Here is a 72,089-nt window from a genome sequence, read left to right on the forward strand (position 1 = left end):
CCCTATTGCTTCTGAGGTGAAACATAAGCTTCTTAACCCAGCCTTTAAAACCATTTACAATTTGGTTCCAGGCTATGTTTCCAGACTCCTTATATTACTTAAACTTCACATACTCTGTATTTCAGCTCAACATACCTGCTTTTTTCTGATTGCAATCTTCTACAACTTATTTGCATGTCTTCACCCTTTACCTGTGGAATAAGTTTCGTCCTTATTTCTACCTTTTAACTTCTTCCTTCCAGGAGATAAGGAAAAGGCAAATCATCTCAATTTAGTAGCTGTGTGACTTTGATCAATTCACTTCACCTCTGTCTTCTTCAATTTCCTCAACTATAAAGTAGAGATAATAAAAGTGTTGAGATTAGGAAGGGGAACTCAAAAGTTTGGGGTCATAGACCAGTGTCATGAGGTGTCTCAAAAGAATTTGCAGGCTTGAACCCATTTCCTAGTCAAGAGACAAAGTCTTATTGTAATTGTAATGCCAATTGCAGTGGGCTAAGTTCCAAAAGAAATTAGCAAAGAAACAGGACCAAGGAGACACATTTATCCAGTTTTCTATCATTGACATGCTAATTCTATGGCCCATAAATAGGACCAGGGAGTAGTCACTGAAATTTGGTTTTCACTGATCAGATTATCAATCAGTAATGAATTGAGGAGTGGTCTATTCAGAATCAGATTGCTGTTCTTAGATTGGAAGTGTGGAAAGTCCTTGAGGCAGACTCCAAAGCCATAAGATTTAGGATTACTGACTTATTAGAAAAGAAGCCTCTCTAAAATCATTGAAACACAAAATCATTGCTGTCTCCCCTAGAAGCTAAATTACATCATTTTCCTTCAAGCAGTCATCCCCCAAATTCATTTGGGACAAAGGGATGGAGATCTCATCTTCTAGAGCTGCTTCATGCTGATAAAGGGTGTAGAGCTGTCCCACCTTAGTGGAGCTCAGTCCAGAGGGGAAGTGCATGACTTGAAGATGGCAGCAGTGATATCTAAGGAATATTGAGTGTTTGAGTCAGTCAGTCCATGATATTCTGTTTGAATGAGTAGTTGAAAGTTCATAGTTTGGAGCCTGGAAGAAACACATCTCACAAGTAGGTTAAAAATGCAGAGGCCAAATATGAGCAAAATGAATAATTAAAAGTGGAGTTAGTATAAGGGTTAGTAGAGACAAAAGCCAGGAACCCCATCCAGGGTGACATGAGGCTATCATGGATGCCTCTCATCCAAACAGCTTTTCCTAGCATAAATACCAAAGAATGTTTTCCCTAAAAGCCTTTCTTTTGTGTCTATGAAGGGGTGGGGAGCTGTGTCTGAAGCAGTGGCATTATACACAGTGAAAGGAGCACTCAGATGACTTGGGGTGCAAGCACTATAGTAGGTCCCTCAGAAACATCAAAGTAGAATAGAAAACCCATTTTACAAAGAAAACAATATCCTTTAGGTGCACAGATGGTACCTGTTATTTGGGCATGATTATATTCACATGACATATCAATCAGAATTAGTTCTTAGTAAGTTATAAAGAGGCTTCAATGAAGGTGGTATAGAATCATTATGAATGTCTTTGCCAGAATAATTTTGAATATCCTGCAATTATTATGTGGATAAGAGATCCTTTCCAGCAAGAAAACAGGAGATAATCAGGTTAAAATTATTCCCCTGCATGAGTACCTAGTACAAATGAGGTAGCTAGTAAAAATGGGAATGGTGGCATTTCAGAATGGGACCTTTTCAAATAATGCCTCAGGTCACATATCTGGGCTGCCTTGGGGATGCTGAGGACACATCCAACAATCCTGAATGCCCCCACTGCCCATGGAGTTCCCTAGCCTGGCTAAAGATTGAGGAGTTATCTCCCCACTGGTAGGGGTCACAGAGTGACAGGAGAAAACTAGAGAGAAAATACTAAGAGAAAGCCTTCATTGCTTTTTTGGGGGGGAGGGGGTTGTTTTTTGTTTTGTTTTGTTTTGTTTGTTTATTTGTTTGTATCCAGAGAAGCCTCCAGGGTGGGGCTGCAAATACATTCTTATATTGTGCTCATGGCTTCTACCAACCATTTGCTCTGATAATAGAAATTTGCTATAAGAGAAAAAATCAGGTACACAATTATCCTAGCATCAAAACAGGTCCTTCAGGCCTCAGCCTGAGAGCACATACATGATAGTATAAAGCATCTTTAGATCTGTTTGACAGCTGATCATTCAGTAATAATTAGCCAGACTCAAAAATAATCAGATGGGAAACAAACAGAATTGGAAATCCGAGTCAGAAAGATCCCACCTTAAGCAGAGGCTAAGTTTGTCCTCCCAATTCTTGCCCAGATAAGAAGTCTATCTAAAAACTTATGGCATTTCTCTCGAAGGGTGGGCTACTGACTTAATGATCAGGCAATCAAATTCAGAATTCAAAAAAATATCAATTCCATGGGCAGCTAGGTGGTGTAGTGGTTAGAGCATCAGCCCTGAAGTCAGGAGGACCTGAGTTCAAATGTGACCTCAGACACTTAACATTTCCTATCTGTGTGACCCTGGGCAAGTCACTTAACCCCAATTGTCTGGGGCGGGGGGAAATCTCAGTTCCAGTCCCAAGAGATTTTAGCAAATTATACTGTTCCCAGTTTAGAGCTAGATACATTATTTTTAAAGTCTACCAGGACTTAAACTCATAGGAGATTTTGTTTAACATATTTGATATGTTTAAACTTATTCTAGTGCAAAGGATCAATCATTAAACAAGCTTATAGATTCTTAGTAAACGTATTCCTTGTTTAGAACCTATAAATCTTAAACAGGCTTAGTTCTCAGGACTGATGGTTTCAAGAAAACTGGCAAGCTAACAGTAAGGGGAATTAATAGAGACCCCAGGGAAGGGGCTAAGTTTGCTGTTGCCCACCCCAACTATTCTGGGCTGTGTGGTTTGATAACTCCCATCACTCTGTGAAGGGGGAAAGATATTACACATTTCATACTTGGAAGTAAACTGATAAGGTTTAACAGAATGACAATAACTCCAAGTAACTTAGTATACAATTTTAGAATTTTTCTAAATAATAGCCAAATAGTTTTAGCTGTAGTTTCTATTTCCTTAAATAGGTTTCCCTTTTGTTTTTTTAAAGGAAACAAGACAATTCTTAAAATTTTAGATAAAACAGATTTTAAAATTGACTTAACTTTAGTTAATGAGATTCTCTAGATTCTGATTAAATGTCTAAGACAAACTGAATTCCAATATGGTTATTTTCCAATTCACGCAAATCATTTGTTTTTTTATGAGCTAGGAAAAGGATTAAGATGCCAGTTTCTACTGACAGGGCCTTCAGAAGTCTTACTCTAAATAACTAGAGTTTTTAAAGTAGTCCCAAACGCTTTTGTTAACACTATCAGTATAAATAGATCCCTTTAGTGGGTTTTAATTAGAGCACCTTTAAAATTGCTTTTACTATAATATCTCAAGACAAATTTCCAAATTACACAAACAGAAATCATTTATCTGTTAGTCACATCAAAAAACCCCATAAAGTTATCAAATATGAAGCAATTATATGCAATAAAGCAATAAATAGTCACATAGAATGTTTTATATTAAGCATATATGTATACTATACAATCATGTGGTCTTCACAACTATTATTTCTCTTTACAAATCAGAAAAATGGGCAGAAATAAAATAAATTGGTATAAACTACATAGCTAATACATAACTATAATTGAAACAGAGCATGGTGGTCTTACCAAATGCAGAGGCTGATTGGCTTTCTCACCTCACAGTACCATACTGGGTGGTGCCAGAGGTAACCTAATTCTTCCCAGGCAGTTTATGGACACAACCTGCTGAAAGCTGGGGTGACTGATGCCAGGATATCTCTTTGAGGGCAGTTTCAGGTGCCAGGGCTCAGAGAATACTGACCATGGAACCTGACTCCCCACTCCATCCCTATTCCCCCTAAGTGGATTGGGGGGGGTGTTTGGGCAAATTTGCGTGAGGTCCCCACAGTTTTACTTCCCCTATTTTTACAGGTGAGGCAGAATTTTAGTTCTAATCTGATCTGAGATGAGAGGATTTAGCAAATAGAGGGACTTAAGGTATATTGATCTTGTTAGCAATCTCCACAACAAAGATACATTCAGGACCATTCTGGGGAGTGGAGTGGAGAGGGTCCCTACAAGACCTCTGGGGTGCTTTCCCAAAGGAGCAAAAGGGGACTCTGGATAAGATAAGAGTAAAAAAAGGATTAGCAAAAAAAGGTGCTTATTACCTTTGTCTGTTTATTTTCTTTTCTTTCAGAATATGGTAAATTCCTGGAATTATCCCTAATATTTTTTTCTTGCAATTTTAAAATGACTAATTGCCAAATTTCTTAATCATGCTTTCAAAATTTTGAGAATCTGCTAAGATGTTATTTTAATTTTAATTATATATAAATAATTTAATTCTTTCATGCAATTAATAAAGTCCATCAGAAAATGTTAGACTTTTTAAGAAATTTTCCCAGCATTCTAATTACTTCATAAAGATTTTTTCTTGCTGGTTGCATTTTAAATCTTTCCAGGTAACAAAATCTTACTTACAGAATAAACATGATAAAGACATTTTGCACAGAGACACAGACATAGACAAAATGACATGAAAGAGAACTGTCCCATCTTTGCCAAAAGCCATGAAATTTTGCCAAAAGCTATCCTAAAACACTTCAGTCTTCTCTGGCATCCCAGAGAAGGTGAAAGGGTGGCAAAGGTTCCCTAGGAACTTAGCTGAAAATTGCAAGAATTTCCCCATACGGATGTCCCCAGTCGAAGAAAATGTGCTAAGGATGGAGCTCACAATGACCCCAAATAAGCCTTCTCCCAGTGGCTTGGGGTGTCCCAGTATCAGAATGTGGGAGAAAAAATGGGGGACTTAGCTTTACAAGGAGGGAGTCAAACCAGGGAGGACAGACTCTCCCCATACCAGGCCAACAAATATTGAGATTGGGAAGGGGATCCTAAAAATTTAGGGACGTAGACTGGTGTTAGGAGGTGTTTCAAATGGGTTGACTTGAACCCATTTCCTATTCAAGAAGCAAAGTTTTATTGTAATTGTAATGCCAATTGCAGTGGGTTAAGCTCTAAAAGAAATTAGCAAAGAAACAGGAGCAAAGAGACACATTTGTCCAGTTTTCTATCAATGACATTTTAATTCTATGACCCATAGGTAGGGCCAGAAAGTAGTCTCTGGAATTTGGTTATCAATCAGCAATGAATTGAGGAGTGGTCAGTTGAGAATCAGCCAGATTGTTGTTCTTAGGTTGGGAGTGTGGAAAATACCTAAAGCAGATTCCAAAGCAAGAAGATTTAGGATTATAGATTTATTGTTTGAACAGAAGTCCCTCTAAAATCAGGGAACTATGAAAATCATTGTTGTCTTTTCTAGAAGTTATATTACAACATAAGGACTTATTTCATACCTTGTTTGTGAGGAGAAACTGCTTATCGTTGCATATGGCACATAGTTGGTATTTAATAAATGCTTATTCCACCACTTATTCCAAACACATAACATTTTCTTATCTCTAAGACACTAGTATTGCTTGGTTTTGATTTATGTTTTCCCATTTTATCCTCCACCCAGTAAAATTTAAGGCAGGAATAATATTTTGCTTTTAAACTTTAAGTATCTAGGGTTTAGCATATACTTAGCCACATATAATAGACACAGTATTTCCTGAATTGAATTGCAGCTATTTTGACTTATTTTAAAATATAAGAAAAAACAAACTATAGATTCAAATCATTAAGAGATTCTATACTTTATAAAAGCATCTATCACCCTGTTTGTTTGTTTGTTTTTTTTAAATAATATAGCACGGTACTATATTAAAAACATTATTCAATTAACTAAGATTTAATTCACAAAAATTTTTCTAATAATATAATCTATAAGGTGAGTTATAATTAAGTGCTGTAATTTATTTCTTCTAAAATAGAAATGATTCCTAATGATGTAACAATTGATGCACATAAGCAAAATGGTCAGCCTATCCCATACTTATTGTTAGAATAAGGCAGAAAAACAGTACTATAGAGCAGCACTTCTCAAAGTGTTGTCTAAGGACCTCTTGGGGTTCCTGAGATCTCTTAGGGAATCTCATAAGGTCAAAACTATCTACATGATCATTTGCTGTTTTAATGTGTAATATGGTAAATATTGAGAGGTATAACTGACATAAAGCAAAACTCTTTCTATAATCCCCAGTAATTTTTAGTTAGTAAAGGGATTAATTTTTTTTTTTTAAATGGGAACTCCTACTATAGAGGACAGAGTACTAGGTTCTATTTTTCTAGCTACTTTTTTATGGGAAAAGTCCCATAAGCAAGTTGCCTATCCTCTCATTAGGTATTCTCTAAAATGAGGGAATTTGATTAGATGATCTTTACTTTAAGCTTCCTTCCAGATCTAAATCCTGTAATTTTTTACTTCAAATGAAGTGAATAGAATGTGGTAAAGAGATGTACAGAGACAGCAAGATAAATATTATTGTAATGTGCTTACGTACACTTGTTGGTTCTGGTGTTTTATTTAAACTGGACCCTGAAAAGATTGTGTGTGTGTGTATATATGTGTATATATATATATATATATATATATATATATATATCCTTAACAGAAGCTACTTAGTGAAAAATGAAATGCTGTTAAAAATCGTTAAGAAGCACATGGATTGTCAGAAGATAAGGCACCTGGGAAAGGGAAAATAGAAGAGGCAGCTGTGTCCTGGAAGCCACAGGCTGGGGAATAGTGAAGGTGGATGGTGGATGTGGGGCAGACATAACTACCTGACATTCTATAGATCTTCTTAAGATCAGCTTAGTAAGAACCTACTAAGCTTGAGTTTCCTTAGTTTACCTTTCAAAATTAAGGTCACTTCTATGCAAAAATGAGACTTCAGGAAAGGAATTTAGTGAATTTGTAATTGTTGGTGAATAGTTTCAGATATTTTGTGATCTCATTTGAGGTTTTCTTGACAAAGATACTGTAACAGTTTGCCATTTTCTTCTCCAGATCATTTTACAGATAAGGAACTGAGAAAAATAGGGTCAAATGATTTGCCCCGTGGTCACACAGCTAGCAAGTATCTGAGACTAGATTTGAACTCTAGGACTGGTATTATGCTATCCAGCAGCCCCATTTAGTGACAAACACAGCTTTTAGCTCCAAAATAAAAGAAGATAAGAGAAGAATTAAACTTCACTGGAATATCAATTGATGTTAGTTCCTTACCACAGTTGTCAAGGAGCATCTCATCTTGTACATATTCCTATAATACCAACATGTTAAATATTTAGCACCTTTCCCTTTTCCACCCCCAACTCCCTTACATCTTCAATAATTTCAATTTCAAGGTACTCTTTGGGTCCACTTTCATCAAACACATTGTTCTGAAGTCCTCATTAAAAGGTTTTATCTTCAAATTATCGACATAGGACAAAGACTGTGGTTTTATTCTGCTGTGCAAGGCCTTTGGGTTAAGCCTTTGTACCTCTGGCTTTTGCCTGCAAATAAGAGAGCTCTGACATCTGTCAGTTTAGAGCCCAGAGGCTTAAGTTTTTTTTTTTTTTTTTTTTTTGTTTTTGTTTTTGTTTTTGAAAGAAGTAGGTCTGCTCAAGCCTAGCATCAGTCTAGAGGAAAATCGTAGAAGCTATCAGTTCTTAGGACTTATGAGAATTTTTTTTTTCATCAGAAGATTTATTTCCAAAGATTAAGGGTTGTTTTTTTTTTTTTTTTTTTTTTTTTTTTTGTTGTTGTTGTTGTTGTTGTTGTTGTTGTTGTTTTAAGAATATAGAACTGCAATGTATACAAATAAACCAAAATGAAGCCTACAGACATTTAAGGTCTTTGAAAATATTGTATGAGGAGAGCTAAATCAAATTCCATTATCCCATCCAATTATTTGTCTTAGGGTTAGAAATTCCTTATAATGCCTAATTAACCCTTTATGGGTACTGCATGTCCCCTTGAGGGATCTGCCAAAGAAATCCAATAAAAATTGTGTGTGTATGTCTATTTGCGTGTGTGTGTAGCTCAGTCTTCATTTTTATCCTATTTCCCAGTTCTTGCAAAATTTTTTGAACTCTAGTTAAATTCAAGGCAGGAGTAAAAGGCAAAAACAAAAAAAAAAAAAACCTAAGTAGAACTGAACTTTTATGATCTCTACTTCAATTCTGTTTTCAAAATTGCATATATCTACATTTATCTATTCATCTATCTCTATATACATATACACACATACACATGTATGCATATATGTAATATATGTGTATATCATCAACTAGGAGTACAGGACAATAGAAAAAAAGTTTGTGACCAATTATGCATGTATGTGCATACATACATGCATGTACACATAAATAGTGATAAATAGTGCAAATATTAAAAGTAGAGATAGTTCCTGTCCTCAAGGACTTGATATTCTAATAGGAGTAAATAATACAAATGTGATAACTGGAGAAAGGGGTTTTATTCTAAGAAGAAATCTAGAAAAGAAGGAAGGGAGGAATAGGTACATGGAGGCATTGAGATAATGAACGGGATGAGATATCCTGTTGGATGGTATATGAAACTGAAACATGTCCTGGTGTCAAGGGCAAGCAGTAAATATAATGAATGAAATGGGCTACTTTGTGTTCCTTAGGTTCCAGTTAATTTCAACCATACTGGTACCATTTTGGTCTTCTTGATCAAAGAATGATCATCTTAATCTATATTTTGCCACTGATCTCATATGACTGTGGAGAGGAAAGTGAGGCAGTTGAGCTTGCAAAGTTTTCCCTCACTTAAATCAAATTCACTGCATGCCATGGCACCACCTCCCTGATGTCATGGTTCTCTTTAAGAACTAAAGACAAACAACATCTTCTAGAGTACTAGAAGTTCTAGTAGACTATTTCTAGTCATCTAGAAGTATTTGATTCTTTTCAGTCTCCATCTAGCTAGACCACCATCTTCAATATGAACAATGCATGTGCACTACAAAATTCTGTGAAAAAGGTTTCTGAGATCTTCAACTCTCAAAAGTCAGTCTTTTGAGATGCAAAATGGACTTATGTCTTTGAAGCAGATTTAATATGTTGCATATTCTGCATCCTATTCATTCACAGAAATTTTTCCTTAAAGAATCTCCAAGAATTCTTTAGGCATTACAGAGAGTTCTAGTGAATAGAACAAGGAGAACATGGTACACAACAGTGACAAGATTTTACAATGATCAAGTCTGATGGACATGATTCTTTTCAACAACAAGGTGATTTTCAACAACAGCTCAATTCCAATATTCTTGTAATGAAGAGAGTCATCTGCACCCAGAGAGAGGTCTATGGGGACTGAGTGGGTCACAAACATAGTATTTTAACTTTTTTTTTATTTTTTTTTGCTGTTTGTTTGCATTTTGTTTTCTTTCTCATTTTGTTTTTCCTTTTTGATCTGATATGTCTTGTATAACATGATAATTGTGGAAATATGTACAGAAGAATTGCACATGTTTAATATACATTGGATTACTTGCTGTCTAGGGAAAGGTGCAAGAGGAAGGGAGGGAAAAATTTTGAAACAAGTTTTTACAAGGATGTAAATGTTGAAAATTTTCTATGTATTTTTTAATTAAAGTTTTTTTATTTTCAAAAGAGAAAGTGTTCAAAGTAAAGCCTCTGTAAATCTACTTATGAGCTACAGGAGTCATCATTCTAGTGACAGTTTTTAGCTTCTTTATAAATTTCTGAATAAGAAAGATTTGTGTTCAGAATCTCTAGCTACTGATTTCCAATCAATTCTAATATGCTGGAAAAGTTTGTTGAATCTTGACATATTAGATTCAAGACATCTATTTTCTTGCTGATACCAGTGATTTCCTTGTACAATTTCAAGCTAACACTAATGTGGACTAAATACTGGTATTCAGTCTGAATTATTCTCCCCTCCCATCCTCTCCCATCCTCAAAATCCACCTCCTCATTCCCCAACCCCCAGTATAGAGCATTGTAATATTATGGGAACAGAAAATGGAGATTCTGAATAAGAACCTTAAGCTATTCTTTTTATACAAAGAGTCTTCAGCATAAGTATGTAAATTATAAAGTATTCTGTGGTCTTTAATCCTCTCAAAATCACAGTTCACAAGCTGCCACCAGTGTATCAGCTATCACACAAAATTAGGTCCATGTAAAGGAACAAAATGAAATAGCACAGTGGGAAGAACACTAATAGAACCTTTAAAGTCATAAACATGGCTTATATTCTTATATATTATTAATGGGAGCAATAGACATACATGGAACATTTGTGGCCAGAGTACATGAATATAGTTGAAAAAACTGAGGGTCAGAAAACACTTATAATTCTGGAGAAACTGAGGCAAGATAGAAATTAGAGAATTATAATAATTTATGTGAAAGGGAGAGATTGTGCTGGGGGCATGTTGCCCCCAGGGCCGAGTCCAATTAGGAACTGAGGCAGAACAATTTAAGGAAACTGAGTCAGGACAGTAAAAGGGAACTGTGGCACAACACATTAACTGATGCAAAAGTATGGTTTTAGAGGGACATTGTGTACCAATTTTTTTAGTAGGGTGAGGGTTTGTGAAACTCTTCCAAAGAAATTATCACTAGGCTTGCATGGGTCTTAGCCACCCCAGTACTCAGTGTGTTCAGTTTTACAGAGCCACATAGTTCTGTTTTTATAGAATTGTTCAAGTATGAACTTTTCCTTAAATTATATAGAGACTTCCAAGCTCTATAGAGATGAATTTTAAGTAACTTACCAAAACTTAGCCCTTATTAAAATATTAAGCCTATTTATTAAAAATTCATTATGTACAAAGATACCAGGTTAAGCATTAAAGGATACATAAAATAAATATGATTGTTTCTCTTCATTCTCAAGTTGTTTACAACTTAAAAGCATCAATTTTGTTAAAGTGAACAGTATGGCAAAAATTTCTATGACACATGCAAACACAATTAAAAATATAGTCTGGTCTCAGACACTTACTAGCTGTGTGACCCTGGGCAAAGCACTTAACTTTGTTTACCTCAGTTTCTTCGTTTTTAAAATTAGTTGGAAATGGTAAACCACTCTAATACTTTTGTCCTCCCAAAACAAAAACAACAACAAAAAATAAACAAACAAAAATGAAAATGAGTCATGTAAAACTGGACATGACTGACATGACTAAACAGCCTTTATTCCCTTCTCACTCTATATCCTGTGATCATTCATTTATGTATGAGAACATATGCCTATTCTTTCCATCCACTCTGGCTTGTGGAAATTGAAGGCCTTTAGCAATAAGGAAATCTCTTAGATTAGAACAATCTTTACAACAGAAATGAAAAACTAGACTTAGTTAAATAGTGATTGAAACGGTGAGATTAAGAAAGTACCAATTATATTCTTTCATTATTTTGCCTGTTCTATATTCTATATAAATATGTACACATTTGTACATATATAAAATACATCATGTAATTTATATTAATGAATATTTTATACTATTATCTTACTGTTTCTCTATGGTAAAGAAATGGTTATTTCATCATATGGACTAGTGGTGTGCAAGGGACAGCACAGGAATTAAAGTCAAATCTCCTTATTTTATAGATTTAAAAAAACACAACTGAGACCCAGAGAGGCTATATTACTTATTCAAGGTAACACATTAAGATGTTCCTGCATCTCAATCAACTATATCTGGCAATAGAGAAAATGATTTTTGAGCAGGTTTCACAGTCTTTCTGGTAGCGGCTATTGAAAATGCAAGAATATTAATGAATAGTTTATATTTTGGGGAGTTTTCCAATTAAAAAAATCTTTCTCAAAACAACCCTGCAAGTAAGTAGTGTGAGTATAATTATTCCCATTTTACAGACAAAATGGCAGAATTATAAGTATCAATAATAGGACTCAAACCAGGCTTTCTTAATTCAAATTTAATGATTTTTTTCAATACAGTATGATGTATTATACCTGGGTGGAACCAGCCAATTTTAAGACATCTTGACCTTCAAGCCTAGGCTTGCTTCAGAGATGGAAATGTCACAAGCAAATTTCTTTTGGTAACTAAATCATTTTGTCTCCATAATTTTGTTAAATTGCTTGAGGTCAGAGTACTTCCACCATACATAAGAACCTCTCATGTAGCTGCCTCTTCAAAGCAGCTTTATCTGGGGCAAAAGATGCTGAATCTACATATTGTCTTGTTAAGGGAATTAAGTGTTACATTAGTAGTGTGCCAAGTCTGGAGTGGAAGGACCTGAGTTTAAATCCTAGCCTCAGACACTGTGTGACCCTAAACAAGTCACTTAAACTTATTTGCCTGCTTTTCTTCATCGGTAAAATGAGCCAGAGAAGAAGGTAGCAAACTACTCCAGTAACTTCATGAAGAAAACCCCAAGGGGATCACAAAGAGTCAAGACACAACTAAAATAAATTAAATTAATAACATTGATAATCGCTCTTGTTCATTATCAGTTAGATACTCTATAAGGAGTAGTAGTACCAAAAAAAGGGAAAAGTATCAAGAAAGTATGGATAATCTTGAAAATATGCAGAGTGATGACAAAGTCAAGACCCTGGGTTGTACAAGTGGAGGAGCTTAATGTATCTATGATTTACATCATTAGGAAAAAAAAAATGAAGGAAATAGAAGAGCATATTTGAACTGCAAAAATGTACTTTTAAAATATATATAATGGCATTCAAAAAAAAAAAAAAAAAAAAAGGGAATGAATTAGATTGTAATGTCCGGGCTAGCTTTCTGGAGGGCCTTGGGACTAGCCTTGGTCTCAGCAGAATAATCACCATGAGAATAGTCAGGAATAAACTCCAAAATCTTTATTGTCTCTTACACAGTCTGCGTGCTGTCATAGTCTGATCCAGTCTCCTCCAGCAGTTTGCCAGTCTGACTTCAGTCCTGTCCACTTCCTGTCCACAGTTTTTATATACCTTTACAATTACATCATTACAGCATACTGAATATGTGTGAACTAAAAAACTATTATATCACCATGCTAAGTACTAAGTATATGTAAACTAGATAACCATTGTCTCATCAATTCCTCTGTTAACACCTTGTTTCAAGTATACTTCTTTCACATATATTTCTCCATTCATTCAGCCATTTATGTTTGAGAATATCCACTCTGTATTTTACATTAAAGATTTCATGGAATCACATAAAATGTCATAAGGGCAAAGCCAAGCCCCCAAAGTTATCTCTACCTTTCATTTTACAGATAAAATAAATGAAACTGAGAGAATGGAAGCCAAATGACCAAAATCACATTTCTAGTAAGTAGCATAACCAATTCTCAAAACTCAAGTGTTTAATTTTCTCTGATAATTGTGTCCAAATAACCCTTATTGTTTTATATTATCATTTTAATTAATGTTTATTGTGATAGCATATATTTATTATCAATTTGATTTCCATAATATATTAGTAAGTCAGATACAATACTAGTATGATAGAATTTGAATTAAGGTCTCTTTTAAATAAAAGTCCAGCATACTTTAAACTGTTTATCTTACCATTATTATTCAGTATATCTGTTCTTCCTAAAACACTTAATCATTTAAGGAATTTTAAAATTCTTGGTTATAAGATTATAAGATATACTGGTTAAAGATGAAGGAGAGAAAAAAGTCATTAAAATATTGTCCTTCCCTTCACTTAAGGAACATAAGAACTTAAAATTTACACAAAGAAGTTAAGATATATATTCAGATATGTGTGTACACACAATACAATTTAGAAAATAAGTATATAAGTAAAAAGCATTATGAAATTAGATAAGGAGATAATCTTACTTCCTAATCTTACTTCTTTTTCACCCTCTTCTCTTATATTACAGTTTCTGTTTTTCCTCTTATGTCTTACTAAAGTCAAAGACTATCTTAGGAAGCTTGAAGTCAGGACTAATGGGACCCATTAACAAAATCATGGAAACTCAACATTAGAAAAAATATGAGAGGCTTTCTAGTACTACCCTTTCCTAAGCAAGGATATTCTTGATCCCATCCTGGAAAAATGAATTTCATTCATTCTTAACTGTCACATCCAGAGTGAAACACTACTATCCAAGGCAATCTATTTTACTTTGGCAGGATGCTAATTTTGTTAGTCCTGCTGATGATAATTACCTTACTATATACTTTCTAATTGAAACATTAACATGTTGAAGGATTTAGCTTTTTTATTTTTTGTTGTTGTTCCTATTCCAAGTTTCTAGCTGGAGTTTGTCAAAGGAAAATATAATTGGCTGTTTTGGGCATGATTATATTAATTGAATCAAAAAAGAAAAAGAAAAAAAGTAATTTTGAGGGTCAGCCAATTTAGCTTTAAAATCCAGAACTTTTTTTTAAATTAAAAAATACTTTCAAATTATAATCTTGATAGAGGTAAATATATATGATTGAAGTGAGCACTTTTCAAATATAAAACCTCGAAGTAAAACACCTTGACAAATCCATTGCTCACTTTGAAACACATCTGTAAAGCAGATAACAAAATCCAGGTAGCCAACTAAAGTTTTTAGTAGAATGTTCTTGCCCCCTAGTGGTTAAAATGAAAACTATTTTCCCCTGCCAGAAATTCTGGGGAAGAAATAATAACTTTTTTCAACAACAAAATAAATAAAGCTATGGCACAAAGACAGGGATACAAATTTCCATCAAATAACAAGTTAAAAGAAACAATTCAAAATGGTGAAAAAGAGAGGTCCAGATAAAATGCGATTAGGAAATGGAAGAGAAAATCACTGAGGTTGGGAGGTGTTTGATGGAGCCAGAGCTAGGTCACAATTTAGGCTTCATGAAGATGATGTCTGTTTTGAGTCTTGAATATAGTGAAGGAAGAATTTTAGCTGATGGAGATAGAGGAGGAAAGAATTCTGCTAAAGGCCTAGTGAATTTTATAAGCAAAATTACAGAAATAGGAGAGGAGAGGACAAGAAATAGTCAAGTCTGACTAGAATACAAAGGAATCTAAGAGAAGGCCAGTTGACACTTATTGCCCAGAAAATTATTTGAATTGTATACATCTAACTTTGTTCACATGTAATAAATTGCAGAATATTTTCACAAAACTACAAGCACTTAAAATAAAAAAATTAAATGGTTTTGAATTAATACAAGGTATCACCAGTTAGAAAATGATTTTAAACCTAAGAAAATCTTTCACTAAAGTTTGTCAAAGGTTCATTTTCATAACAATAATAAATCAATTTTATACATATAGTGACATTTTAATTTAGTAAGAATATAACATTTGCTCAAAATGGCAATAACATTTTGATGTTTCCTTGTTTTTTTGCTTAGTTTCTGGATTTCTAAGCCTTCAATACAACTGAACTAGACATATCTTAAGTCTATGATTTTTGTTTTTCTTGTTGTTGTTTCAAATCAATAAATAAATACCTTTTTTTTATTTTTTGGATCTACTTCTCCCAAAATGGAAACACCCTCCAGTGACACAGATTTATACTTTATCTGCAGATTGCCTTGTATATTTCCCTTGGTTTAATAAGAGGTTGTGATTTGTTTATGATTACTGAGGTAACAAGGCAATAATAAAACCCAGGTATTCTAGCTAATGCTAGGAGCTATCTAGCCTTTCATGTAGAACTGCCTCTATTTCTATACTTGGTAAATATATAATGAGTATTTTGTAAAAAAAAATTGATACACAATTATAAATTTTATAGAATTATAGTTAATTATTATATAATATTTAATAATACTATAATATTTGCATAATATTTTAAAGTATTAAAAGATATTGTGTCATAATCTCATGTGATATTTAGAGTAACCATGTGGAAGTAAAGTACAAGAAGCATGTTATTCCTATTTATAAGGAGAAAAATAGCTCGGAGGAGATTATTTCCTTCTTATAACCCTATTCTTGGTAAGTACTGGACTCAGGTTTTGAAACCAAGTCTCTTCTGGCTCAATGCCCTTTCAAACATGAAATCAGATTGCTCCCTCCCATTTTCTGTTTTTTTCCTTTTTCAAAAAATTAAAATGATTTCATTGCAGCAATAAAGATCCCCAAAATAAAACTATGCATAGAAGAAACATTGATGCAAAGAAAAAGTAGAGAGAGATGTGAAAAGATAGTGAAAAGAATAAAAATTAAATCACTTCTTACTAAGGGCTGTCTCCGTCATTTAGACTAGATGTCCCCTTCTAGCTCTAAAAATTTACAATTTGAGAAATAAAGTTAATAGTATTATTCTATATTCCAAATGAAGGATGTAGATAAGTGGTATTATTTCTAAACTAGTTTTGGGAAAATACATTGTAGTCTATACAATGAATATTTCTTTAAGTATGCTTCATGCTTCCTACAGCAAATCTTTAATACACAAAACTGTAAACTGCCTGAGGGTAAAGACCTGTGTTATACTTTCCTAAACATTCCTAAACATCAGTAGTAATGATTTGTACACAGTTGGACCCCAAATATATATATGGAATTTAATCTAATTTCTAGAATTTAGTAAAATTCATTTTAGTTTTATTATTTGAATATGGACTGGGTTTAAATTTAATTTTGTTAATCTTTTCTTCATAATTCTACTTAAAAAAACAAGATTGTGTGAAAAAATACTTAATATAATGTATAAACTTTGTGTTTTATTTCTTTTTCTAAAATGGGACTATTTAAGTAATTTATTTCCTCTTCTGCTAATTTGGGCAGTCTATATTTTTGTAGGCACTCCTCCATTTTATTTAGGTTATCAAATTTATTGGCATAAAGTTGGGCAAAATAACTCATAATTATTGGTATAATTACCTCTTAATTAGTGGAAAGTTCTCCCTTTTCATTTTTGAGACTAACAATTTGATTTTCCTCTTTCCTTTTTCTAATCAAATTAATTAACGGTTTATCTATTTTGTTGGTTTCTTCATAAAACCAACTCTTAGTTTTACTTATTAATTCAATAAGTTTTTTACTTTCAATTTTATTAATCTCTCCTTTCATTTTTAGAATTTTAAGTTTGGTATTTGATTGGGGTTTTTTAATTTGTTCTTTTTCTAGCTTTTTTAGTTGCGAGCCTGCTTCGTTGATCTTCTCTTTCTCTATTTTATAAAGTAAGCATCTAAAGATAAAAAAAAAAAAATCCCCTTATTACCACTTTGGCTGCATTCCACAAATTTTGATATGTTGTCTTATTATTGTCATTCACTTGGATGAAATTATTAATTGTGTCTATAATTTTCTGTTTCACCCATTCATTCTTTAGGATGAGATTATTTAGTTTCCAATTACTTTTTGGTCTGTTTTCCCCTGATCTTTTATTGAATGTAATTTTTATTGCATCGTGATCTGAAAAAAAAAAATTATTTACTATTTCTGCCTTTCTGCATTTAATTTTGAGGTTTTTATGTCTTAATATGTGGTCAGTTTTTGTATAGATTCCATGAACTGCCAAGGAGAAAGTGTACCACTTTCTGTCTTCATTCAGTTTTCTACAAAGATCTATCATACCTAATTTTTCTAGTATTCTATTTACCTCCTTAACATCTTTATTATTTATATATAGTATTGATACTACTTCATTATCTATGGTACTCTTTAGCAAGATATAGTTTCCTTCCTTATCTCTTTTAATTAGATCAGTTTTTGCTATTTTTGCTTTTGCTTAATCTGAGATCAGGATGTCTACCCCTGCTTTTTTTTTTTCATTTCACCTGAAGCAGAATTCTGCTTCAGCGTTTTACCTTTACTCTATGTATCACTCTGCTTTAAATGTGTTTCTTGTAAACAATATATTGTAGAGTTCTGGCTTTTAATCGTCTGCTATCTGTTTCTGCTTTATGGAAGGGTTTATTCCATTCATATTTATGGTTAAAACTACTAATTTTGTATTTCCTGACATCTGATTTACCCCAAATTATACTTTTCTCTTTCCTTTTCCCCTTTCTCTCCTCCCCGGCATTTTACTTATGAGCACCACTTATCTCAAGCAGCCTTCCCTTTTTAGAGTTCCTCCCCCTTTCTTATACCTTTCCCCTACTATTTGTTTTCCCTTCTATTTAGCCTATCCCTTCCCTTTTTCCCTTTCCCTTCTCACTTTTCTATAAGGTAAGAGAAATTTCTCTGTGAAACCAAATATGTCCAATATTCTTTCTTTGAGCTAAATCTGATGAGAATAAGATTCACACAATGTTCATCCTCCTCTCTTCTTTCCCTCAATTATAATAGGTCTTCTTTGCCTCTTCCTGAAATGTAATTTCCCTCATTTTACTTCTACTTCTCTCTCTCTCTCTCTCTTTTTTTTTTTTTTTGGTACCATCCCCTTTCTACCACTTTTCTTTTTTATATTATAACAGTAAAATCAAATTATACATGCTCTCTCTATGCATAACTATAACAGAAATATAATTTTCAAGAGTTCTTTTCTTTTACCTTTCTATGCTTCTTTAAAGTTCTATATTTGGAGGTCAAAATTTTTGTTTAGCTCTGGTCTTTTCATCAGAAATAAATCAAATTAACTTGTTTTGCTGAATGTCTATTTTCTTCCCTTCTGAGTCTATGACATGTAACATATAAACTTTTTAAGCACAATCCAACATCCCAGAAATAGTAACACAAAATATTCATAATGAATTTATAGGCCAAATACAAACAAACATCCTAACTTTGAAATTTGCCTCTGTCTTATATTGATCTGTATGAAGTTGGTATGTGGGACAATGATCCTTAACTAAATTAAAATCAGAGACTCTCAAAGGTAAAAGCAAAAAAAAAAAAAAAAAAAAAAAAAATCTGTTACTATCTCACAAAAAAGGGCAATTCCCAATAGAGAAGGTGTTAGCAGAAGAGTGCAAAGTGAAAAATGGAAAACACAAGATTATATAGACCCTAACCCCACACACTGCCCTCTGAACTTTTTTCCCATTAGCTGGGAGAGTCCAGAAACAAAAAATATTGTCAATAACACATTCTTTACCTAGTAAGGTATTTAAATAATAATGAAAAGGTATGTATGAGGGGAGGGGAGGGGAGAGAACAGAAGGAAATTGTAGTTTATCTAAGATAATGGAACATCTGCAGCTTTTGGCTATAGCTCAACTTGTTATTGGAAAGTCTCAAGTCACTATTAAGCCATAGTGGAGATCACATTCTTATGAGAAGTCTTCCCTTAGTTTTTCCCATTCAATTCTGCCTCTTTGAATTAACCTTTGAAGACCTTTCACACGATTCTTGACATATTTCCTCAGTCTTATCCTCAGTCTCCAATCCCTCTGGACCTGGTTTGTTCTTTTAATTTTCTAAGTCTAACTACACCTCCCCCTCCAGGTAATGTCTGTATTACCTTTGTGATAAACTGCATCACACAGGGGAGACAGACTGTGAGTTGTATGACTCCACTTAAAGCTATTAGCAGGAACCAAAGAACCTGTTTCTACCAGCTGCCTTCAGACTAAGTCCACCAAGAGGTATTAAATGATGAGAACCAAGTCTGAAATGGGACACAGGCCAATTTTCTAATGTCTTTGGCAATTTCCTTTATATGTCCATTATCATCAATTTTCATCCCGAAAGTGGATTGATCTAATTTCCCACCAATTCTACCTTCTTCAGTCCATAAGTAGTCTAATACTAATTTATGCTGGGATACTGCTTCTTTAATCTGAATGGACTGATCTGCTAACAAATCCAATACCTTTGTTGGCTGCTTAGTAATTATTTCAACCATGGCCTGGAGTCTAATGAGCCTATTCGGCATACAAATTAGGGTTCTATACTCTCAACTCCCATCTGTGGCCATCTAGTACCCCAACTATTTGTGTCCCCAGTTATTAGAGTAGATAACTTCACAAATAAAGATTCCCATCAGGAAAGTCAGCAACAGCAGAAATGCTAAAAGAAATAGACAGACATATACATCGAGCAATAGATAGATGACTAGACCAAATACTTAACCTACTTATTTAGGATATAATGACCATATATTTTCAGATAGGAAATTGCAAGATCTTACGTACTTGAGTCGTGCTCATAGCTTCTATTGACCACTTGCCCTGATAATAGAAATTTGCTATAAGAAGAAAAACAGGGACATGATCATAATCCAAAACTTGATCCTTCAGGGCTCACCTTGAAAGCACATACATGACAGGATAAAGCATCCTTAGCTCAGTGTGATTTTAGATAATTTTATGAAATAACAATTCCATCTTATAGCCAGATTAAGGTATAATCAGGTGGATTCTTATTCAAAGGAACACAACTGGGAAACTGAATCAGAAGGATCAGGAGAGGCCAAAGTTGTTCTCCCAGCTCTTACACAGATACTAACCTCCCCCTGTAACAACTCAGGATCACATTCCTCTGAGTAGTTTGTGGCATATTCTGTTCAGGTGGTGAATTTCTGGCTTGATGATCCATCAGCAATTATCCCTGAATTCAAAACTCCAAATACTACAGCTACAGACCCAAGAGATTTAATCTCAAAAAGCACATCCCATTAATCAAAGTTACAAGTGAATTTAGCTCTTAAGGATTACATATCCTAAATTAGCATTGACTCTAATCTCACATTGATAACAGTAAGAGATTCATCCTAGAAAGCTCACAACTTATCTTCATATCTAAGTACATGGGTTTTAAATTCAACATTACACAAATCATTTTACTTTAAGATGATCGATAGCCAATCTATATGAAAACATGTTCAGGTATTAAATATGTTCAGAGGGACAAAGACATAGACCACTGTTTTCAGAATCTCCCCAAACAATGGTAACAGCTTTAAGATGACTCAATTACAAGCAGTTTCTGATATAGAATATAGAATATACTGTCCTCATTTCACATTAAATAACCCTATCAAAATTTACAATAATAATTTCTTCATCTGAAAAAATGTTAATTCAACTTCAATCAAGGAATCCCTATTAACTTTTTTTCTGGAAATACAAATAACAGTACAACACAAAGATTATTAAAATTTCTCTAAACAATTAATCTCCCCTTCTGAAAACATTCCTAATTGCCTCAGTGCAAAGTCAGTTTTAGAGGATATAAATTGTTCTTAACAATCCATTCTTGAAGTTCCTCCATAGGTCTTTTGACCCTGGTATTCTCAGCCTCCAAATGAGTCATCTATAATGTCTGGTAAAATTCTTTCCACTCTGCTACTTCCAAGATTTAGTAAACAACCACTCTCTTGGAAATGCAAACTCCAAAAGTGTTTTTTGGTTCAGCAATCTTTGCTTTCTAAGGATTAAAAAAGATCAGGACATTGCCAGTATAATTCCTTAAAGACTTATCCTTTGTTACAAAAAAGGTCCTTTCCCTGTCTCCTCCCAGATAAAATGAACCAATATGTGGGGAAAGTACTAGATTACTTCTAGGGCCAGTTCTGATTCTTTAACAAAACAATAGGCAAACATTTGGTCCAAGGCAATTTAGTCTCTAACATCAATTTAGTAAAGTTTTCTTAAGAATCTGATTCATTCTTTCCACATTCCCTGATGAGGGCAGATGCTCAGGTGTATGAAATTGCCACCAATTCACAATTCCTCCCCATTATTTCTTATAAAACCTTAGAAGTAAAGTATGTTCCATCATCAGAATCATTAGTCTCTACTAATCCATACTTGGGTACAATTTATTCCAGTGTTATTCCACTAACCCTTCTTAAGGCAACAGAGCTCAGAGAAAAGCTTCTACTTATTCTCTCAAATGGTCCACTATAACCAGTAAATACCTCAGCTTTTTCCAACTTACTTCATTTCAGTACAACCTAACTTAAATAGTCTGGAGCCAAGCTCCCTCCCTTCAAAGAGACATCTCCTCACACTTATCTTTAGATATATCACACATCTTTCAGATATAATTTGTTTTGCAATTACACATATCCTTATGTGCCAAATTTTCTTGCTTTTATTTCTTTGTTTCTTTTTTTGATGTTTTCTTCTTTTAAATATACATTGCTTTATGAATCATGTGAGAGAAAAATCGGAGCAAAAGTGAAAAATCATGGAAGAGATAAAAAAAAAAAAAACAGAAAAAAGAAGGGAACATAGCATGTATTGATTTAAATTCATTCTCCTAACTTCTTTTTCTGGATGCAGATAGCATTTTCTGTCCAAAGTCTATTGAGATTGCTTTGGATAACTGAACTGCTGAGAAGAATCAAGTCTTTCCTAGTTGATTATCACACATTCTAGCTGTTATTGTGTACAATGTATTCCTGGTTCTGCTTGTTTCACTAGGATCAGTGCATGTAAATCTTTCCAGGCCTTTCTAAAATCAGCTAATATTCCATTACCTTCATATATCACAACTTTTTCAGCCATTCCCCAATTGATGGGCAGCCACTTATTTTCCAAAAGAACTGCTACAAACATTTTTACACATGTGGGTTCTTCTCCCTTTTTTTATGATTTCCTTGGGATACAGACCCAGTAATAGCATTGCTGGGTCAAATGGTATGCACAGCCTTTTTTTTTTTTCCTTCTTTTTTTATTTATTAAAGCTTTTTATTTACAAAATGTATCCATGGGTAATTTGTCAACATTGACCTTTGCAAAGTCTTCTGTTCCAAATTATCCCTTCCTTCCCTCCACCCTCTTCCCTACATGGCAAGTAGTCCAATCCATGTTAAATATATATTAAATCCAATATATGTATGCATATTTATAAAGTTATCTTGCTGCACAAGAAAAATCTGACCTAGAAAGAAAAAAAAACCTGAGAAGGAAAACAAAATGCAAGCAAACATCAACAGAAAGAATGAGACTGCTATGTGGTCCACACTCAGTTCCCACAGTCCTCTCTCTGGGTGTAGATGACTCTCTTCATCACAAGATCATTGGAACTAGTTTGAATCATCTCATTGTTGAAGAGTCACAACATCAGAATTGATCATCACGTACTCTTATTGTTGCCATGTATAATGATCTCCTGGTTTTGCTCATTTCACTTAGCATCAGTTCATGTAAGTCTCTCCAGGCCTCTCTGAAATCATCCTGCTGGTTATTTCTTACTGAACAATAATATTCCATAACATTCATGGTATGCACAATTTTATACCCTTTGGGTATAGCTCCAAATTGCTCTCCAGAATGGTTGGATAATTTCACAGTTCTATCAATGATGTATCAGTGTTCCAGTTTTCCCACATCCCCTCCAACATTTATTATTATCTTTTCCTGTCATCCTTACCCAATCTGAGAGGTATGAGATGCTACTTCAAAGTTGTTTTAATTTTCATTTATCCAATAAATAGTGATTTAGAGCGTCTTTTCATATAACTATAGATAGCTTTAATTTCATCATTTGAAAAATTGTCTCTTCATATCCTTTGATTTATTTATTTGTTAAAGGCAGAAACCAAGACAAACCTTAAGATTCAGAATACAGGTAATATCTAAATAATTTTGAACCAAATTTCTTTTTTTCTTTATTAAAGCTTTTTATTTTTTAAAACATATGTATGGAACTGTGCATACCCTTGATCCAGCAGTGTTACTACTGGGCTTATATCCCAAAGAGATCTTAAAGAAGGGAAAGGGACCCACATGTGCAAAAATGTTTGTGGCAGGTCTCTTTGTAGTAGCCAGAAACTGGAAACTGAGTGGATGCCCATCAATTAGAGAATGGCTGAATAAATTGTGGTATATGAATATTATGGAATATTATTGTTTGGTAAAGAAATGATCAACAGGATGATTTCAGAAAGGCCTGGAAAGACTTACATGAATTAATGCTGAGTGAAACAAGCAGGGCCAGGAGAGAATTATATACTTCAACAACAATACTATATGATGACCAATTCTGATGGACTTGGCCATCCTCAGCAATGAGATGAACCAAATCAGTTCCAATGGAGCAGTAATGAACTGAACCAGCTACACCCAGTCAAAGAACTCTGGGAGATGACTAAGACCCATTACATTGAATTCCCAATTCCTATATTTTTGCCCGCCTGCATTTTTGATTTCCTTCTCAGGCTAATTGTACAATATTTCAGAGTCCGATTCTTTTTGTACAGAAAAATAATGGCTTGGTCATGTATACTTATAGTGTATCTAATTTGTACTTTATATATTTAACATCTACTAGTCATCCTGCCATCTAGGGGAGGGAGTGGGGGTAAAGAGGGGAAAAATTGGAACAAAAGGTTTGGCAATTGTCAATGCTGTAAAATTACCCATGAATATAACTTGTAAATAAAAGGTATTAAAAATTAAAAAAAAAACATATCCATGGACAATTTTTCAACATTAGCCCATGTAAAACCTTGTGTTCCAATTTTCCCCTTCTTCCCCCATACTCTCTCTCCCCTAGCTGGGAAGTAGTCCAATATGTCTTAAACATGGTAGAAATATCTGTTTAATCCAATATATGTATACATATTTATACAATCATGCCACTCAAGAAAAATCAAATAAAACCAGTAAAAAGAGAAAGAGAGAGAAAGATAGAGAGAGAGAGAGAGACAGAGAGAGAAGCAAAATAAAATGCAAGCAAACACCAAAAAAGAGTGAAAATGCTATGTTGGGAATCACACTCAGTTCTCACAGTCCTCTCTCTGGATGTAGATGACTCTTTTCATTACTGAACAATTGGAACTGGTTTAGAGCATCTCATTGCTGAAGAGAGCCAAGTTTTGGGACCAAATTTCACAAAATATATACTATTTATATAGCAGGATAAACAAAATGTTAAAAGTGTAGCTCATACAATTTTTACAAATTACCCAACATACAATTTAGAAAGCAACATGGTCTAATTAGGAGATAGAAGCATGTGGCCTCTTTAGGTAAGTTACCAGAGAACTTTTTTTCAATATCCATTTTTTTAAACTTAAAATCAAATCAAATTCAGATTTAAATTTCTAGAAGCAATACTTCAATATTAATGAACACATTATACCAGGATAAACAAGTTCACAATTTTAGCATGCACTAGTTAATAATAATCTCATACAATTTCAGAATCAGAATTCCAATTTAAACCCACACAGCCCCTGCAGCTTTTAGCTATATCTCAACTTGTAATTGCAAAGTCTCAATTGATAAATAGGGAACAGATTGAGGCCACATTCTAATGTTAGGTCTTTACCTCGTTTGTCCCACTCATTGGGTTCCTGCTCATAGATTTCATTTTTCCCATTTGTAACAGGAGATTGATTAGTAATGATTCCTTTTATTTTTAATTTAAAAAAATTAATAGTATATTGTTTTTACAATACAAGTAAAGATGGTTTTCAACATTCATTTTGTTTGATTTTTTTCCCCTTCCTTCCTCTCTTATCTCCCTCATTTCAATAGGTTATACATGTATAACCTATATCCGTTTTCATGCTGTGTTGAATTGAGGATGTGGATGGCAGTTTCCATCCAAAGTTATTGGAAGTGTCTTGGATCACTATATTGTTTTTTGTTTGTTTATTTTACTTTGAATATTATTTTTCTTTTTTGTTGTTGTTGTTCTGCTTGTTTAATGAACATAATTCTGTTTTCCTATTTGACCTAACATTTACATAATATTTGAGCATTTGGGCATTTTTTATGTATAATTTTTCTTTTTTTTAAATTAAAGTTTTTTATTTTCAAAATATATGCACAGATGATTTTTCAACATTGACCCTAATATTGAAAATGCATAGTTTTGCATTCTAAATTTTTCTCTCCATCCCTCCACTCCCTCCCCTACATGGCAAGCTATCCAATATATATTGTACATGTTAAAATGAATGTTAAATCTAATATATGTAAACATGTTTATATAATTATCTTGCTGCACAAGAAAAATCAGATCAAAAAGGAAAGAAAATGAGTAAGAAAACAAAATCCAAGTGAACAATAAAAAGAGTGAGACTGCTATGTTGTGATCCTCATTCAGTTCCCACAGTCCTCTCTCTGATTGTAGATGATTCTCTTCATCACCAGAGCATTGAAACTGGCTTCTGTCATCTCATTGTTGGAAAGAGTCATGCCTATCAGAATTGATTGTCATATGATATTGTTGTTACCATGTACAATAATGTCCTGGTCCTGCTCATTTCATTTTGTATCATTTCATATAAGTCTCTCCAGACCTCTCTAAAATCATCCTCCTGATCACTTCTTATAGAACAATAATATTCCATAACATTCATATACAATAACTTATTCAGCCATTCTCCTCCAAATGATGGGCATCCACTCAGTTTCCAGTTTCTTGTCATTACAAAAAGGGCTACCACAAACATTTTTGCACCTGTGGGTCCCTTTCCTTCCTTTAAGATCTCTTTGGGATATAGGCCCAGTAGAAACACTGCTGGATCAAAGAGTATGGAAAAATTGATAATTTTTTGAGCATAGTTCCAAGTTGTTTCAGAATGGCTGGATCCATTCACAGTTCCACCAACAATGTATTTAGTGTCTCAGTTTTACCCCCTTCAACATTCATCATCATCTTTTTCTGTCATCTTAGCCAGTCTGAGAAGTTTGTTGTGGTTTTCTTAATTTGCATTTCTCTGGTCAATAGTGATTTAAAGCACCTTTTCATATGACTAGAAATAGTTTCAATTTCTTCATATGAAAATTTTCTTTTCTTTCTTTTTTTTTTTAATAGCCTTTTATTTACAGATTATATATATATATATATAGGTAACTTTACCGCATTGACAATTGTCAAACCTCTTGTTCCAATTTTTCCCCTACTTCCCCCTACCCCCTCCCCAAGATGGCAGGATGACCAGTAGATGTTAAATATATTAAAATATAAATTAAATACACAAAAAGTATACATGACCAAACCGTTATTTTGCTGTACAAAAAGAATTGGACTCTGAAATATTGTACAATTAGCCTGTGAAGGAAATCCAAAATGCAGGTGGGCAAAAATATAGGGATTGGGAATTCAATGTAATGGTTTTCAGTCATCTCCCAGAATTCTCTCGCTGGGTATAGCTGGTTCAGTTCATTACTGCTCCATTGGAACTGATTTGGTTCATCTCATTGCTGAGGATGGCCAGGTCCATCAGAATTGGTCATATAGTATTATTGTTGAAGTATATAATGATCTTTTGGCCCTGCTCATATGAAAATTTTCTGTTCATATCCTTTGACCATTTATCAATTAAAAATTTTTAAAATTATCAATTAAAAAAATCAATCAAACCAGGGCTTGAATTCTTATAAATTTGTCAATTCTCTATATATTTTAGAAATGAGGCCTTTATCAGAATGCTTAAATGTAAACTTTTTTTTTTTTTTTTTTTGCAATTTATTGCTTTCCTTCTAATATTGTCTGCATTAGTTTTAGGAATGGCAGAGGTAGGCCTTCATTTGCATTTTTTCCCTTTAATTCACTTGAATTTCTTGACCTTTTGTTCTTCCAGATGAACTTTATTTTGATTTTTTTTCTAGATATCTAAAATAATTTCTTGGGATTTTGGTATGGCACTATTAAATAAGTAGATTAATTTAGGTAGTATTGTCATTTTTTTTTTTTTTTTTTATATATTAACTTGAGCTTTTCAAGTCCACTATTCAAGACCATTTGATATTTTTCCAAGAGATTAGATCTGACTTTATTTGTGTGGAAAGTGCTTTGTAATTTTGCTCATGTAGTTCCTGACTTCGCCTTGGCAGGTAGATTCCCAAATATTTTATATTTTTGACAGTTATTTTAAATGGAATTTCTCTTTGTATCTCTTGCTGCTGGATTTTCTTGGTAACATAAAAATGCTGATGATTTATGTGGATTTATTTTGTATCCTGCAACTTTGCTAAAGTTGGGTATTGTTTCTAGTATTTTTTATTTGATTCTCTAAGTATACCATCATATCATCTGCAAAGAGTGATAATTTGGTTTCCTCCTTACCTACTCTTTTAACCTTTTTTTAAATTCTCTTATTGCCAAAGGTAATATTTCAAATACAATATTGAATAGTAATGGTGATAGTGGACAACCTTGTTTCACGCTTGATCTTGTAGGGAATGATTCTAATTTGTCTCGATTACATATGATGCTTGCTGATAGTTTAAAATAGATGCTACTGATTATTTTAAGGAAAAGTCCATTTGTTCCTAAACTCTCTAGTGTTTTTAATAGGAATGGGCTTTGAATTTTATCAAATGCTTTTTCTGCATCTAGAGAGATAATCATGTGATTTTTATTACTTTGATTATTGACATTGTCAATTATGCTAATATTTTTTCTAATATTGAGCCAGACCTGCATTCCTGTTATAAATCCTCCTTAGTCATAACCTATTATCCTGGGGGTGGTTAACTGAAATCTCTTTGCTAATACCTTAAGATTTTTGCATCGATATTTTCCATTTTGTATTCTGTATCAATTGTTCTATAATTCTGTTTTCATCTTACCTGGTTTAGATATCAGCAACATATCTGTGCTATAAAAGGAATTTGGTAGGAATCCTTCTTTCTTTATTTTTCAAATGGTTTATATAGTTTTGGAATTAATTGTTCTTTAAATGTTTGGTAGCATTCACATATAAATCCATCTGGCCCTGGAGTTGATTAATAGCTTGTCCTTTTTCTAAAATGGGACTATTTAAGTAAATTGTTTCCTTTTCTCTTAATTTGGGCAATCTATATTTTTATAGATATTGCTCCATTTCACTTAGATTATCAAATTTATTGACATATAACTCCTAATTATTGTTCTAATTCCTCTTCATTCATGGAAAGTTCTCCCTTTTCATTTTCGAGACTAACAATTTCGTTTTCTTCTTTCTCTTTTCTAATCAAATTAAGTAGAGATTTATCTATTTTGTTGGTTTATTCATAAAACCAACTTTTAGTTTTATTAATTCAATAATTTTTATTTTTACTTTCAATTTTATTAACCTCCCCTTTTATTTTCAGAATTTCAAATCTGATATTTAATTGGGGATTTTTAATTTGTTCTTTTTCTAGCTTTTCTGATTGTTGCTCCTCAGTATTTTAATTATTTCCTTCTGGCTGCTTTCAATATGTTCTCCTTGATTTGATAGTTCTGAAATTTAGCTATGATGTTTCTTGGAGTTTTCATTTTGGGGTCTCCTTCATGAGTTGATCAGTGAATTCTTTCAGTGGTTATTTAACCCACTGGTTCTAGGACATACAGGCAGTTTTCTTTGATGATTTCCTGAAAGATTATGTTTAGGTTCTTTTTATCATCATGATTTTAAGGAAGACCAATTATTCTTAGATTGTCTCTTCTCTATCTATTTTCCATGAAAGTTGTTTTTCTAATTAGTTATTTATTTTGTATATTTTTTCCATTTTCTTCTTTTTTTTTTTTTTTTTTTGGTTTTGTTTGACTAATTCTTAAAGTCTCATTGAGTCATTAACTTCCATTTGTTAATTTCTAATTTTTAGTGAATTTTTTCACTGAATTTTAGTGAATTCTTCATTAGCTTTTTAAAAAAATCTCCTTTTTCATTTGGCCAAATGAACTTTTAAATGAAGTGTTTTGTTCATTGCATGTTTTTGTTTTTTTATTTCCATTTCACACATTTTGTTTTTTCAATGAATTGGTTTTTTTCATTTCTATTTTGAAAGGAAGTATACGCTTTTTTCCATTCTATCATCTATTTAAGGAGTTTTCTTCAGATAATTTCTGGTTTTCCTTTTGTGTATCCTCTTGCAAAGATCTCATTTCCTTTCCCCAATTTTTTTTCTAACTCTTTTTTAAGATCATTTTCTAATTCTTCCAAGAAAGCCTTGTGAAAAGGGGACAAATTCATATCATCTTTTGGGGCTTCATCTGGAATTGATTTGCCTTTGGGATCTTCAGGGTTTGAGGTCTATTCTCTTTTTTCATAAAAGCTATTCCTAGTTCTTTTTGCTCATCTTTTTTTTTTTTTTAAAGTTGAGATCTGCTGTTAAGATTAAAGGGCAACAACAGCTTTAGTTTGCCCTGGGGTGATTCTGCTGACTGACTTCTGGTACTGGGCAGGTGTGGTCAGGTCCCATGTTCTTCCAGGGCTCTGTGGCTCATTATTTGCCCTTTGGGTGCTTCATAGCAAATCTGTTTAACGGCAAGCTTACAACCAGGATAGAGTAGCCCAAGAGGCTTGCATAAAATTCCTGGCTATGAGGACACCACAACGCCCTGGCTCCCCCAGCTCTTTGCCCCAGGCTCCCTGCACTGTAGTCTGGACCTGGCAGCCTCTCTCCCTGCCTAATTGAAATGGACCTTTTCTGAAGTTCTTCCAAAGTACCTTTTTGTGTAAATTTGTTGTACTTCAAATAATTATGAGTTCTGTCACTCCAAAACAATTCAGAAGTTTCATGTGCTATTGATTTGAGGGAAGCTCAAAGGTTAGATAGAATAGTGTCTACTCTTCATCACCTTGGCTCCATCCCTTCATCTATGTATTTTTTAAGCCAGGAGATGAGCATTGTAGTTCCTTGGAAAAGCTGCTTGGATTCCTCGTAAGTGCTGCTGAATCCTACTGCTGCTTCATTGCAGGACAAAAGTCAAGATGACTGGCAATGGATCAGGATGTAGTAGATGATAGTGTCTTTGATGCCTAATCAAGCTCATATAAGAATAGCCAAGTCTTATTTTTAAGTGTTTTATTTTTTTTTCTAAAACAAGTTTAATAATTTCTAATTTCAATCCTATCAATGTATTTTGAAGTTAACATCGTTTTTTGCTTTGGAAATTTTTTTTGGGGGGGGCAAGGAGGGGAGCAAGACATTTAGATAACCTATGTGAATATCATAAATTAGATCTGCAAATGGACTTTAAGATATCAGTCACCTCATCCAAATCCCATAAAGCAGAAAAACTGAGATGAACTTATTTGCTCAGTTATAAACTTAGCAAGAAGCAAAGCTGCCATCTTTCATGTCCAAATATTAAGAAATGATGACATATTTATTTAGCACTTCAAGGTTTATGAAATTATTCCTGTGCAACCATCTGGTGAAATACATAGTGAACTTATATAACTCACAAGACATTATTTCAAAGATTCAGAAACTGACTAGTGCTGATCATGAGTCTTTACCAATTTCAATTTTCTTATCTATAACTGGTATAATATCTTCACTATTTCAGTATGTAAGTCACCAATGAAAATTTAGTAGGCAAGTGCTGGTAGTTCACAGGTTCATAGATCTAGGAAAGAACTTCAGAAACTAGTCCAATTCCCTTATAGATGCAGAAAATGAGATCCAGATGTAAGCTGACTTTCCTAAAGTTACAGAGATCAGGCATCACAGAAAGAAATCTGAACCTTCATCTTGACAAAAGCAGGTCATCTTTCCATTGCTCCACATTGCTTCTCCAAAACTTTTTTTTTTTTTTTTTTTTTTGACTCAAACCTGGGATTTCTTTATATAGAAAATTATCTGTAAGGAAATTTATTCTATTGGTGCACACAGTTAACTATTCTGAAACATAAAGTCTTGATTGCCTAGGGTACTGAGAGGTTAAGGGACTTCCTTATGATCATATAACCAATACTTACCAGAAATTAAGATTTGAACTTGGGTCTTTCTGAATCTAAAGTCAGCTGTCAATTCACTAAGCTATTGTTGCATTTCTAAGTCCTAAAACATCTCAAAACTCTGTAACTCAAACACCACCAATGCAATTTGCCTTCAGTCTAAAGATTTTTTTTTAACTACTTAACAATTAAATTTTTTATTAACTTGTCCTATCTTCACAGACACAAAATAATCACAACTTATAAAACTATAAAATTGTTTCAACAGAATTTTAAGAAAACATATCAAAATTTATTAACAATATATTTGTTTCATTAAAATATAAATACAAGACAGTATAGATTTACATAATAATATATCATTGTTTTGGAAGGGCCACAAAAATATCTGATTCAGCACAACTCTTTCTCTACTCATCACTTCCCTCAAAAAAAGAAAAGAAAAAGAAAAGTTTATATTCCATTGCAGGACACAAGATTTACAAAGATAAATACAACAATTTGAGGCTTAAGTCACTAATAGGGTAATAAAGAAAAAATTCCCTTAGAAAATGGCATATAAGTCTTAAGTGAAGCTAAAGTGTCTCAAAGGAAGAGGATAAGTAGGAGGGGAATTAATTCTAGGCATGGAAGAAAAGAGGTGGAGTTCAGCCTATGCAGGAGCATAAAGGAAGGACAGTAGCAGCTTAGCTGGAGTAAATATTCATGAAATGAAATATTATGAAATAATTCTAGGATAGAGTCAGATAAGAAATGGCTTTAAATGTCAGGATGAAGAATTTGTATTTTACAAAAGAGATACTAGAGAGTCTATGAATAGGAGAGCCACCCAGTGAGATTCTGCATATGATCTTTTTACATGCTTAATTAGGAAGTTAGGCTTGTAGGATACTTTCTACCAATAACCACAACCAAACACCAAGAGATTTATAATGGATAGTTAAATATAAAAACATTAAACAGCTTTGGAAACAAGATCAAATGATCTAATTGCTTTTTCAAATTTAAAATCCTTAAAAGAATTTCTTAATGACAAACCTGACAATATAAATGTGATACGGAAAAAAAACAAACAAATTTAAAAAAAACAAAAAAAAACCCCTAAATATAATTAGTAAAACACTTCTCAATCCTTGCAGAGTTTTTAATTTGTCAAGAATACTTTCATTATATTAAAAGTAAGGGTTCAAATCACGTCCAAGGTAATTCTAGGTTCATATAAACATTCAAGTAAAACATAAATGAGATTTAATTTACAGAGGCAATTCATATTTTCTAAACTTCCTTTTTTTTTAGTGAAGTCAACTATCTGTATCCATATATCTATAGCTTTGAGATAGAGAATAGGCACAACTTTCATTTTAAAAATTACTTTGCTCCCAAATCACTCTAATACAAAGATAAAAATGAAGATTTTAAAAATTCAAATAGTGTTGCTATTGTTTTCCCATTAGCTACTTCCATTTCTATTACAGTGATCTAATTACTGAATTTGATATCTATTGGTATCAATCTCTTAACAACTTTTTTATACTTTTAAAATGTTACATAAGAAAAATGTTCTCTTTCTTGAGTATAAATTGAGCAAATTGTATAGTCTGTTAACTCTCTTTCCTCTCTGGACTCATTTAGCATCCCAAATTAGCAATTTCTGAAGAATATTATGGTCATGTATTCATTTAATATTCAAGCCTTACTGAAAAACTATGCAAATTATCAGGATCCTATATATTAAGAACCTGAAACTAATTATACTGGATTATGTTCACTAAAAATTAAGCCATAATAATGACATTATATTTCTTTACATTACTATTTCATATTCAATGCCCAGGAATATCCTTAAGAACTATGACACCACATATCAGAGAGCTAATAAAATACTTACAAGTTAAATGCTTCTTGCTTAGTTTAAAAATTAAGCTAAGCCACTCTGTAAAATGACAAGCTAATATCCAATAAATAACTATGGATATTTGTGGTTATGATGTTTTTAATGATAACGGAAAAATTCAGGTATTTCAACAATGTGGGATTCAATTTTCAAATAAGAGATTATTTTGCTTTTAAGATTTTCACACATAGATTCTCTAATTCAGTCATCTATCTTTTTTATTTCTAGAATATTAAGGAGACTTTTTTTTCCCCCCATTCTGGAAAAAACTGAAGAACTGTCACTTTATTTTTTAAAATGGGGGGGGCGGGAGGTGAGGGAACTTTTAAAGAAAAAAAAAAAAAAGGCAGGTAAGTAGTATAATAAACAAACCTTGAATTAGGAAAACTTGATGTCAAATTCAACCTCTTACAATTACTAGTTGTGTATCCCTGAGCAAGTAACTCCATTTCTTCATCATTCTTCATCACCAAATAATAGCATCTACCAGTCTAGGCTGATGTTGATGATCAAATGAGATAAAATCTGTAAAGCACACCATCTGGGACATAGCAGGCATCAGATAAATTGTATTACTATTATCAGTAACACAGCTCTCTATCACTCTGCCTTATGAAGAATTTTTATACTTTTCCTCCACAACTACCTCTCACTATTCTTTATGTAAATAAAGCAATTTTAAATTGAGTTGAAACACGAAAGGTTACTTTATGAATGAGATTACAATGCAGGGTGTATCACACTATATAGGTTTCTTTAAAAATAAAATTAATGATACTTTCTCTTGATTGGTCAAATTCTGAAAATTCAAACATAAACCTTATAAAAATTGAATGATTAAACATCTTATTTAAAGCTATTAAATGGATTGTTTTTTGACATGTTCTAAAAGAATAAGGCTTTGAAAATGGAGAGCTGTTCTATCATTATCCTATTCTTAGAATTTTCTGAGATATGCTTAATTATACAAAGTGTTCTAAAAGTCTCAGTGAATTAATGCTTAAGATTTTGGGGACAAAAGTATTAATCACTTCATTTTAAAATAATTTTCAAGCATTTTCAAGCACATATTTTTTTAAACAAATATTTTAAAACTGATTAAAATTTATTCAACATTTCATGGGTTTATTTGGTCATGATGGCACAAAAATCTATACAAAAAGAGTTTTTGTGAACAATGGGATTATAATTTAAGGAGCAGTCCATTAAAATTTAATTTAAAACACAAAAGATTATTATCTTAAGACATTAAAGTTTGTTTGGGAAAAGGACACTATTGAGTTTACATGAAAATTAACCATGTCAATAAGCTACATCCTATCAGTTTTGTCAAAGATCATTATTAAATGTTAGATATAAAGAGATTTAATACTTTAGAAGTTATAGCACAAAAATCAGAGGTGTCAAACATGCAGCAAGTTCATAACACTGCTGAGTAAACCTGAAACAGATTAAAATGTAATTGGAGAATATAATTGAACATAGATTCAGCATGTGGCCAAAATGAATCTTACAAATGGCTGATCAATACCATGATATAAAAATCAATGTATAACTAAACAAAATTGGAAATTTCTAAATAAATACAGATATAGGTTAGATGGATTCTGAAATTAGTTAAATTACAGAGCTAGGTTTATTATTCAGATTATCTTTAGACTACAATAATAATGACATCAATATAATGCAATTTTATAGCTCTAGGAAACAGTATCATTTAATATTAAATTAAAACTTACATTAAATAAGTGAACTGAGTATTTTCTTTTATCACAGTAAACACTGAAATAAAAGAATATATGGCTGCTTCAAATTATGAACCCACTAAGGTATCACTGAAGCATATTCTACTGCATGATACACAAATATCAAAGCAAAGAAAATTGCTAGAAAATGTTAGAAAACTCAATGAAAAGTTCATTTACATTGTTCTGCTTTCTTCCTCCTTTCTCTTCCTGCTTTTCTTTTCTGTTGCAGGATCTTCAACTCAGTCATTGCAGTCAATGTTTTACGTACCCATGTAATCTAAATAATAAAATATTTGTGAGCAATACAGGTAACTGAAAATAAATTTTGAAAGATAAAATTAAACTTTAGGATTTTATAATACACGTACCACAATGATCATAGCATTTAATAGCAATGGTGCAGAAAAAACCATGGAAATAAACATCCCTCTGGAATCAAAATACTGGTATTTAGAAAACAACCTATATGTAAAAACAAAAAAACAAAAACAGCAAAATGTTAGTTGGAAAAAACTTTTTTAAAAATTTCCCCCACACAGCAAAATCATCTAAAGTACTACATGGACCAGTGTATTATCACATCATAAAACCAATTTCTGGATCTCTTTTTCCCTCTATTATCTTTCCTTTGGTACTAGGCCCATTATCAAAGGCAATCAAATGAATTATATTATCTAGAAATCAAGAGATAAGTAATTAGCTTAGACACTATAATATAATACCCCTGGTAGAGAATTATTTCAGAAGAACAGAATAATATGAAATGCATTTGAGAAACTGTTTAACAATTGTTTAACAATGGTTTCTTCTGGTGATGCCCTGGAGATTAGTGGGTTGAAGCCGCCATGATCTGGACAATCTAACAGAAAAATTTTTGGCCCTTCCTTTGAACCATTAATTATTATGGTAAGAAATGATAAAATGTGTTGATGTTAAACAACCCCTATATATCTTTTATGTATTTCTAAACTTGTTCTCTGTCATCTATTGCCTTTGTATATTGTCTATGGCTTTGTAAAGCTCCCCATTAAATTCCTTATATTGACCCAAAAATATTGAATCTGTGAAAGGGAAAGTCATGATGTAGGATAGCTATAACTACAAGTCATGGTACTATATATAATATCTGAATAATTAAAACTGGAGGCAATTCAAGGTGGGAAAGAAACAGTTGCACAATGGGCCTATGAAGAGGGAAATGTAGCACTAATTGCTAAGCAAGGAATAATATAAAAGAAATTCAGAAAGTCTGGTCAGAAAAGAAGTTAGGCTGACAAAAAAGAGGGATTATATATGGGCAGTTCATACACTGCAGGAATGCTAAATACTGTTAGAAAAAAAGGGGGATGGAAGTGAGATTAGAAAATCTCATATTAACATTATGCCAGATTGTATTTTCATTTATTATGTTATACATTGTCCATTTACATTTTCAATTCATTCAGGCCATAGGAGGGACTTTGGATTGGCAAGGGCAGTGAGTCTGACATTTCTGCTCTAAAGCATCAATAAAAATGGAAAAATTTTGGAAACAGCTCCTAGAACTCTAACATAGGAGAAACTGAGGAATTTTATAAAGTGCCATGTCAAAAACATACAAACTGAAATAATTTTTACCTCCAATTCATAGCAGCCAGTTCATTGATATATTCAGCACAATAGACTAAAATCACTGAAAAAAAAAGAAAACAAGTCATAATAAAAATGAGTTTGACATGAATATTTTAAAAAGTACTATAAGGTATTAATAAATAAAATATAGTTTTAAAGAGCTAAATTTCTTTTAAAATAGCATAAGGAAAAATGCCAAAATAAGAAATTGAATATATCAAGAGTCTTATAGGAAACAATTCTATATAATCAGAGGAAAGGATGAAGAGAAGGGAATAATAACATATATATAGCACCTACTATATATTGGGCACCATACTAAAACACTTTACAACTACTTTCTCATCCTCTCAACAACACTGTGAAATAGGTATTGTTATTAACCTCGTTGTAGAGTTGAAAAATTAGAAACAAAACTGAGGCTAAATGATCTGCCCAGAATTACATAGCTTTTGAAGATGGATTTGGACTTGGGTCTTTTTAACTCCCAGTCCAGACTCTAGTCACTGAGTTCATTGGTTGCCTCATATAGAGCTAAAGCATGACTCGTCTTAGTCATCACTGGCAGGAACTTTAATATTAAAAGATTTAGAAGTAACAAAGATTTTAGAGATAATTTGGTTGAATTTCTTCATTCTACAAATGAAGGCACTAAGGAGATGTTAATTAATCTCCTCAAGGTGATATACTAAAGATACAGCTGGACCTACAATTCAACTCTTACACCATGCTGCCTTCTCCAACCTGCATTACTCAAAAAGCATGTCTAACAGTAAAGGTTTGAGAGATTAACTGCAAGGAGCTTGGCACAGGCCATGGCACATAGTAAGTATCATATAAATGTTAGTCATTATTAACTATCATTAGTCTATTGATAGTTTTTATTTATTGAGCACTATACATAGCAAAGAATACAGAACACCATGCTGGTTGAGCAGTAATATTCTAACACAAAATTCCTTCTTTCCTTCCTTCCATCTATCTATCTATCTCTATCAGGGGTAGAAAGGTTCTGAAATTGTGATTTCATGTATATGAGGAAATTCCATTTTGGAAACCCATTCATTAATTAGAAATGCACTTTCTCTGCATTAACAGTCTTGGTGTTGCCTAGGATATTAGGTGACTTGCCCATGGTCAAACTGCTAGTGAGAACTGAAACTAGATCTCCCTGATTCTAAAGCCAGGTCTTTATGCACTATACAACACTGCCTTTCAACATTTTAACCCATCTGTGATTAGATAGCTGTACTCTTCATCAACAATTGTCCTTATTTTATATAGAAAAAAAATGAAGACGGGATTACTATGTGGGAATGGAAAACAAAGAAAGACGTTGGTAATCTGGCAGTTTTAAATGTATGACTAGCCTGTCCACAATGGCAGAAATAGTGCATTTTTTTAAAACAGTTTTTCTTCAGTACAGTATCAAGTAAAAATTTGGAAGATACTAGGTAGAATAAATTAAAGTATAGTCACTCAATTCAATATACTGTCTACTTAACTATAGGATTTATTAATTTATTTTCCAATAAGCATTTAAGTACATATGGCATATAAAACTGAACTTGTCAACAATGATTTATTAAGTACTTACTATGTATAAGGTACTGGACTTATAAGTTATTCACACATTTTAAATTATATATATGTATGTATATTTGTATAAATTAAATTTATAATTAAAAATATGTTGAGTGGGTTTGGGTATTTTCATAAAATGTCTACTACCTATTTCAATACTTAAATGATTCATAATTCATTAGTATGGATATTCTTCTCTACCAATATAGATTGTAATTTTACTTCTTAGAAGAGAGTCTTCATAAGTTGCTCTGGCTAAAAATATGCTGGCTCATACTCTGGTAACATTTATTTTTCCTAAATTTCATCTAGGCTGGTGACTTTATATGACAAACATGCCACAGGGTATTGGGATCCTATTTAAAACCTTTACAACTTGATAGGGATTATCAATCTGGAATCATCACACCCTTCAAGAACTGAGGGTCACTACACTTCACTATGAATATCTTCACCATCTGTAGAAACTGGAAACATCTAACATCTCACATAAGATAGCTTAGCTACCAAGTACTTTTTTTTCCCCACTCACCCAAACACAGGAAATGGCCAATCTGAAGTCGATATCGTTGGAAAGTAAGGTATGTGAGCAACAAGCAAAGTATGTGGAAGCCTACAAGTCCCAGTAACCATGGCTCAGACCAGTCAGTTTGCTGTAATATAAGAAATAAACATCATAAATTTATTACTATCAAATCAACATTGGGTATTAATAGACCAGTTATCAGTCCTCATGCAGTATAATAACTGAATCATTGCTTGGGCAATACTTCTTATACTTTAAACTGTGGGGAAAATCTTTGTAAATGCCCCTTTTGATATTTGGTGATGCTTCATAAGTCTAGCCAGTTTAAGAAACATACACTAGGAAGAGAGGGGTAGGAAGAAAGAATAGACAAAGGGGAAAAAAAAAAAAAACAACAGAAAATGAACTAAGGATGTAAAGGGTGGGTGCCTTGCAAAAAAGCATCATGATATCTGAAGATCCTACTTTAAAGCATATACACTAATGTAGGGTGAAAATGGGGCATCAGTTTGAGAGGTAATAGAAAGTATAAAGCAAATTAAGAGGAGCAAGACATTTTTTCTATCTCCTTCTAGCAATTGTGCTTTACATATATTAAATATATATTTTTTAAAAAGCTTTTCCATTCATTCATTTACATTATGTTACTAAATATATTACAATTAGATGTACCTCTATCAGGCTTTTGAGGGAGAGGCAAATTTTATGCCACAGAAATACTGGTTTGTGTATCTTAATTGGACTGGATTTTAGACAAAGAAAAGTTCTTTAAACATCATCTTGTCCAGTACCCTCATCTAACAGATAAGGAAACTTAGTCTCAGATAAATGAAGTGAATTACTCCAAATCGAAGCTAATAGCTAATACTTAAACCCAGGTATCCAAATTACAAGGTCAGGGTACTTTCACATTATATTGCCTACCAATTTTTCAAAAGACTAGTTTTATGATATGGATTCTTTTGTTTTCTGAAATACATCTTGTTCCAATGTCAAATGAGGAAATTAGACTGGAAATAAGAGGGGAAATTTATGTCATAGACTCCTTTGGCAAATTAGTTAAACCCATGAACCACTTTCTTAGAAAAATGTTATTTAAAAATGCATGAACCAGAAGGAAATTAATAATAGAATATATAATGTTCAAAATGTGTTTTCTAGAAGCTCGCAACCCCCATTGGACTGGATGATATTTTTATCATAGAATCAAAAAAGGTGAAAGGTCCTTTTGAGAAAAAAAAAAAAACCAACTTTTTTTTTGTATCCCTGTGTTAAGCATAATAAAAGGCATAGTGCTTAATAAATGCTTGTTTATTTATTGATTGAAAATGACATCAAAAGCAATTATTCCAAATGGCACTTTATGTTGAATCATCTTTTCATTAAAAGCAGTAGTCTTTGCTTGAAGATTATCAAGTAAAGAAGTCAACATTCCACCCCATTTTCTGCAATAGGAATGGCATTATTCTTATTCTAATTAGAATAACTAAACTAGCTATTCAATGCTAAATTAAAATTTACCTCTGTAAAAAATCAAATATGAGAATATTAAAGAGGCATGTAGTCTAATTTTTCTGGTTTATAGATGAAAAGAAGACACCTGTAATTCCTTAGTACTCTGGCCAGAAACTTATTCATTAGGTCACTAAAGTTCCCTTACCTATTTAACCATTTAGTTTGTTGGGAAATTCCTTATTTCTTTTATATATACCATCTTTCCAGTCAACCAAATTTACAGGTTCAGCATTACTAATTGACTCTTCATTGTTCCTCACTTAACTGCCAAATACTAGTTTTATCTCTACATCTCTCACATTTTATTTTTTCCCTACTTAATACAGCCAGCACTTGAATTTTAGACCCTCCTCATCTCCTATCTGGTCTACAACAATTTCCTTTTTTGTTTCCTTCAATCCATAGGGTACACAAATGCCAGTGATTTTATTAATGCATAATTCAGAATTTATCACTTGCCTTCTCAGTAAACTGGAGACTTCTCATTGTCTCTAGGATAAAAGAAAAAATAAAAAAATAAAATCCTCTGGTCTGGCATTCATAATTCTTCACAACGTGGTTCAAATTTACCTTTTTATTATTATTTATATATATATATATATATATATATATTTTTTTTTATTATACAATACTCCAATTCTGCAGTTTTTGATTCAGCCAAACAGACATTTCAATATCCCTCATACATGACACTCCATCTCTCATCTCCATGCCTTTGCTCTGACTGTACAGATCTGGAATGAACTCACTCCTGCATCACTCCTTAGAATATCTTGTTTCCTTCAAGTCACTTCAATCACTAATTCCTATATGAAGCTTTTGTTAGTGTCCTCTCTCCTAAAATCACCTTCCATTTATTTTGCATCTATTTCATCTTTGAAGCCCTGAAGGCCACAGGATTCAAGTCCCACCTATGACATACTGACATACACTGGCAGTGTGAGTCTGGGCAAGTAATTTAAATTCTCAGTATACCAGAAAGTTGCAGAGAAAAAGAGTTGACCTGAGATGGTGTAGCAGGAATTTTTTTTACCCAGGAATTTCCTATAAAAATCAACAGTTCCTATCCCTGTATTTTCTATGTTTATATCTATATCTACAGACAGTTATACATTGTTGTCTGCCCTAATCCAACCCTTGATCTCAGAGATCTATTTTTATCTTTGTATCCCTAATAGTTAGCACTGTGTCAGGCATAAAGCAGACATTACTCTTCGTCCAGCTATAACTTTTCTAACTCTAGTTTTGCATCTCTTCAACTTAACTTGTTCAAAATTTAACTATTAATATTGCTCTCAAAATGTTCCCTCTTCCTAATTTCTTAATTGTCACCAGTCATTTTAACATGAGGAAACCGAGAAAATAAGTCTGTTGTTGATACAGCGTACAGAGTATTGCATCCAGGATCAATCCTTGATACCTGTGTGACTCCAGGCAAAGTATTAAACCTGAGTCCCTAAAGCTCTGATTCCATTCCATTCCATTCAGAAAGTGTTTTATTGACAAGTGTTTTGTTTTAGTAACAAGTATCTGATTTAAGAAGCATTTTGTTATTATTTTCAAAGCGACTGGTAGAGTCACAAAGATAAAAACAGAATTTATAAGATCCTAAGTAATGTTCCCAAAGTCACAAACCCGGATTTTAATTCACAACCTTTGACAAATTCAGTCCTCTCCCCAATCACCAAGCGGTTTTTTTTAAATTAAACACCTACACTTATTAAACACCCATTACAAGATAGGGACAGAGCAAGGGTTAAAAAAAAAAAAAAAAAAAAAAAAAAAAAAACTTTCTCTAAACTCTTTCTCATTTCTAAATGGCACAAGCTCTTGAGCCCTAATTTTCTCCTTTGGCAAATGAGATTCCAAGTCAGCAGGCGGAAACGGAGGCGTGGCTCAGCCTCTCACAAACACAGAGCCAGGATGGCCCAAAGAAGTTCACTGCATCTTTCGGATGGGAAACCGAGGCCCAGGGAGCTGGAAGGTTCAGTCTGGGTTCCAAGTCCTCGGCCCACTGAACCTTCCACAAATCACTTGGCTCTCCTTCAGTAACGGATGGGGGAAAGGCGGAGAGGAGGATATCCGTGACTTCTTCCGACACTGGTCGTTTGCTACAGGGCCTGACTAAGGGCTGGGACGGATCCGAGCAGCTTGTCCGATCCATTTGCAGGAAGGGGATCGCGTGCAGCGCCCGCCTTCCCCGGAAGCGGCTCTGCTCCTCTCGCCTCCAGCGCGGGCGCCCCACTCCCTCCACCCCCTTCCCAGGAATCGGAGCCCGGAGAGAGCACAGCTCCCCACCCCATCCCGGGGCCTGGCCGGGGCCGACTGACCGTGAACACCCGGTGGAATCCCAGCGACAAAGCATCAGACTCTGGCTGCATCTTCTCAGCCAAAAGCAATTGCTCGTGCACCGGCCAGAGCGGGCCTAGGAGGGCTGCGTCGCTCGCCGTTACGTCATCAATAACCTACGGCGCTCCGCCCACCCAGACCCTGCCTCTCACAGGCTCCGCCTGCTGACCCCGCCTCTCTCAGACCCCGCCTCTCTCAGGCCCCGCCTCTCCCAGGCCCCGCCTGCTGCCGTTCTTCCATCTGCTGTTTTGGAAGATTTGCCAGAGATGACATCCCGTCTTCAACTCTCCAGAGACCATTACAATTCCGTTACTTTATGAATTTGTAATTGCCTTGTGTTCTCTTGTTCCAGTGTTCGCGGTTTAGTTTATTTCATGGAGCAATCCTTTATTATTTGGGGCAACAACGTGTCCGCAGCGGCTTACCCCTACCCCGATAAAAGAATGCTCTTCTTGTGAATGTACTGAAATGCAAATTGTTTGAAACTTAGTACGTTAATTACTGGGAATTTTTATTAATGGTCATTGTATTTGGAATGAAACTTAATCTGAAAAATAATGAAAGAGATTGGATCGGTCTTGGCTCTTAAGCTTTTAAACGTATCATGGACCCAATTGTGAAGCTGCAGAAGCTTATGGACACTTCAGAGTAACATTTTTAAATGAAAAAAAATACTAAATTTCATCTAGAGATTGATGAAAAGAGATAGGTAGATAGACTTTACATTTATACACGTATGTGTTTTCATTCATCTTCTCTCAGTTCTGAAATCTGTCCATGAACCTCAGTGTTCAGAAAACATAAACTGATATATAGAGGAAACAAAAACCTTCCTCAAAGAGCCTGCCACCAGAAGAAATCTGAAAACAATCTAAAGGTTTCCCATATTTTATTTTGTTCTTAGGTTTCCTCATGGTAACATGGGAGTGATTGGTATTTTGGAAATTAAAGTAACCTTTAGTTTTCACTTTCCACTCTGTAAATTGAGAAAGATGACTAAAGGAAAATGGCAGTTTCCAATGTTGAAGGAGTATACAATGATAAACAAATTAGTATATTGTTGATGCAGTTGTGAGACGGTGATAGGATTATAGAAAGCAACATGGACTTTAGCAAATAAAGTAATTAAGATATTCATATCATTTCAACCAGAGATCCCATTATTAGACTTACACTCCAAGGAAACTTTCAATAAATAAATAAATAAAAATCCTCAGATATACCAAAATACTTATAAAGGCTTTGTTTGTGACAGCAAAAAATTAGAAACAAAGTAGATGCTCATTAATTGGGGAATGTACAAACAAATGTGGTACATAAATGTAATAGAATGTCACTGCTATAAAAACAAATTATGAATGTGATGAACAAGAAAAAACATGGACAGATCTTCATGTACTATATAATTAATGTAAGGAAAATCAAGAAAACAATATACACAATAACTACACAGTGAAAACAAAACAAAAAAACCCCACCCACTCACCTCCCACACAGACACAAATAAACAGGTAATCTAACAAGATTCTACCACCTCTCCTCACCCGTGTTACACATTACACAGGTTTTTGGACTTTCTCAATTTTTCCTCTTAAAAATATTTGTTAAAGATGACAGCTACCTGAGAGGGGAAGAATACTGGAGATAAATACAATGATATAAGAAACAAGAAACAGCAATAAAAGCATTTTTGAATTGTTCTTAGAAATGTTTTAACAACGTGAAAATTATTTTTCATTATTATGTTTAGTTATGTATTCTTCTTTGACCTATCAATACTTAAGTAATATGTTAGTTTATAATTTTTAATCCTTTCTTCAACAACCCTGTAACATCATTTTGTGATAAGGCAATCAGTAAAAATATAGTTAATTGTTGGTGTTTCTTTTCCCAAAACACAGCCAGGTGATAAAAGTTCAGATCTTTTATTGTGTCCTTCAATATAGCCCAGTTAGCCCAGAGGCCTATCTCTCCGCTTGGTTCTAAGAGCTCCTCCCAAATGTCTCCAAATCCAAAGGTTTGTCCTTCTGACTCCAGCCAGCACCAAGATAGAAGATGCGATGCAATCTCTCTTGCTTCGAAAATAGGGCTTGTGGGTTCCAAGAGCTCTCTCCAACTCCAAGTAAAACTCTCGAGCTCCCAAGAAAAACTCTCCCAAGAAACCTCTCTCAAGTAACTAACTCCAAGCTCTAAGAGCTTCCTGTATATATATGATCTCCCAAAGGTTAACTTTGCCTTCTGGAGGGAGAGGGATTCTGGGTTATCTCCCAGAGTGCTCTCTGGCCCTAAGGGAGGTGTGAATTCAGTGTTTCTTTTGAAATCCTGAACTCTCCCAAACGTGTGACCTCCATTGAGTACTTAGATACTTATGAGCTCTCTAAAGGTATGAACACAAGCATTGTTTCCATCAGTATTAGCAACTTATCACCTTGTAAGGATTCCCTCTAAGGTGTGAACCAATAAGCACTGTATCAATTCTATTGAGTTAACACCAGGATTCTGACATCACCCTTGAGTTTTCACCTTGTTTCAAGTTGAGTTGACACTAGGATTCCAACAGTTGATATTTAGCTTTCCTGTATTTGAGAGTACAACTTTGATGGCAGGCCATGTTGTTCAAATGCTGAACATAATTTGCCTGAAAAACTATTTTACAGAGAATGCACACAAGAAGGTAATACAAAGACACATTCAAGGTCTTTCTGAAAAACTTTGTAATCAATTGCTTGACATGGATACCCTGGCAAAGAACTGCCCAGTATGGTATACCCACAGCAAAGAATATTCTGTGCTCTATGAGGAAAGCATAATTTCAGTAGCTCAAAAGAAATGAGAAGTGCAAATTTGGTGACATCTCCCACTGGATACATTCACCTTAACTATATGTGCCTTGTGGTGGTACTCTGAGACCATATTGATATGAACAGCCAGAGCTGGCCACATTTTCCTTGATTCCAACAAAGTGATATCATTTTGGTCCTCTTTGCCAATGAAGAACAATCACTTACCATTTGCTTGTGTGAGATTTATATGTTTTAATGTACTGTCAATTTTTGTAAAGGTGACATACATTGTAGAGAAATATATTTATGAGTACTTGGTCCAGATTGGTGTTTCTGACCACCTTGTTCAGTTTACAAAAGATGTCTGTCTTCAAACAGGAGTTTGAAAAATTTTTTACTGCAAATATTTTGAGTTAGCTTTTTCTTTCTTTTTTTTCCCTTCTTTTCTTCCTTTTTCTTCTTTCTTATCTTCCTCCTTCCCTTCCTTCTCATCTTCCTTCTTTCCTTCCTTCCTTCCTTCCTTCCTTCCTTCCTTCCTTCCTTCCTTCCTCCCTTCCTTCCTCCCTTCCTTCCTCCCTTCCTTCCTGTATTTAAACTATTGCTTCATTTCTTTTCTGAGATTTTTTATTGGGTGTCTCTGGATTCATAGTTCTTTATTAGTAAAGCCTTTTATATTAACACGTTCTTCCAGAATTATTTATTGAAATGTGATTTTCTATCAGGGTCAGGCTGTGAATTTCCGGAGGAAAAAAAACGGTTCTTGTTTGGTTCTACTTCTTTTGGAGTTCTGATTCTGTTTGGGTGGAAAGAGGTATTGAGTGTTGCTTTCTTCAAGGACTGCCTCAGAGGTGGGCTCATATCAGAGGTTTTCAAGCATTCGGTGATCTATAACCAATTTGATTTCCTTGCTTAGAGCTCCCCTAGAATTCTCCTGATCCGAGTATTCTGTAAATTACTGGAAAGCTCTTGAAATTTAATACAGGTTCCCTATTGGTCTGAGCAATCTACTATGATCACCAGCTGTATGTAGTCTTTAGAACTCTGGTCTTTGGGTGGAATCTACAACCCCATTCCAAGATCAGTCCATATAAATGGTTTGCTTTGTTACTGCTTTTTATCCTATTTACAACCTCATTTGAGTATTAGCAGGATGTGCAACTACTCCTTGCCCTAAAATAAGCTGAAATTATCCCTCTTCTTAGTGTATCCTCACTTTCTCTCCTTAGTCCTTAGTGAATTCAGTTATCTGTTACTTCCTATTCCTGCTCCAAACAAGGTAACCTATTGATTACCCTACTGAATCTGCTACTGTTTCTTGTCCTGTAATGCACTCAATGGGTCCTGCTCAAGTATCAGAGTAGACAATTCTATATATGGTGTGATAACTACCTCCTCAGTTCCAGAAAAGCTTTGGTTATCTCCCTATTTTGACAGGTGCAGAAAAAAAAGAAAAAAAATTGACTAATTATGGTTTTATCTTGAATTTCTTGATTATGACTCCAGATTATATTTATTTCTTTTTTTTTCCTGAAGCAATTGGGATTAAGTGACTTGCCTAGTGTCACACAGCTAGGAAGTATTGTGTCTGAAGCCAAATTTGAACTCAGATCTTCCTGATTTCAGGGTTGGGACTCTATCCACTACATCACCTAGCTGCCCCTTACATTTTTTTAATAATATTTTTATAATATTTTTAAAGTGGTTGTGGAGAGCTAGACATTATTGCTTTCTCGTGTTGTATCATCATTGCCAAACTCCCAATAACTTTTCGCTCCTTTTTCAAATGCTTGTGTCTTTATATTTTCCAATCACACCCCAAACCTATCTCCAGAAGTAGTTTGCTTGCATTTTACTAAATTTCTTATTTGCAAAATAGCACTCATTTTCTTGTGTAATAACAATTAATTTAAAAAAAATGTTTATTGTTTTCTTGATCAAGCTTAAAGATTCTTTAAGCTTAGAGAAAACATCTTCTCCCCAGAGAAGTAATTTAAAGGTCAAAGAAATAGTGACTAGATTGTATAGATAGAAAATGACCACTGATTTTACAGGAGAAGAGGCCTTTACTTTATAAGAGACTTCCTACAGTCTATTCCAATTTAACCAGGCAATTAAGTTTTGTTAAATCATTCACAAAAAGAAACACAGTAGTAGGGTAAATTCTTATAAAATTAAAACTTGTTTATTTTCAAAGTATTTGCTTCCTGGTTTAACCAAACCTCCTTCTTTTCAAGATGGAAAAGAATAATAACAGTTTTGTAAGCACCAAAGAGGACTGAAAATTTTAAAAATCATTTTCTTTTTCTCTCTCTCTCTCTCTCTCTCTCTTAATTTACTAAACATATGCATGGGTAATTTTTCAACATTAACAAGGGTTAATGGAACCTTCTGTTCCAACTTTTCCATTCCTTCCCCCACCCATTTCCCTAGATGGCAGGTAGTCCAATACATCTTAAATATGTTAAATTATATGTTAAATCCAATACATGTATACATATTTATACAGTTATCTTGATGCACAAGAAAAATCGGATCTAGAAAGAAAGAAAAACACCCAAGAAGGAAAACAAAATTGCAAGCAAACAATAACAGAAAGAGTAAAACTGCTATGTTGCAGTCCACATTCATTTCCCATAGTTCTCTCTCTGGCTGTAGCTGATTCTTTTCATTACTGAAGAGTTGGAACTGATTTGATTATCCCATTGTTGAAAAGAACCACGTTCATCACAATCAATCATTGTTGTTGCTGTGTATAATGGTCTCTTGGTTCTGCTCATTTCATTTAGCATCAATTCATGTAAGTTTCTCCAAACCTCTCTGAAATCATCCTCTGATCATTTCTTATAGAACAATAATATTCCATAACATTCATATATCACAATTTATTCAGCCATTCTCCAGTTGATGGACATCCACTCAGTTTCTAGTTTCTAGGCACTACAAAAAGGGCTGCCATAAACATTTTTGCACATGTGGTCCCATTCCCTTCTCTAAGATCTCTTTTGGGATATAAGCCCAGTAGTAACACTGCTGGATGAAAGGGCATGCACAGTGATAACTTTTTGAGCATAGTTCCAAATTGCTCTCCAGAATGGTTGGATGCATTCACAATTCCACAATAATGTATCAGTGTCCCAGTTTTTCCACAGCCCCTCCAACATTCGTCATGATTTTTTCCTGTCATCTTAGCCAATCTGACAGGTATGTAGTGGTATCTCAGAGTTGTCTTAATGTGCATTTCTCTGATCAATAATGATTTGAAGCACCTTTTCATATGATTAGAAATAATTTCAATTTCTTCATCTGAAAATTGTCTGTTCATATCCTTTGACCATTTATCAATTGGAGAATGGCTTGATTTCTTATAAATTTGAGTCTATTCTCTATATATTTTGGAAATAAGGCATTTATCAGAATGTTTGACAGTTTTCCCAGTTTATTGCTTCCTTTCTAATCTTGTTTGCATTAGTTTTGTTTGTACAAAAACTTTTTAATTTGATATAATCAAAATTTTCTTGTGTAATAACAATTAATTAAAAAAATTTTTTGATCAATAATGATGTCTAGTTCTTCTTTGGTCACAAATTCCTTCCTCCTCCACAAATTTGAGAAGTAAACTATTCTGTGTTCTATAGTCTCATTCTTTATGTCTAAATCATGAACCCATTTTGACCTTGGTATACAGTGTTAAGTGTGGTTCAATGCCTAGTTTCTGCATACTGGTTTCCAATTTTCCCAGCAGTTTTTGTCAAATAGTGAATTCTTATCCCAAAATTTGGGGTCTTTGGGTTTGTCAAATACTAGATTGCTATAGTTATTGACCATTTAGTCCTGTGAATCTAACCTATTCCACTGATCAACTAGTCTATTTCTTAGCTAGTAACAAATGGTTTTGATGACTGTTGCTTTATAATATAGTTTTAAATCAGGTACAGCTAGGCCACCTTCATTTAATTTTTTTTTTTCATTAGTTTCATTGAAATTCTTGACTTTTTGTTCCTCTAGATGAATTTTGCTGTTATTTTTTCTTGGTTAGTAAAATAGTTTCTTGGGAGTTTGATTGGTATAGCACTAAATAAATAGATTAGTTTAGAAAGCATTGTCATCTTTATTATGTTTGCTTCACCTATCCAAGAGCACTTGATATTTTTTTTCAGTTCTTTAGATCTGACTTTATTTGTGTGGAAAGTGTTTTGTAGTTTTTTTCATACAGTTCCTGACTTTCCCTTGGCAGATAGAAGTGTTTGATGAAATCTTCCAATGGCTATTTTACCTTCTGATTCAATGACATCTGGACAGTTCTCTTTGATGATTTCCTGAAAAATAGTGTCTAGGCTCTTTTTTTCATGATTATTTTCAGGGAGTTCAATAATTCTTAGATTATCTCTCCTAGATCTATTTTCCAGGTCTATTGTTTTCTCAAGTAAGTATTTAACTTTTTTCTATTTTTCTTTCTTTTTTTTTTTTTGATTTTGCTTGACTGATTCTTGATGTCTTGAGTCATTCATTTCCATTTGTTAAGTTCTGATTTTTAATGAATTATTTTCTTCATTTACTTTTTTTTACTTCTTTTTCTATTTGTCCATTTGAGTTTTTAAATGAGTTGTTTTATTCTATGGGATTTTTTTTTTTCCATTTCACAAAAAAAAAAAAAAAAAAAAAAAAAAATTAAGGAGTTATTTTCTTTTTCCAATTCACAAATACTGTTTTCCTGGGAGTTATTTACCTTTTCCAATTCACATATTCTGTTTTTCAGGGAATTGTTTTCTTTTTCCATTCTATCTTTTAATGAGTTATATGCTTTTTCCAAATCCTCTTGCAAAGTTTTCCTTTCCTCATTTTTCTACTAGCTCTCTTTTAATATCCGTTTTAATTTCTTCTAGGAGAGCCTTGTGTGGTGGGAATCAATTTATATGACCCTTTGTTGATTCATCTGGAGACAATCTTCTTTTAGTCTCCTCAGGGTTTGAAATCTATTCTCTTTCACTACAGAAGCTGTCTATAGTTAGAGCTCGTTTTGCCCCTTTACTCATTTAAAAAAAAAAAAAAAAAAAAGTTGGGCTCTGCTTTTAGGTCAAGGATGTTGCCCTACACATTGGATTTTCACTTTTTTTGTTGTTTGCTTGCATTTTGTTTTCTTTCTCATTTTTTTCTTTGTGATCTGATTTTTCTTGTGCAGTATGCTAATTGTGGAAATACATATAGAAGAATTGCACATGTTTAACATATAATGGATTACTTGCCATCTAGGGGAGAGGACAGAGAGAAAGAAGGGAGAAAAAAAATTGGAACACAAAGTTTTACAAGGGTGAATGCTGAAAATTATTTATGCATGTGTTTTAAAAATAAAAAGCTTTATATAAAATAAAATATATAAGCAAAAAAATTACATTGGCACAAAAGTTTAATCAAAGTATAGGTGGAAGTTCCTTTTTATGGGAAGGTAAGTTTAGCATCGTAGTTGCAATCATTGCAGACACTAGAGAGAGCTAATTTAGGTATGAAATTTCAATAATTAATTTAAGCATAGCCAATGTTTTAAATTCAAAAGATCTTTTCCATGGCTAAAAATATCAAATTTTAGAAGTTAACCCTATCTAGACATTTTCACAAACATATCAAAATTAGATTTTGGTCAGAATTCTTTAAAGGGTATTTTCTTCTATTTAGTCAAAAGACATCCTGAATGAGTGTCTCTAGGAAAGGTAAACTGACTGGATACATTATCAAAAGGAGATTTGATCAAGATTAATTTAGCTTCTGAATGTATAAGTAAATTTCCACAAAAATGTTTTGTGGAATTACCAGAATTGGACCAGAGTTACTAGTCACTGAGACACTGAATATTCAAGGCAGAATTAAAATATTAGATTGATGTCATTAATGATAGACTCTTTTCATCAAATCTAATCAATCCATTCCAGAACTTCTTAGGAATTTAGATAGGGAGAATGACAAGGACAATATAGTATTTCTAATGATTCAGACAAAAAGACAAACTTGTCTCTTGCTTATTTGCCTTTGGGAAAAAAAGTGAAAGGGCACAGGATTTAGATGATTTCTAGTCCTACCCTGAATACTCGTGCAGAAAAACAATGGAGGAGGTAGGAAGCTCTGTTGATAAGATTCAAAAGTTTCTTGACCCAACCCTTGCTTTCTATTTCTGATGAGCCTGATACTGTGATTAAGTCAGGCAGCTGATAGACTGGTCACTCCAGAATTGGAAAATGTATGTGAAATTATTTTTTCAGGTTCAAGGGTTAAACAAACAGACAATACAGACAAGTGCAGTAAACATTAACTTAACTTTTTTGTTTGTTTGTTTTTGTTTTTGTTTTTGTTTTTTAATAGGAAAGCAGATTTAAGGGTCAATTGACTTTTCCTACCCATAAATATCCCTAGGTAAAATCTATTTTATGTGCAGTAGGTTACTGAAGTAGAAAAGTCTATCTTGATCTGACCAATCTGTCACATATTGTTCACCAACAATTGTGATTAAATTGTCTTAAGATTCATTTATTATATACTGCTGCCTACCATACAATTGGTTTATATTATGCTTCATTGCTTATAAAGGTTACATAAGCAGGGTTGTCTTAATGGAATTTCAAAGAGCAAATAAGAGAAACTAATTATTGATAGATCAAAGAACAGATGGCAAAAAGTGAATATCTATATTACACAAAACAGGAAACTAGCAGATTAACACTGAACCTTTAGTTGATATCTCAAGCTTGATTTTATGTGCCCTAGCTGTCACGTGTTCATCTCAATCAAATGGCAAATTAAATTTCAGGGGCCATCTCCAATCTTCCTGATCTATCTCTTGCCACTGATCCTAAACATCTCTGGAGAAGAATGTGAAGCTGGTAATTTTGCACAGCCCTCCTTCTTTTAAATCATGTTCACTTGCTTGTCATGGCATTACTTCCCTTATATCATGGTTCTCTTTGAGAAGGAAGGATAAACAATAGCTACAACTGATAAGGTATAGCTTCTAGGGAAATATAGTGTTAGTTTTGTGGTCTCCTGATCTTGGGAACTAACAATGTTCTAACAATAAGTCAGTAGTCCTAAATCTTCTAGTTTGGGAATCTGCCTCAGGAAACTCCCATACCTAATCTGTATGATTCTGACCACCCTTTAGTCAGATAGCTTCTGGCCTCAGGAAACTCCCACAGATCAAACTCCTGAGGTATAAGTAAATAAGACCACTCCTCAATTCATTGCTGACTGGTATTCTTGTTAGTCATAATCTGGTCAATGAGAACCAAATCCCATAGAGCACTCTTTCATACCTATGAGCCATAGAATTAGCCTATTTATGACTGAAAGCTGGATAAAAGTATCTCCTTGCTTCTGTATCTCTAAGGAATTCCCTTAAAATTCCAGCCCATCTTTGTAATGGCATTACTTACAATAATGCTTTGCAACCTTGACTAGGAGATGGGTTCAAGCTTGCAAATTCTTCTGAGACACCTATAGACACCAGCCTGGGATCCCAAACTTTTGGGGTTCCCCTTCCCAACCTCAACACCACCATTGTAGAATAAAGAGCTCCCCAATTCATTTGTTGCTTATATTGATCAATTGCCTTTAAATTCAAGTTTTGTGTTACAATTATGCCTCCAAAGCATAAAGCAAAACCTTTGGGCAAGAAGACCTTACCAATCTCAGTGTCTTCCCATAGCATCAAGTAAAGTCAAAGAGACCATTCTCATTGTTTCCAGAAGGCCAAGTAAAGAGGTTTAGAGCAGTGTAGTATATAATACAAAGTGTCTGAGGCCAGATTTGAACTAAGATCCTCCTGACTTCAGGGCTGGTGCTCTATCCATGTAAGATGTGAACTTCAAATTTTTTTTTACTTTACAAATTTTATTTTCTCTATTGCAATTTACTGACATAATGTAGATTTCCTGAGAAATGAAATGTGAATATTGTATGAAATCATTTTTAGAAAAATCGAGATGTTAGCACAAAAGTTCACAGAACTCTGATGAATTACTAATAAGAAAAAATGTTTTGTATGCTACCAATTTTATGCTGTGTATTACATTTTATAAATTATTTCATGGTTATTCTGTTAGAAAAAGTGCATATCATGAGAAGTAATTTTTTTGTTATGAAGAATTTCATGCAGAAAAGTATATTTTTAATAATTTCTAGCAAAAGATTATAGGTTTTTTTTTGTTGTTTTTGTTGTTTACATGAACATAACCCCCTATTTCTTATGAGTTCAATGTATTGCCATTTACATTTTTTTTTCTTTTCTCACTTTTTTTTTTTTTTAATGTTACTCCCACAAAAGTTGAGGACTATTTTAGACTAGTTTAAATAAAATTGATTTGGAATAAGTTTTAGAAATAAATTTTAAACAATAAATTTCAAGGTTTATAAATCATTGGCTATTGTAGTCCATTTTTAAACACTCACTTTATTTATGCTTTTCATTCTGAAAGAAGGAATTGTCACTCATGGGAAGAGGAGAAATGTCATTTGTAATTTCCTTTTTTTAAGATAAGTTTCCTTTCTTTAATGTAAGAAGAAAAAACAATGTACCTTTTCATCAGGTCCCCTGTATCCTTCAAGAAGAGGAGAAACATGCCATGGAACAATAGACCTATATAGGTCAGGAAATTCCAATCTATAACAAAAGTCTCTGAGACTTAGTTAATTGTGGTCCCTAATTAATTGGGTGACTATGATCTTCCTCATAATCAAGGATCCCACCTCTAGGGTGCTAGCTACTGTTATATATTCAGGAGAGTACTAAAACAGAAAGAGCAGAAAGTGAAGGTGATGACTTTGCACAGCTCTCCCTCACTTCAATTCAATTCACTTGCAAGTCACCTCTCTAATGTAATGGTCATCTTCTAGAACAAAGGATAAGCAACAGCAGTATCAAGTTGCAGAAGAATTCATTTTCCAGTCAAATCCTCAAAGTTTCTTTAAGATTATTTCTCTAAATTTTAGGTGAAATGTAGGTAGCTTAATCTAATATTATTCTAAGCCCTGACATTCATAAAATTAATTCCACAAGATTTTCATGGATTTTCACTACATGAAGTAATTAATAAAAGGTCAATGTGATTAAGTTTTGTAAGGTTGTTATAAATTTTATCACTGCAAGTTTTCTTTTTTCTTTTTTTTTTCTTTTTGAAATTCCATTGTTGTTATATGCCCATGCATAAATGTAAGTATGAGTATATTTGTTTATATGTGTGGTTAGTCATGTGCATATATACACATGTGAATTTATATGCATACATATGTGTCTACATATACATCAATACATACATGCATATAACTTTTTTTACCTGCAGTAAACTGGACTTTAGATAACTCAGAGGGGAGTAGGCACAACTGCTTATTTTATTATTGAAATTAAAACTAGTTTAAAGCTAAAGTTACTCATGTGAAGACTCAGAGCTCCTATGCTGTAAAAGTCCTTATGGAGACTAGAGAAAATATCTGGTCGTATAGAGAATGCAAACTCCCAGGGCAAACCAGTAAAAGAACACTGGAAATGTTATGGGGGAATATTAGAAAAGTGGGTGAATTATTGAAAAGATGATTTATATACCAAAGAAAAGTTCTTGCATGTGGTTGGGTTTCTGTATTAAGTAGAGAAGTTTTAGATCCAATGCCTAGCAGTGTGTAAAGAAAAATAAATGTTCATTAATATATTAATCAATTATGAGCTAGAGGTAGCTAAGGTGTAGTAAGGTACAAAGCGATGATGGAGAAGAACAAACTAAAACCTTGTCCTTTACTGAAATGAGTTTCAAGGACTATGAACGTCCAAAGATAAGGCTTGATTTTCTTTTTTGTTCCTTTTCTTTTTTATTAATTTAAAGCTTTTTATTTTCAAAACATGCATACATAATTTTCAACATTCGCCCTTGCAAAACCTTGTGTTTCAAATTTTTTTTCTCCCTCCCTTTCCATCCACTTCCTCCCCTAGAGGCAAGTAATCCAGTGTATCTTAAACATGTGCAATTCTTCTATACATATATCCACAAGTGTCATACTGCACAAGAAAAATCATATCAAAAAGGAAAATAAAATGAGAAAGAAACCAAAATGCATGCAAACAACAAAAAATGAAAATTCTATGTTGTGGTCCACACTCAGTTCCCACATTTGTCTCTCTGGGTGCAGACCACTCTCTCCATCATAAGACCATTGGAACTGTCCTGAATCACTTTGTTGTTGAAAAGAGTAATGCTCATCAGAATTGATCATCATATAATATTGTTGATGCTGTGTACAATATTCTCCTGGTTCTACTTACTTAACTCAGCATCAGTTCCTGTAAATCTCTCCAGGCCTCTCTGAAATCATCCTGCTAATTATTTTTTATAGAAAAATAATATTCCATAACATTCATATACCACAACATATACCACAGTTACTCTATAATTGATGGTTATCTATTCAGTTTTCAGTTCCTTCTAATACTTGATTTTCAATTAACTTTATTTCTATTTATCTTTTCCAGTGCATTTACTTAGATAGGACAAAAGCCTGGAGAATAGTATATGCCTCTGGAAAGTTAGTACTTTTTGAAAAAGAAGGGTTTCTCTAGGCTCTAGCAAACCTGGATGCTTTGCTTTTTCAGGAGATGCTCTTAATCAAGGAAATATAATAATTCTGGATGTACTCTATAGTTTTCTTGGCAGGTGGACCTCATGAGAAGTTGAAAAGTTTTGGATTTTTTCCTCCATATGAAAGATGGACCCACTCAGGGAAAATATAAGTCTAAAGTAATGTGTTGGTTTCTAAGATGTGTCTAGACTTACTAGAAATGAAAAAGACTTATGTTCATTATTGAAGGGCATGAGTGAAATTTCTTTATTGTTTTATAAGCACTTTATTTTCTCTCAAGTGAAATAGTATCCCATTTATATTGAATATACTATTAGACTAAATACCTCCCTGGGAACTAAGGACCTTTGAACTCCTTTTTTTCTCCTCCTCATCTACACTATGAAGGCTTTTAGAACAAGTAATGGGGGGGGGGGGCGGAGCCAAGATGGTGGAGAAGGCACATGCGACTTTCTAAGCTCTTCTCTTACCCTCTTTATCAATATTATATCGAGCCTCAAAAATAGTCTTGACTGCTACAATTCGTAAAGATAAGAAGTATAACAACTCACCAGCAGAAGAAAATATGCAGTCTCCCCAAAAAAGGTTGGTTCCAGGGCTAGGGGGGAGATCAGCATAGACTGTGAGAGAAATTAGGTTCTGAGGAGAGCCTCAAACCAAAAGTGAAAGCAAAGATCTAAGCACAAGCTCACATCCCCAATCCGCAATACAGGCATTTCCTTGGGGCAGTTGTGAACCTGCAGGGCAGGAGGGCACAGCCCAGGTTAGCCTCTAATCTGCACAGTGTGGGGCTTGGCTTGGGGCCATAAAGCTTTCGCAGGGCAGATTTGTCGGGCAGAGATGTAGGGGCAGAGACTGCTGGGCAGAATTCTGGTAGAATTGGTGGTTTGTGATCAGCTGCTAATACCCACAGCCCCACAAGAGGATATGGCCTGGGGCAGTGACACTTTCACTCCTTAGTCTCTAGCCTGCAGCAATCGCTAACCCACACAGCCCAACTGGGCACTTCTATAACTCAGCCAGTGCTGAATCCACCTCCTGTTGGGGGAAGGGAAAACTCTCACTCAGAGTACTCCTATACCTCGGAACCGGAAACTGGTTTACATCTCTCCTGTTCTGCAGAGGAAGCTGGTAACCACCTTGCCTAGGAGGCATACCTTAAAGGCTTTAAAATATGAATAAAAAGATGAAAAGAACCCTGGACAGCTTCTATGCAGAAAAAGAGCAGGTCAGCAAACCTGAAGAGACTAACAACAAACAATCACCAGACTGTCCTTTTTAACATGATGCTCTCATAGAAGAGACCATTAAAAGTCTCAAAAGAGAGTAGAAGATAAATGGGGAAAGGAAAGAGAAGCCTTACAAGAGAGCAACATCTTCCTGAAATACGAATTGGAAAAAGTAAAAAAATCTCAGGAAAGTAAGAATTGTGAATTGGAAAAAATAAAGAATTCACTAGAAAGTAGGATTTGTGAATTGGAAAAGACAAAGAACTCGCAAGAAAGTAGGATCTGTGAATTGGAAAAAGAAAATAATTCACTAAAAAAAAATAGTGAAATGGAAAAAAATTCCATAGAGCAAAACAATTCATTTAAAAACTCAATTGGACATATACAGAAAGAAATAAAAAAAGCTAATGAAGAAAATAATTCTTTAAAAATTAGAACTGAACAAATAGAAACTAATGATTCATTGAGACAGCAAGAATCAGTCAAGCAAAACCAAAAAAATGACAAACTGGAAAAAACCATGAATTATCTACTTGCAAAAATGACAGACTTGGAAAATAGATCTAGGAGAGATAATCTGAGGATTATTGGACTTTCCGAAAATTATGATGAAAAAAAGAGCCTAGATACTATTTTACAAGAAATCATCAAAGAGAACTGCCCAGATGTAATAGAATCAGAAGGTAAAATAGGCATTGAAAGAATTCATCGAACACCTTCTGAAAGAGACCCTAAAATAAAAACCCCAAGGAATATTGTGGCCAAATTTCAGAACTATCAGATTAAGGAAAAAATTTTACAAGCAGCCAAAAAAAAAAAAAAAAATTTAAATACCGAGGTGCCACAATAAGGATCACCCAAGATCTGGCTGCCTCCACATTAAAGGATCGAAGGGCCTGGAATCTGATATTCCGAAAGGCAAAAGAACTTGGAATGCAGCCAAGAATAAACTACCCAGCTAAGCTGAGCATTTTCTTCCAGGGAAGAAGATGGACATTTAATGAAACAAATGAATTCCATTTGTTTCTAAGGAAAAAACCAGAACTAAACAAAAAATTTGATCTCCAACCATAGGACTCAAGAGATGCAGAAAAGGTAAAAAGAACTCTTGAGAATTGTATTTCTGTTGTGGATATACAAAAAGAATACATGTATAATTTGATTTTACTGATATAACATAAAAAAGGGAAGTAGATATGGAAAAGGGATGATGGCAGAATAAGGTGGGAAGGAGGGATAAAAAGAGGGAAACCACATCCCACGAAGAGGCAAAGGAAACTTATCATATCTGAGGGAATTTAGAGAGGGGGAGGAACATTGTGTGAATCTTACTCTCATCAGAGTTGGCTCAAAGAGAAAATAATTGACATTTGTTTTAGAGAAAATTCTCTCTCGCCTCATTAAAAAAGGGGGAGAGGAAAAGGGAAAAGAAAAAGAGTAATAAGGGAAGGAAGGGGAAAAGATTCAAAGGGGGGAGGGAGGGATTCTAAAGAGGGTAAGCATCGTGATACAAGTGGGGTACATAAGTTCAAAAAGGGGAAAGAGGGTTGGGGGAGGCAAGAAAAAGTAAAGCATAATCTGGGGTTATTAGGATGGCAGGAAATACAGAATTAGTAATTCTAACCGTAAATGTGAATGGGATGAACTCCCCCATAAAGAGGAGGCAGATAGCAGACTGGATCAAAAGTCAGAACCCTACAATATGTTGTTTACAAGAAACACATTTAAAGCAGGGAGATACATATAGAGTAAAGGTAAAAGGCTGGAGCAAAATCTATTATGCTTCAGGTGAAGTCAAAAAAGCAGGGGTAGCCATCCTTATCTCAGATCAAGCAAAAGCAAAAATTGATCTAATTAAAAGAGATAAGGAAGGAAACTACATCCTGCTAAAGAGTAGCATAAACAATGAAGCACTATCAGTATTAAACATATATGCACCAAGTGGTATGGCATCCAACTTCCTAAAGGAGAAGTTAAGACAGTTGCAAGAAGAATTAAACAACAAAACTGTAATAGTGGGAGATCTCAACCTTGCACTCTCAGAATTAGACAAATCAAAACACAAAACCAATAAGAAAGAAATTAAAGAAGTAAATAGAATATTAGAAAAATTAGGTATGTTAGATCGTTGGAGAAAATTGAATGGAGATAGAAAGGAATATACTTTCTTCTCAGCAGTTCATGGAACCTATTCAAAAATTGACCATATATTAGGACATAAAGACCTCAAAATTAAATGCAAGAAAGCAGAAATAGTAAATGCTTTCTTTTCAGATCATGATGCAATAAAAACTACATTCAACAAAAAGTTAGGGGGAAATAGACCAAAAAGTAATTGGAAACTAAACAATCTCATCTTAAAGAATGATTGGGTGAAGCAGCAAATTATAGATACAATTAATAATTTCACTCAAGATAATGACAATGATGAGACATCATACCAAAATTTGTGGGATGCAGCCAAAGCGGTAATAAGAGGGAATTTTATATCCTTAGAGGCTTACTTGAATAAAACAGAGAAAGAAAAGATTAATGAATTGGGCTTGCAACTAAAAAAGCTAAAAAAGACCAAATTAAAACCCCCAATCAAATATTAAATTCAAAATTCTAAAATTAAAAGGAGAAATTAAAAATATTGAAAGTTAAAAAACTATTGAACTAATTAATAAAACTAAAAGTTGGTTCTATGAAAAAGCCAATAAAATAGATAAGCCTTTGGTAAATCTGATTAGAAAAAGGAGGGAGGAAAATGAAATTAGTAGTCTTAAAAATGAAAAGGGAGAACTTTCCACCAATGAAGAGGAAATTAGAGAAATAATAAGGAGTTATTTTGCTCAACTTTATGCCAATAAATTTGATAACCTAAGTGAAATGGATGACTACCTCCAAAAATATAGACTTTCCAGACTAACAGAGGAGGAAGTAAATTGCTTGAATAGTCCCATTTCAGAAAAAGAAAAAGAACAGGCAATTAAACAACTCCTAAGAAAATCCCTTAGGACCAGATGGATTTACATGTGAATTCTACCAAACATTTAAAGAACAATTGGCCAATTCTAATTATAAATTTCTTTGATAAAATAGGGAAATGAAGGAGTCCTACCAAATTCCTTCTATGACACAGACATGGTACTTGATACCTAAACCAGGTAGGCTGAAAACAGAGAAAGAAAATTATAGACTCAATCTCCCATCGAATATTGATGCTAAAATCTTAAACAAGATATTAGCAAAAAGACTACAGAAAATCATCCCCAGGATAATACACTATGATCAAGTAGGATTTATACCAGGAATGCAGGACTGGTTCAATATTAGGAAAACTATCAATATAATTGGCCATATTAATAACCAAATTAACAAAAACCATATGATCATCTCAATAGATGCAGAAAAAGCATTTGACAAAATCCAGCATCTATTCCTATTAAAAACACTTGAGAGTATAGGAATAAAGTTATATAAATCAGCAGCATCTATTTTAAATAACCAGTAGCATCTATTTAAAACCATCAGTAAGCATCATATGTAATGGAGACAAACTGCAACCATTCCCAATAAGATCTGGAGTGAAACAAGGTTGCCCACTATCACCGTTACTATTTAATATTGTATTAGAAACGCTAGCTATAGCAATAAGAGCTGAGAAAAAGATTAAAGGAATAAGAATAGGCAATGAGGAAGCCAAATTATCACTCTTTGCCGATGACATGATGGTATACTTAGAGAACCCCAGAGATTCTGCTAAAAAAGTTATTAGAAATAATCAACAACTTTAGCAAAGTTGCTGGTTATAAAATAAACCCACATAAGTCATCAGCATTCTTATATAGCACTAACAAAATCCAACAGTCAGAGTTAGAAAGAGAAATTCCATTTAAAGTAACTATGGATAATATTAAATATTTAGGAATCTATCTGCCAAGGGAAAATCAGAAACTTTATGAGCAAAATTACAGACCACTTTTCACACAAATTAAGTCTGATCTAACCAATTGGAAAAATATTAAATGCTCTTGGATAGGGTGAGCAAATATAATAAAGATGACGATATTACCTAAACTAATCTATTTATTTAGCACTATACCAATCAGACTCCCAAAAAACTATTTTAATGACCTAGAAAAAATAACAGCAAAATTCATATGGAAAAACAAAAGGTCAAGGATTTCAAGGGAATTGACGAAAAAAAAAAATCAAATGAAGGTGGCTTAGCTGTACCAGATCTAAAATTATCTTATAGAGCAGCAGTTACCAAAACCATTTGGTATTGGCTAAGGAATAGATTAGTTGATCAGTGGAAGAGGTTAGGTTCAAGGGACAAAACAGTCAACAACTATAGCAACCTAGTCTTTGACAAACCCAAAGACCCCAGCTTTTGGGATAAGAACTTAGTGTTTGACAAAAATTTCTGGGAAAATTGGAAACTAATATGGCAGAAACTAGGCATTGATTCACACTTAACACCGTACACCAAGATAAGGTCAAAATGGGTTCACGACCTAGGCATAAAGAATGAAATTATTAATAAATTAGAGGAACACAGGATAGTTTACCTCTCAGACCTGTGGAAGGGGAAGGAATTTATGACCAAAGAAAAACTAGAGTTCATTACTGATCACAAAATAGAGAATTTCGACTATACCAAACTGAAAAGTTTTTATACAAACAAAACTAATGCAGACAAAATTAGAAGGGAAGCAATAAACTGGGAAAATATTTTTACAGTCAAAGATTCTGATAAAGGCCTCATTTCCAAAATATATAGAGAATTAACTCTAATTCATAAAAAATCAAACCATTCTCCAACTGAAAAATGGTCAAAGGATATGAACAGACAATTCTCAGATGAAGAAATTGAAACTATTTCTAGTCATATGAAAAGATGCTCCAAGTCATTATTAATCAGAGAAATGCAAATTAAGACAACTCTAAGATACCACTACACACCTGTCAGATTGGCTAAGATGACAGGAAAAAATAATGATGATTGTTGGAGGGGATGTGGGAAAACTGGGACATTGATTCATTGTTGGTGGAGTTGTGAACGAATCCAACCATTTTGGAGAGTAGTTTGGAACTATGCTCAAAAAGTTATCAAACTGTGCATACCCTTTGATCCAGCAGTGTTACTACTGGGATTATATCCCAAAGAGATTATAAAGAAGGAAAGGGACCTGTATGTGCACGAATGTTTGTCAGCCCTTTTGTAGTGGCTAGAAACTGAAACTGAATATGGATGTCCATCAGTTGGAGAATGGCTGAATAAATTGTGGTATATGAATATTATGGAATATTACTGTTCTGTAAGAAATGACCAACAGGATGATTTCAGAAAGGCCTGAGAGACTTACACGAACTGATGCTGAGTGAAATGAGAGCAGGACCAGGAGATCATTATATACTTAACAACAATACTAGATGATGACCAGTTCTGATGGATCAGGCCATCCTCAGCAACAAGATCAACCAAATCATTTCTAATGGAGCAGTAATGAACTGAACTAGCTTATGCCCAGAAAAGAACTCTGGGAGATGACTAAAACCATTACATTTGAATTCCTAATCCCTATATTTATGCACACCTGCATTTTGATTTCCTTCACAAGCTAATTGTACAATAATTCAGAGTCTGATTCTTTTGTACAGCAAAATAATGTTTTGGTCATGTATACTTATTATGTATCTAAGTTATATTTTAATATATTTAACATCTACTGGTCATCCTGCCATTTAGGGAGGGTGTGGGGGTAAGAGGTGAAAATTGGAACAAGAGGTTTGGCAATTGTTAATGCTGTAAAGTTACCCATGTATATATCCTGTAAATAAAAGGCTATTAAATAAAAAAAAAAAAAAAAAAAAGAAATGAGCAGGACCAGGAGATCATTATATACTTCAACAACAATACTATATGATGACCAGTTCTGATGGACCTGGCCATCCTCAGCAACGAGATCAACCAAATCATTTCCAAAGGAGCCGTAATGAATTGAACCTGCTACACCCAGAGAAAGAACTCTGGGAGATGACTAATAACCATTACATTGAATTCCCAATCCCTATATTTATGCCCACCTGCATTTTTGATTTCCTTCATAAGCTAATTGTACAGTATTTTAGAGTCTGATTCTTTTTGTACAGCAAAATAACGTTTTGGTCATGTAAACTTATTGTGTATCTAATTTATATTTTAATATATTTAACATCTACTGATCATCCTGCCATCTGGGGGAGGGGGTGGGGGATAAGAGGTGAAAAATTCAAAGAAGAGGTTTGGCAATTGTTAATGCTGTAAAGTTACCCATACATATAACTTGTAAATAAAAGGCTATTAAAAAAAAAAAGTACAGGTAATATTTTTTGTTTTGTTTTTCTCTTTCTTTTGTAGTTCCAGACTTAGTCCAGTAAATTACAGATTGTAAGTACTTTAACAGATATTTATTGTTTGACATATCTTTTCTGAAGTTTTACATATGAGTAGAATTCTGATGCTCTCAGAGATATATCTAAGCATTCATATAAACCAAAAAAGTGTTTGTTTGAGATTTTTTGTTTATAAATTCTCTCAAATTTCAACCACATTTGTATAAATTCTAAATTATGCACTGTTTAAGTATTTCCTTATAACCAGACATCCATCAAAACAAGCCCATATTTCCTAAACTGGAAGTTTTGAAAGTTTTTAGCAAATGTGGAAATGGAGGTAAAAAGTGATGACTATTAAGTCTACTGTTAATAATTCATGTTTTGTATCATAGACCTGTTAATGGATTTTTCCTTATTTAAAGATCAATATGCCTCAGTTTGGAGAAGCTTATCTTGAAGCTTCAGAATAATACATTTTTTCTAACACAATAACTCTCAAAGACCACCTCCCAATTGATAGAAATATTGTGTTATGTGATTGGGAAAGGATAATCCACTTCATCAAAATGGTAGATTCTTGACATTTTACTCTTCAACATTTGGAATGAGCTGCCTTCAAAAGAGCATCATTACCCTGTGGATAAGCAAAATAGACATTATTATCCCATTTTATGTATTATTGAATTGAGAAGTTGAGACTTTCCAGGAATTTGAGATTTCCTCAGACTCTTTGGATTGCAGGTTCAGTGCTCTTTTGATTATGCTATGGAGTAATAAATAACATTCTTTGAATCTGGATTTTTTTCCTTTCTTGCTTTTGTATCTGTTTTAGTTGAGTCAATGAGGATGAATTTATTAAATATACCTTCTAAGTCATACACTGTGTTTGCTGGAAATACAAATATACAAATGAGACCTTCCTAGCTCCCAAGGATCCCATGTTCTTAACAATAAGAACTCTTCCCTTACAAATGTATGCGTTATCTTCTTTCATTTTTTCAGTATAGTTTTTCTATATTTTTAGGTACTGGGTTCTGTACACTGCCCTCCAATTCACTTCTTATCAAATGATATATCTTGTGTGGACCTAACTTTGTAGTAACACTCAAAAATTCTGAGCTGAATAAAAGAAAAAAAAAATTCCTACAAGAAGAATGGTGACTTTCCTGTTTTATAAATGTTATATTTATTCTTATTTTCTTACTATTGATTAATCATGTTCTTTGTATTGTCCTATTGTATTATATGATTTTTGTACTGATATATACAAATATGCTAATATTATTTTACATACTATAGCTTTGTTTAATAATCTGCAAAAATTGAATTGATTTGAAAATGGCTAGGAATCTAGCCTGGTACTATATTGTTTTAATTTATTAAGCCACTTGATGGCAGCATGTTGCCTTACTTAAGTTTCAGTTTCCCATTCATGCAATGAAAAATCAATGCTCAACAAAATGAATTTCTAAGGTGGCTGAATTAAGAGAGTTTGTAGTCTTAATTTCAGCTGGTGAAATATTATTTTTTTTTAACATTTTCTCAATAGTATTTTATTTTTCCAAATACATTTTCAAGTACATGTAAATACATGTAAAGATAGTTTTTTAAATTCGTTTTCCTAAGACCTTATTTTCCAATTTTTTTCTCCTTCCCTCCTTTACTTTTCCTCTCCTCAAGACAGCAGTCTGGTGTAGTTGTTAAACAAACATGTGAAATCTTTTTAAACATCTTTCCATATTTGTCATGTTGCACAAGAAATGTAGACCAAAAGGGACAAACCCATCAGAAAGAAAAAGCAAGCAAACAAACAAAAATATATGCTTTAAGGATCCACATTCAGTCTCCATAGTTCTCTCTCTGCATGCAGCTGGAATTTTCTGTTTCAAGTGTACTGGAATTGTCCTGGGTCATCACATTGCTGAGAAGAGCCAAGTCCATCCCAATTGCTCATTACATAATCTTGTTACTGTATGCAATGTTCTGGTTCTGCTCAGGTAAATCTTTCCTGGCTCTTCTGAAATCAGTTTATTTATCATTTCTTATAGAACAATAATATTCCATTATATTCATATACTATAACTTATTCAGCCATTCCCCAAATGAAAGGCATTTCCAATTTCCAATTCCTTACCACCACAAAAAGAGGTGCTATCAACATTTGTGCCATGTGGATTTTTGACTCTTTTATTATCTCTTTAGGGTACAGATCTCAGTAGTGACATTTTTGGGTCAAAGAATATGTACAGTTTTATAGCCCTTTGGGCTATAGATTGTTCTTCAGAATGATTGGATAATGGTAAAATAATTTTTCATGAAGGTTGTAGAATGCCCCGATCTATTCTTTTTTTTTTGTCTCATATGATGCTCACTTCTGGCAATATGTAGACATTGATAAAAGATAATTGGCTAACACATAATCATTATAAACTAATCATAGGAATTGAGATTTTCATGATGAGCTTCCCAGTAATTCTACTAGTCTGATATAAAAGATATTCTGTTATGTGTCTCTTATACACACACACCAATTATAAAAATAATAAAAACATAGTCCTATATTTAAATTATGACTGCTTTCAAGTAGTGTGTGACCTCAGGAAAGTTATTTCTGTGACTTGGACAGAATTTTTGAGGTATTGGATTGGTTTAGCCCCTTTCTTTTCTTTTTTTTCTTTTCTTTTTTCCTTTTTTTTTGTTGGTTCTTTCTAAATCTAACATACTGGAGATGTTATAAGTTTTCATTGAACAGTTTTTCTTTATACCACCAAACTACAGATTAGAGTGTCAATTTTTATCTTAATGAAAGTTAACAACTTAACTAAAATTTTGGTTTTGATGATTATAATTATTTTCCATAATCAAATCATTTAATAGTCTAGAAATGAGTTTTTTTTTTTTAATTTTCCATTTCATGATATTTCTTTAGAGGGTTTGATTATCATTTTATAGTTTCTAAAATGTTAATACATATATTATCTCTTTGGATCTTTTCAATAAATTTATGAAGAGGATAGAGCAGATAGGAGTTTGTTCTATTTTGCTGATAAAGAAGCTGAAGATCAAAGCAGTTATGTAACTTGTTTAATTGGTAAATAGGAGACTTGACATTCATAGTCAAGTTCTCTATCCATTGTTATTTCCATTTTATATATCATAAAATCATTGATGATGTTTATGTATCATTTGACCTATATGATTGAGGAATTGTAATTTACCTAACAATCTCATTTGCTTCTTACAAACAACTAAGAACTAAGTAGTGCAGTTATTTCTCCTCCCATTTTGGAAAAAAAAAAAAAAAAAAAAAAAAAAAAAGCTGAGTTCAAGAAGAATGACTTGTCCAAGGTTACATAGCTTCTATGTGACCTAGAAATGACAAAACAGAAAATCAAACACACAAATTTGATACCATTTCCAATGTCTTTTCATTGCAAAAGGCTACTCATAGTATTCATATTCATTAGAAATCATATGAAATATCTTTTTTTGGGACCATTCTCTCTCTCTCTTTCTCTCTCTCTCTCTCTCTCTCTCTCTTTTCTCTCTCTCTTTCTCTCTCTCTCTTTTTCTCTCTCTCTCTCTTTTGTAACAAATAATTAGGGGATACTTTCATTCATTTTCATCTGTTTGTTATTGTGGAATTGGTAGATGCTGTTGCCTTTTTGATTTTGTTTTTTTTGCAAGGCAATTAGAGTTAAGTTACTTATCCAGGGTCATACAGCTAGGAAATGTTAAGTGCCTGAGGTCACATTTGAACTCGAGTTCTCTTGAGCCCAGGGATGGTGCTATACCCACTGCACAATCTAACTGCCCCTTGATGTTGCATTTTGGAACTTTTGGAACTTTGCATTTTGGAACTACTGAAAATCAAAATAATATAAATAAATTACAACTAAAGTAAAACTTTCTTATTTTATATTAGTAAGAAATTTAATATGAAAGTGGAAAGTTATGAATTGATTGAAAATAGGTGACAGTCTCCTATAGAGAAAATAGACATTTCATTATAGTAATTTGCAAGCAAGTTTGCTTTGCCTGTTTCATTTCTAGCTGAACATCACCCATTAGAGAAATCCTGTAAAATGGCACAATATCCCAATGCAGGGCATGGTATTTTAGAGGTCAAACCTAATATCTGGCTGCTTGCTATCTGACAAAGAAAAGGCTAGGTTCTTCAACCTTAAGACATTTTCCATTCTTTCTTCAACTGATCCTGCCCTTGCTTGACAGCTTTAGTGGTCTCCCTCTAGGTTTATGTTTGCTACTAGGAAAAGAAATAAGTGCAGTCTTTTGTTGTTTTTACCCCTGTTTTAGTTAATTTGCAATTATTTGTATATTTCATTTTCTTTATCTTGATTCCAATGGGGATATTCTTGGAGTAAAAATAATATTCAGTCAATTTAGCCATTTAATTTAACAAACCTTCCATGGCCCCTCTTTTGTCAGGCTCTAAGGTAACAAACACAGTTAGGCATATACAATTGAGCAAGACATGGGTCTGTAAAAATAATAGCACCATATAAAAGTAGGATATAAGGGTGAAAAGATAACCACAGAAATCTGGAGGATCAAAGAAAAGAAAGAACATACAGGAGGAGAATCAGAAAGGCTTCTTTGGCGAAGGTGACACTTGAGTTGGAACTTGAAGCTTGCTAAGAGAAAGCCTAAGGCATATTTAGGGACCAGCAAATAATGCAGTTTTTGTATTGTATGTGCTTACCCAGTACTATATATATATACACACACACACACACACATACACACTATATACACATGCGCAAATATACATGTATCTAAGATATATACATGTGTGTATACATATGTGTATGTATACATATACATATATATGATATGGACACACATATAGAAGCATCAATATTTTCTTTAATTATTTTGGTAAAGTAATTGGGGTTTAGTGCCTTGCCTAAGGTCACATAGCTAGGAAGTGTTAAATGTCTGAGGTCAGGTTTGTACTCAGGTCTTCCTGACTTCAAGGGCAATGCTCTAGCATCTAGTTGCCCTAAGCATCAATATTTCCTTTTCTATTTACTTCCCTCCCTCCCTCCTTCCTTTCCTCCTTCCTTCCTTCCTTCCTTCTTTCCTTCCTTTTGAAAGCAAGGCTTTCCAAACTTTTCTAACTCAAAATAGTTTTTGAGTGAGGGTAAGAACATTTGGGAATGATACTTGTTTACTCAATATCAAAATAAACATGGATGGGAAAACCACAAATCCTGTGTTAGGCTCATCTAGGCATGACATTGACTTTGGCTTTCATGTGTTAGGACAGTGGAATAGTATGATCTTTCTGCATCTAGAAAAATGACTTGAAAAAATCCTGATGAGATCTATAGTGAAGGAAAGAGAAAGAGGAAAAGAATGAAAATGAGGAGAACAAGAACAAGAACAGCAAAAATAAGAACTACAAGAAGAACAAGAACAAGCATAAGAAGAACAAGAAAGAATAAGGAGGAGGAGGAGAGGAAGGAAAAGAGGAAGGAAGAAAATGAGGAAAAGGAAAACAAGAATGCGAAGATCAAAAACAAGAATAATAGCAATGAGAATAATACAAAACAGAGAGAAAGAGAGAGAGAAAGAGAAAGAGTCCTGTGAATTGATTCTTTTACCATATCAGTTAATAAAAGATAAAGCTTCATAAGACTCCAAATACCAAAGTTCCTTCATTGCCAAGTTATGTGTGTATGGCCAGTCAGAAATAGGAAGGTCAATTCTGAACGTTTAAGTTTTATACATACACACATATAAAACCTTAATTTCCTTGTACTTATAAAACTTACCTCATAGGGCTTTTTAAAGAAGAAAGCACTCTGTATATTGCAGACTATTACATATGTATGCACTATTATCACTAAAGCTCATATTAATTAATACAAAATTGATAAATATCCAACTGTGGTGCATAATAAGTAAATATAGACTATATAATGATTTATAGTCATTTGGATAAGGGCATGACATGTCTTTGCATGTTTGCAAATAAATGCTACAATATAATTTATTTTCAAAATAAGTGTGACACTATTATCAAGGGAGATTTAAAATGTTTTCTCCAGAATTGTTTTAATGGAAACAGCTGCACCAAAATTGGCCACTGAATATCTTATCAGACTCTTTGGAAGTAGTGTTAGAAATTTTTAATGCCTAAAGAGCATTGGAAGCACAATATATCATAGAGTTATTAAAAAACACGAAGCTATTTTTTTGGTAACAGCATCTGGTTCCCTGGCTAATTCTTGAGGCATTTCCCTTTGCCAACTTTCTACTTTGTTCAGGTTTATGATGAAGTTAGAAAGCTGAAAATGACTCTTTTTTTTCTAAAAATCTCTCTAATACTTGAAACATCTTAGGTTTTCTGGAATCTATAAGTATCATATTAATTAATTAAAACATTCTAACATGTTGATACAAAGAATTTTTTCTTGAAACTGAAAATATGTACATTTTGAGAAAAAGAAGTGATTCATTAAAAATAAGAATTTAATTCTCCTAACTTTCATGAAATTGAATTTTACTAGTTTTTCATTTTGGAAACATGAATTTTTGCTAACAAAAACACATCTAATATTTGCATAGCTCATTTTCAGGATTTAAAAAAAATAATTGATACCAATATTCTTTAAAGTATGTTCAAAGCACAAGTCAAGGAGTATTAGAGATGGGCAGTACAAGAAAAGCAGAATTGGATAGTCTTTAAAATACAGACACAATGTATATGAGAATCTGAATAAAGGTAAACAAGGAGGAATAATTTTTAAAAGGATTAGGTAATGATCTTATGATTTAGATCTCCAAAGCTGAAGAAAATTATTATTCCTTTGGAGTTCATCCTTGTGTAAATCTCATTAAGACAAAAACAAGTTCTGAGTTTGGGAAAAAAACTCTTAATTTATCTTCATCTTTTTTTAGCACCTAATCCAGTAAGCATTCTTTAAACATTTGCTTAATGACAGCATATGAATAAGGCCCTGTAGGTACTATAGCTTCAAAATGAAGGTGAAAGGAACCTTAGAGTCTATTTTGTTGTAATTGAATCTTTTTGAGTCCTCTCCTAGTCCACTGACCGCCCCCCCCCCTTTTTTTTTGACAAAGCAATCAGGTGACTTGCCCAGGGTCAATTGTCTGAGGCTGAACTTGAACTCAGGTCCTCCTGACTCAAGGACCCTTTGAATCTATCCACTGTGCCACCTAGCAGCCCCATCCTTTCCCAATTTATAGATAAGGAAACTGAGGTTGAAAAGAATACTTTCCCAAGGTCACACAACTAGTATCTTAGAAAGGAACTTGAATTGGAACCAGTCATTATTCATTACATTAAGACATCTAGCTACTTGATAGCTCTTTTTACATGCATGATCAGTACAATAGTTTTTATAGCTATAAAAGTTTTTCTATCAAAAATTTGATTCTTTAACTTATCCCTCCTAGTTAAACATATTATTTTTGTCCTTAATTTTCCTAGGATATATATTCTAGCTATCTCCAATGTTCTTGTGCTTTTCAATGAAAGGTAATGCTTTCAAAAGCTTTGGACTTGGAAGTAGAGGGTTGGAGTTTCAATACTATATCTGCCACTTCCTGTATTTACTTAAATTCACTGGGTCTCATTTTCCTCCTCTATAAAATGAAGGGAATAAATTGGATAATCTCTAAAGTACCTTCTTGCTCTAAATATGTAGAGTGTGAGATATCTCCCTGGAGGGCCTCGGGGTCAGCCAGAGTCAGGATAAATTAAAGTCCTTGTTCTTTAGGGGGAGAAGTGAAATAGGCAGGCAAGCAGAATCCTGGATTCAAGAGTGCAGTCACCAACTTTTCTCCTCCTCATCCTGCCACCAAGTGCCTCTGGTCCCTCTCTCTCTATCCTCCAATCCTTGCCTATGATTATCTTAACACCAAACATTCAGCAAGCACCAATGGTGAGAAGAGCCATTTATCCAGATATATGCTAATGACTCTATTAGTCATTGTCCTACAGCAAATAGATAATTAGCTTTAAGTGTTCAGCTGTCTGATTCAAGCACACCTTTTTGGAGTTTCAACCCGCTACTTAACTATATGAAACTTATCTAAACATGTCATGTATTCTATAGTGGAATGTCATGAATTGCGTTTCTTTAAAAACAAAAACTTCATGTACTCCCTAGTTCATATAATACAGGAACAATATGATTTATTAATATTGCTTGAACCTAGTTTTATGTGGGTAGAAAATTGTCTAACCCAAAGATTATGGTAGAAGTCAGATTGACTTCAGAAACTCTCAGAAAAAGATGGATGTCTGCAAGGGATTCTAAGATCCCACCCAAGTCTTGTTTTGGGTACATCCAAAGTTTGTGTTTTTGGTTCCTAAAATTTGAATTTTTATATTATACTTACCTGTTTGATTGGTTGTCCTTCATTCTAG

The 72,089-nt window shown here is 33.5% G+C and overlaps 1 protein-coding gene across 2 annotated transcripts; it reads right to left on the reverse strand.

Annotated features, from left to right (window-relative positions):
• Positions 1–31,729: 31,729 nt before the first annotated feature.
• On the reverse strand, positions 31,730–42,809 carry TMEM18 (transmembrane protein 18). 2 transcript variants are annotated; one of them, XM_023495446.2, is made up of 6 exons: positions 42,663–42,794; positions 40,792–40,823; positions 38,824–38,944; positions 36,714–36,768; positions 35,465–35,558; positions 31,730–35,373 (listed from the first exon to the last, which is right to left on the reverse strand). In XM_023495446.2, exons 2-6 carry the CDS (start codon positions 40,816–40,818, stop codon positions 35,266–35,268), a joined length of 405 nt encoding a protein of 134 aa, XP_023351214.1. In that variant the 5' UTR covers positions 40,819–40,823; positions 42,663–42,794; the 3' UTR covers positions 31,730–35,265. The 2 variants fall into 2 exon arrangements, with proteins under 2 accessions (XP_023351214.1, XP_012396188.1); XM_012540734.3 differs by lacking the exon at positions 40,792–40,823 and having other exon boundaries at positions 42,663–42,809.
• Positions 42,810–72,089: the final 29,280 nt, after the last annotated feature.

Source organism: Sarcophilus harrisii, chromosome 2, assembly GCF_902635505.1.
Source record: "Sarcophilus harrisii chromosome 2, mSarHar1.11, whole genome shotgun sequence".
In the NCBI taxonomy this organism is placed as follows: domain Eukaryota; kingdom Metazoa; phylum Chordata; class Mammalia; order Dasyuromorphia; family Dasyuridae; genus Sarcophilus; species Sarcophilus harrisii.

Bases quoted from the DNA above. Each gene is read 5' to 3' on its own strand.
- TMEM18 (XM_012540734.3), bottom strand. From the start codon at position 42,713: ATGCAGCCAGAGTCTGATGCTTTGTCGCTGGGATTCCACCGGGTGTTC. The intron at 38,945-42,662 runs GTCAGTCGGCCC...CTTATATTACAG, and splicing joins GATTCCACCGGGTGTTCACG to CAAACTGACTGGTCTGAGCC. The intron at 35,559-36,713 runs GTAAAAATTATT...TTTTACATATAG, and splicing joins CTGGCTGCTATGAATTGGAG to GTTGTTTTCTAAATACCAGT.